Source organism: Rattus norvegicus, chromosome 18 (genome assembly GCF_021556685.1).
Source record: "Rattus norvegicus strain SHRSP/BbbUtx chromosome 18, alternate assembly SHRSP_T2T, whole genome shotgun sequence".
NCBI classification, from domain to species: domain Eukaryota; kingdom Metazoa; phylum Chordata; class Mammalia; order Rodentia; family Muridae; genus Rattus; species Rattus norvegicus.
The window spans coordinates 75,358,164-75,430,252 of NC_141551.1; the positions used below are offsets into that span (position 1 = coordinate 75,358,164).

Sequence of the window (72,089 nt, forward strand, 5' to 3'; positions counted from 1 at the left end):
TAACTTTGCTTTCTAATAGAACATGTTAGACTTTCGTTCTTACATGGCCTCCTAAGATAAAGATATTACAGACCTTGTTTCCAGTCTGTGTGCTATTTTGATAGAGGCAAATTATGAAATTTGGATTCTTGGCATAGCTTCTAATATACTTCCAAATGATAAATTTGAGCTTTAGCGCACTTGAACAGGTGTGTCGTATTTGCCTTGTTTGACATCCTGATATATAGTTTCACACATTTTCCTATGAATGCCATAATTTCATTTTACCTTTATTTGAAAAAAATCGTACTGTAGATATGTACCAAATATTTTATTCATTCATTTGGTAATGAACACCTAAACTGTTACCATTTCTTAGCCACTATGAATAGAGCAAATAGATAATTCTACTCCAAATGGTCGCCCCTGGACACGGGCACAGGAGCGATGCTCAATGGCTCAACCTATGCACACATATTGTCACAATACTGAAGAACAAGCAGTGGGTTTGGGAGAGAGTGTAAGAGGCTCTGAGAAGGTGGGGAAGTGGGAGTTCGGGACAGGAGTGGTACAGAGTCAGGGACCATGACTGAAGTTCTCCAACAAGTTTTTAGAAACGTGAAACTTTTTAAAAAGCAAAAGTATGAACGTGCAGGTGTCTCTGTCCAACACTGACTTGGAGTCCTTCGAGTCGGTATCCAGAGCTAATAGATCGGGTCACATAGAGGCTTTGTTTTACTTTCTTGAGGGAATCCCACACTCAATTCCATAATCCGCACGGGTTTAAATGCCCAGATCAAAGTAAGAGTGCCTCTCTCTGCACATTTTCGCCAGGTTTTGTTGTCATTTGTTCTTTCTGGTTATTTAAGATTTATTTATTTTTATTTTATATGTCTGAGCATTTGGCCTGCATGTATGTGTATGCACTGCCTGTGTGCCTGGTATCAGCCGTGGTCAGAACAGGACGTTGGGTTCTCTGGAAGTGGAGTTATGATGGTTGTAAGTTGCTAAGGGGTCCTGGAATCTGAACCCAGATCTTTTGCAAGAGCAGTAGAGTGTTTCGAGGTAGGAAACCCACCACAACCTCCACCGGCTCATGTGTTTGCACACTTAGTCCGCAGTTGGTGAACACTCAGTTTTCTCCAGTGGAATGACACTGGCACATTAACCACTCCAGGGCAGGCTTCATGGCCAAGAGTAGTTAGTCAACCAACACATAATGGATTCAACAGGGTTTTTTTGTGTATTTTTATTTCATTATAGTTTGTGTGTATGTGTGTGTGAGTGCATGACTCTGTGTGTGTGTGTGTGTGTGTGTGTGTGTGTGTGTGTGTGTGTTTTCTATGGGGGTGTTTTTTAATCTTGTTTACTTGGTTCAGGGGGTTTGTTGTTATGTTAGGGGTTTTTTGTTTTTGTTTTTACTTTTTGAGAAAGAAGTTAAGTTGGACGGCTAGGGAGAAATAAAGGGTCTGGCGGGACTTGGGGGACAAGAAGAATATAATCGAACTATATTTAAACTCTAAACATTGTCGTAAAAGTAAAAAAGATACAAAAAAATAAAAGGAGATGTGGCCCTGTTGGAGGAGATGTGCAAGTAAGAGTGGACTCTGAGGTTTCAAAATCCCATGCCAGGCCCAGCATCCCCTCCTCTGCTCTCCTCCTGTCCTTCCTCCTCACTCACTCCCACGGCTGTGTGTGTGTTTCCCTCCCTCCTGTCTGCCTTAGTTACAGATCAGGATGTAAAGCTCTCAGCTACTACTTCAGCACCAGGCCTGTGCTTCCCGCCATGATCATCCTGTACTAACCCTTGGGCATGGCGTCTCTTCACGGCAAGTTCAAAGGCAAGGAGGAAGTTCTTAGCTGCTTCCCCATCTCTCCGGTCCCCCAACCATTTGTTCTCTTACCAGTAGCCATTCTAACTAGGATTCTCAAAGCAATTCTAATTTGCATTTTCCTAATAACTCAGGACTTTGGACACTTTTTATAATATTTATTAAACATCTGTACATTTTTTCTAATCCTTTGGTTCACTAGCTAAGTAATTAATTGGATGGTTTGTTTAATTTTTGCAGTTCTTTATACATTCTAGATATTAACCTGATGTACAACTAGCAAAAATTCACTGCAGGTCTGAAGGCTCCTTTCACTTGGATTCTGCTTTATGCTATGTAAAACCTTTCCAATTCCATACAATCCCATTTGTAAATACTTGGGTTTTTTCCCTGTGTCGTGAGAGTCCTTTTGAGAAAATCCTTGCTTGTACTTATACCTCAAAGTGGTTTTCATGTATTTTTTTTCTCTAGTAATTCCAAAGCTTCAGGTCTCACTTACATTAAAGTCTTCAACCATTTTGAATTGATTTTTGGGAAGTTACACTTCCTCCGCGTGTGGATATTCAGTTTTCCCCGGTGCAATTTCTTGAAGAGGACGTCTTCCTTTTCAGTGTATGCTTTGGCCTGTACCACACCACATTACTACACCTATGTAGTATGATTTGGGATCAGGTACTAAGGATAATTCCAGCATTATTTCTCTGCTTAAGGTCGCCAGCTGTTTCAATGTTTCCTATGCTTGTGTAGAAATTTTAAGATTTATTCTGTGAAGAAAGCCATTGAGCTATTGATGGAGATTTGTTAAATTTGCAGATTTCCTCACCAATATAATAAAACACACAAACAGGATCACATAAGAAAAACCACATGATCACCTCAATAGGTGCAAAAAATGGTTCAGCATCCCTTTATAGTAAAAGCAACACATCGCAATATAAGACTATATACAACAATCCATATAGTCATTCAGTGTTAATTTTTTTCAATAAATGAACACAGAATATTTTCCATCATCTAATCTGCTCTCCTGTTTCATTCTTTGGTATCCTAAAGTCCCTGGTGTAGACTAGGTTTATTCCTGTGCATTTTTTAAGCTATTATGAATACGATTTGGGGGTATTTTTTACATAATTCTTTTTGGCAACGTCATTATTGGTTTGTAAACTAGATATTCATCTTTGCCATATTTACTTTTAACATGCTACTTTGCCAAAAATATTTACAAGTGATTCAACTTTCCTGATGGAATTCTAAGGACTTTTTTATGTATAGAATTATATCATAGGACCATGAGAGAGAGAGAGTATGATGTCTTTCTTTCTTATTGTGTCCATTTTTCTTTCTTTCTTCTTTTTTCATTTACTTATTTATTTATTTATTTATTTATTCATTTTTTGGTGCCCTGATAAAACTTAAAGCACTAAATTGAATAAAACCAGAGAGATTAGAAACACTTGTGTTCTTGATTTTAGAATAAATGCTTTCTTTTTATATTTATTTAATTATTATTGGATATTTTATGTATTTACATTTCAAATTCTTACCCAGCCACTCTCCCCTCAATGCCCCGGCATTCCCCTACACTGGGGAAACGAGCCTTCGCAGGACCAAGGGCTTCTCCTATTGATACTAAACAATGCCATCCTCTGCTACATATGCAGCTGGAGCCATGGATCCCTCCATGCATTTCTGATTTGCCCATTTAGTGTAATGTTGCCTATAGCTTTATCACAGGCAGCCTTTGGTGTTTCCTCCATTTCTAGTTCCCATGAGGATTTTGTCATGCAGGAATATTGAATTTTACCAGAGGTTTCTTTAGCCTCCATTGAGATCATCATGTGATTTTGCTCCTTCATGTATTTGATTACACATAAATATTTATGTAAATGTATGTGTTCTATGACATTGTTTTATTTGTATATATTCAACCAAGCTAACATTCTTTTGATGGTGACAACTTGGGTATGGTGCATACTCTTGATGCATTCTTGAATTCAATTTTCAAGCATTTTATTGAGAATGTTTGCATCTATGTTCAACAGGGAAATTACTCTAATTTTCTCTAGTTTTGGTATCAGGTTAATGGTGGTGTTACATGATGGTTTTAACAATGTCCCTTTACTTTCTATATTGTGAATCGGTTTTAAAAGTATTAATCTAGTTCTTCCTTGAAACTCAGTAGAATTCAGCAGTAAAAGTGTTGGGTCCTAGGCTTTTCTTTGTAGGAAAACTTTCTTGTTACTGATTCCAACTCACTGATTATTGTATGTAATGGAAAACTTTGGTCAACTTGATTGGATCTTGATCAGCATACTTCTGGGGATCTCTGAGGGAATTTCTTGGAAGGTTTACCTGTGAGAAGAGACCTTCTGTAGGGTAGACAATCACCCTCCAGTGGCAGTCCAGATGTGAAGGGTTGAGGAAGAAATTGGAACTGCTTTTGCCTGCCTTCCTTGTTGGTAAGTGCATCACCTCTGTTGCTGTTTCTGTCACTGTACCTGACATCCTGAACTCAACTTTATCAGTTTTTGACATGAACTAAAACATGACAGCTCTCCAGGAACCTTTACTGATGAGTTAAGATTACTAAGGTGTCCACCCTGGTGGAATGAACAGGTGTTAAATTTACAGATTATTCTGCGACTATATAACATTGTTAAATTACCCAACCCATACCACATAAGCCAATATATTAAATCCCCTTTGTGCTATAAATTTATTCTATCAGCTCTGTTTCTCTAAAGAATCCAAACTAATACATATTTGGGTACCGGGGGTGGTTTTCAAGCAACAGAATTGTGAGGATGAAGTGCTCTAGTGGCAGTGGTGATATCTAGAGCTGACTTTCCAAATAGATAAAAACCTATAGTTGCTCAGGACTCCACAGGCATCACAGACAACACTGAAAATCTTTGATGTGAACTATTTAAAGGACTTATTGTAATAAATGCATTTGATACTTTTTGTGAGGAGTAAGGAATCTAGTAACTCCATGCATAAAACTCTTGAATGTTTATGGAAAGGCAAGGAATGTATTGATGCTAGCTAGTTACTTCTAGCCACATAAAATAACAAAAGAACAGTAAGCTCAAGAAGAAATGGCCCAGCTTCCACATGTGACCTAGAGGAGAATCTTCTTTGCAGCAGCCATAGCACTGAAGTCACCCTAAACTAAACATAAAACTTCATTATACAGCTGGATGACTCAGAAGCCAAGTTTGAGTCCCAGCTGATTCAAAGAGTTGGGTCCTGTACTGTGAAGTCCAGAGGTTTGTGAATCGATCCTAAGGAAGATGAAGCCTTTGAACTCTTGGATTCCAATAGATTCATTTCACCTGATCATTTAGTACTAATTCGCTCAACAGATGCACCCCAACTCCTACCCACTTTGCTATTTTCCACTCTACCCTTGACTTAAAGAATTAGTCCTGCATTGTCTGTAGAACCCACAATTATCTTCCCTGAAGGAGATACCAAACAAAATAATGATGTCTCTCAATGTCCACCCATTCCCACGCATATTTTTAATACTTTTGCTTTTATGAATTATAAAGATCAAAGGTCCTTATATCTATACCTATAAGCAGCCTTAAGGCTAATCAGGACTCTTAAAGTTATGTAAAAAAAAAAAGTATAACTCATGAGGCTGGAGAGATGACTTGGAAGTTAAGAACATATACTGCCCTTATAGAAGGTCTGAGTTCAGTTTCAGTACCTACGTCAGATGGCTCACAACTGACTGTAACTCCAGTTCCAGAAGAGATCCAATGAGTCCAGCTTCTGGCCTACAAGACATTTGGACTCATATGCACATTCTCAAACACACAGACACAAACACATACATATAGTTTTTTTTTTTAAGCACGACCCATAAGAAGATTGCTACACTTATAAATAATAGGTTTTCTAATTCACAAAAACAAGTGTTTAAAGGTTTGGGTGGGAATAGATTTTAATTTGGTAAAGCTAGTAGAAGGAATGTGAGAAAAACAGATCAGGCGGTGGGGTGGAGAGATGGCTCAGCAGTTAAGAGCACTGACTGCCCTTCCAGAGGTCCTGGGTTCAATTCCCAGCAAGGTACACTGACCATGATGAACAGCAGAGACTGAACGAAGGTCATAGTAGTCTAATTTATACAAACCTTCAGCACTGCTTAATTAATCATGGTTTTCCCAGAAGTAAAATAGATTTTAAAAAAGGCATCAATTCTTGCTCAATCTGTGTAGGCCAAACAGTTCCACAAAATAATTAAAATCTACCTTAAGTCATAGCATCATATGATCATAACCCCACAACTAATTTCCAAATTTGAGCCACTTTACAGAACCAAAATCCTTCAAAGCCATATATCCTTGAGGAAGGAATTTGCTACTAACAAAAAGTTTACTGAATAATTTTCCCCTATCCTCCCCTGCAAAGGGAACTGTAACTTCTGAGCATGGTAACAGTACACTGGGAGAAAGGAAATAATCTGAACTTCCTGAGCCATCTAGACACTGAGGTACCAAACTGCATTGTGGTCCTTCAGTTAGGGGCTTAAGGAGACAAGATGACAAGTGGACATTTATTCAAATTCCAATTCATGGTGAGTCCAATGGATTTTACTAACCCATTCTGTGATCATTTCTCCCAGCTCTAAATGCATAATTGCAAGAGATATACTTAGAATCAGTGGATTCCCTGATCTTCAAAATAAGGGCAATTGTGGATCCCTATTCTGTCCACTGCAGGGCACTGCCTCTGGGGAGACAAAAATGAAGGGAGTTCCTTGACTGTGTCTCCAAGCACTGCCACTGGGTGCTGGGCTTTAGGGAAGTGCCAAGACACCACCCTGAGGGTGACAAAATGCAGTCTGAGGTGTGGGAAAGCCAAAGCTGGGATTCTAAGACCGCTGGGCACCAAGTTGTCCCTGGGGTGCCACACAGAGGAGTTGGGAATGAAGGATCGGGAGTCCACAGGCCCACAAGGAGGCTGGGACCAGAGGCTCCCAAACCCCTGGACATCTAGTTGTGAGGAGTTGGGAGCAAAGTCAGGGGCCCACAGGCTGGGGATGGCCCCTAATAGGGAGGGGGAGCTCTCTCTTAGATCAGCAGTGATTGTTCTTAGCTTGGTGGAAATGCAGAGGGGCCTTCTATGGGAGATTAAGTTACAGCTCTGTAGGCGAAGGCCTTTTCGATGTTCCTCAGGGCAGTGGTAGATGAGACAGTCCTCGACTCCAAACCATTGGTTGTTCATTGTGGAAAAATGGATTCATACCAACTTCTATGGTGGACTAGGGATTACATACTTTGCAGGGAGGAACATCCAGAAAGGGGAGCTTATTGGCTAAACCCCCAGAGCCTCTAGGTACCTCATAAGCATAGAGGACTCTGTTCTGGGTCACATTTCCTTGTGTGAGAAGTGCGACATGTGTTCCAGGCCAGGAATTTGGCAAGGAGGCACCTCCCATCTCTGGTGTGAGTTTCCGGGGTCTCGACCTGCTCTATCCACCAAGCTTCCTGGCATGGTTTACGTCCCACAGGTAGTTACACTCTAAAAGGCCAAATGGAAGCCATTAAAATTGCCTTACCAGGGAATAGATTAAGCCAATGTCAATATTGCATCATTAGGGAAATTAAGGACATTAGTGCTACCATCAAAGACTTAAAAAGATACAGGGACTGTGATTCCCACCACATTCCCTTTTAAGTCTATTTGTGGCCTACGCCATAGACAGATGTATTGTGGATAATAACAGTTAGTTTTCACAAACTTAATCAAGTAGTGGCTCCAATTACAGCTGTATACCAGATGTGGCTGCCTTACTTGATCAGATTAGCACATTTCCTGGAATTTAGGATAAAGATGTTGATCTTACAAATGTCGTGTGAGTTGAGTGTTTGTTTTTCCCCTTAATATTTATCCGTAGGGACAACCAGAAGCAACTTGCTTTTAGCTAGCAAGACTAGTGCACCTTTACCATTCTGCCTCAGGGGGTGTATTAATTCCCCTCCCTGTGGTGTCATAACTCAGTGGTTTGGGGATTGCGATCACCGGTCTCTCCAATAAGGTATCAAACTGACTCATTCCACTGATAACATTGTGCTGAGGGAGCCTAATGAGCAGGGAGCTGTAGGCACCGTGAACCTGGAGATAGAGCACATGTGCGTCAGGGAAGGGGAAAGGCTCATAAGCCCAATTCGTGGGCCTTCTACCTTGGGGAAAAGTCAGAGTCCAGGAGGGTGGAGGGTGCACACAGACTCCCTCTGAAGTGAGGAAAGGGTTGTTGCACCTGTCTTCTCTCACCACAGAAAAGGAACCATAACGCTTAGTAGGGCTAGTTGGATTTCTATGTATCACGTTCCTCACTTGGGTGTCTTACTCAAGCCCATTCACCCAGTAATTCAGAAAGCTCTTGGGTTTGGGTGAAGCTTGGAAAGGGAGAGAAAGCTTTTCAAAGGGTCCAGGCTGCTCCGTCACTTAAACCATACAATCTAGCAGAGCCAATGACACTCGAGGTGTCTAAGGCAGATGGGGATGCTGTTTGCAACCTTTCACAGGCCCCCTCATGTGACTCACGGTGGAGACCCTTGAGATATGGGAACAACGTCCTTCCATCACCCACAAACTACTTCCCTTTTAAGAAATAGCTGTTGACTAGTGGTGGAAACTTCTCGATGGTAAGCCATGTTACCATGGAATCTGAACTTGCCATCACAATATGGATGCCATTTGTGTCCCAAGGCCATAATTTAGACATGCGCGGCAATAGCTAATTAACAAATGGAAACGATACCTTAATTGAAAAGGTCCTGAGGATACAAGCACGTTATATAAAAAGTTGTTCAATGCCTAATTCCTTGTCCTGCTACAAAATCTTTCTGTCCCCAATCATGGAAACATGGTCTCATGGAGAGTGTCAAATAAGCAGTTATCTGAGGAAGAGAAGACTAGGTCCTAGTTCACCAATGGTTCTGCATGATATGCAGATATGACTGTGAAATGGGCAGTTGAAACATTACAACCCATGTCTAGGAAAATTTCAAACAGTGAAGAAGTTAAAACTTCAAATACAGTGGCCTTCTCTATCACTTCTAACTAATTTTGATTTAAAGTCTAGAACTATCATTTGGCTGTGGCTTCCAAAGACTCAACAGGTTAACTCCCATCTTTCAGATCAATCTCTGAAAGAGAATGAGAGCCTTGGTTTTAATTTCTGTTGCTAATATAACTCCCTCTCAAGTACAAAACAGGGGTGAAAGGATTTGTTTTCATCTCACAATTCTGGGTTACAGTCCTTCATAGCAGGGAATTTCTATCACTAAGAGCTTGCAATAACTGATCAAATTATCCTCAGTCAGAAAGATCAATGGACACCGGCATCAGCGCTCAGATCACTGTTGTGTTTCCATCCAGTCCAAGCCCTGAGTCATGAAATAGCACCACCCACATTCAAACGAGGTCTTCCCACCTCGATTAATCCCATTTAGAAAACCCCTGACAGGCGAGTCCACGGGACGACATGCTCCGGAAATCCCCCCCCTGAGAGTAGGTGATTTTAGACTCTGTCAAGATGACAAAGCAAAGCACCACAAGAGAGCAAATTTTTAAAAAGAACAAAAGAAAAGAAGGAAGGGAGGAAGAGGTGAAGGGAGGGAGGAAAGAAAGGAGAGGGAGGGAGGGAAGTAGGGAGGTAGGGAGGGAAGAAGGAAGGAAGGAAGGAAGGAAGGAAGGAAGGAAGGAAGGAAGGAAGGAAGGAAGGAAGGAAGGACGGACGGACAAGATGAAGTTTTCCAGCAGCTACTTTCTGGTCTTTTGGGCCTTGGAGACTACCAGTTATGTGAGGTTTGTTGAGGGCAGTTGAACTCACGTTTGTGTGCTTCTTGCAAGTATTAAGCTTGTGTTGGACAAGTGTCTGTCACCTGACTTTTTGTGCACTGCATAAATGTTGTCTTTGTGTGAAGCATCGCCTGTCTTAGTGTTTTGTAAACATCTCCATCACCTTCTGATAGAACTACACGGCCTATAGCAAAGCAAAAAAAAAAAAAAAAGGATATGTGGAACTTCTGGACAGAGTCAGGAGCTCTGGGAAAGGGTCCGAAGTGGGAGGTTCGGCAGCCAGACGTAGAGGAAGATGTGCTGGTACTCAGACGATATCAAGCCACATGGCAGAACGCCCGCTAGTAGGATTGAGCCAATTTAAGTATAAGAGCTAATAGCCAACAAGCCTAAGCTGAGGCCTAAACCTTTCTTAATAAAATGTTTCTATGTCATTGTTTTGGGAGCTGGTGCCTCAGAGACAGTCCTGTTATAGGCAAGTCCTGCAGATCCAAACTTACAGGATCTCCACGACACAGGGCAACAACAGGACATCCCGGATGAGTCCTCGTGAGGATCCAGTGTAAACAGTGTAGCAGAAGCCAGAGGCCTCAAAGCAAACCAATGACACATTGTGATAAACTTTTGCAAGTAAAGACAAGTGGACAAAAGGGTGTTCTGTGGGACACACTGTGATACACTACAGCTTCCAAGACAAAATTTTTATTCTATTTTAATCTTCTTTTGAGGGGGAGGTTGCAAGGGAGGAAGATGGATCTGAAGGGATGGGAAGATGACTGGGATTTGGGCGTATGATGTGAAATTCACAGTGTCAGTAAAAAAGTTTTAAAAAGAGCGAGGGGGGAGGAGAGAGAAGGAGAGGGATGGAGGGGTGAGGGAGAGGAAGAGAGAGACCAGAGCCCCTTGCTGGAATTCTTGCCAATACTACAGGATGTTCCTGAGACTGCTCAGAGGCCTGTACCCTAAAGATAGATAGATAGATAGATAGATAGATAGATAGATAGATAGATAGATAGATAGATAGATGGATGGATGGATGGATGGATGGATGGATGGATGGATGGATGGATGGGTAGATAGATAGATAGATAGATAGATAGATAGATAGATAGATAGATAGATAGATAGATAGATAGATGATAGATATATCTGATAGATGTATCAGATATATAGATATAGATATAGATATAGATCCTGTTCTCAATATATCATCCCTTCTTATACTTACCCTTTTCTTAAACTACCTCGAAAGGAGTAGGCATTTTATCTGACATATCACCCAGAAGTGAACAGCAGGTTTTAAAAAACTCTAAAGCAAGAGTCCCAACCTATACATTCTCACTTCACTAAATTCCAACACCCTGGTAATATTTCTTTTTTATTCTTTCATTTTCATTTAAAAAAATCACTCCTGGGGATTTTAATGTTGAGAAAAGTTCCGTAAATGGATCCGCTTGGCCACTTTGTGGAAGACCATCTTCGTTGCATTTAAGACATTAACTGTCAGAACTGGTGATAACCTATTTATGACCCATCGAGACAGAAAATGGTGGCCCATCATTCCATCTCATTTAGGGCACCATTGCCTATTTCTAGGTTGAGTGGATCACCGTCCGTGTTAAATGACCACGGTACAGTGTTCCCAATCTATCACCTCCAAAACTTTGTTCCATCAATGTCTCTCCTCCGGCTTTCTTTTCCAAAATGCAAACATTCTTACAAAAGTTCATATCCTCATCATTGTGGTATTAGTAAAGATGTTCCAGCATGTTCCTCAAATTCACTGAGCAATTGTTTCCCCCTGGCATTCATGAGAGAGGAAGAAATGGCAACCACTCAGATCCAATGAAAGGGAGCTGGGACATCTGAAGGGTGGGGTCCTCTGGAGACCTTTTCCTTTTTATTAGTTCTTTGTTAATTTCACATCATGCAACCCAAACCCCCTCATCTTCCCCTTCCCTCATATCCACTCTCTACCCTTGAAACCTCCTCCAACAACAGAGAAAAAAAATCTCATTGTGGAGGCTGTAGTATGTCAAAGTGTGTCCCACAGTATAGCCTTTTGTCCACACTTCTTCGCTTGCAAATGTTCATTTCAATAATTTGTTGGTCTGGTACAAGGCCTCTGGCTTCTGATACTGTCAATATTGTAACTTCTCTGGGACACCTCTCAGATATCCTGTTGTTGTCCTGTGTCTTGGAGATCCTCCAGTTTTGGATCTGTAGGACAAGCCCCTTCATGCCCTCCAGCAGTTCATCAATGGGTTAGTTACTGAGGTGGGCCAGTTTTGAGCCCTGGATCAGGGCCTGCGAGGTATCTAAGCTGGTCATCCCACAGGCTCTCCTGCTCTCACACCCTCAGAGCACACTCACCCCTGTAACCAGATCCAGTTTAAACCTGCCTAAGCAAGGTGCAGGGCTTGTTCTCCTGAATGCTGCAGCTGGTGAGGGACATGGCCAGTTCTCCCAGTCTCATGACCCCAGAGGCAGGGTTTCCTGCTGACCATAAATAGTAAGGAAAGAGGGAGGGAAGGAGGATATCTCTCCCTGATCCAGGCCACAGCCCAGCAGACCGGAGGCAGGGTTGCCTCTCTTGTGCTCACACCCTCAGGCTGGCTCAGTAACTCCCTTACCCAGGGTCAGCTCTACTGTGCTGTCCAGGTGAGGTGCACAGCCTGCTCTCCAGAGCGCTGCAGCAGGTGAGGGGCAGGACCAGCTTTCCTGGTTTTATGATCCCAGAAACAGCTCCTGCACTATCATAGATGGCGAGAGACGAGTGTGGAGAAAGGATTCTCTCCTTCACCCATGCTGACTCACCACAAGTTGAGCAGCCAGCTCTCCTACACTCACACCCTCAGGGATGGCTCACCCATACTCCCACCAGCAGAGTCAGCTCTGCTGTGCTGCCCAGGTGAGGTGCACAGCCTGCTCTCCAGAGCGCTGCAGCAGGTGAGGGGCAGGACCAGCTTTCCTGGTTTTATGATCCCAGAAACAGCTCCTGCACTATCATAGATGGCGAGAGACGAGTGTGGAGAAAGGATTCTCTCCTTCACCCATGCTGACTCACCACAAGTTGAGCAGCCAGCTCTCCTACACTCACACCCTCAGGGATGGCTCACCCATACTCCCACCAGCAGAGTCAGCTCTGCTGTGCTGCCCAGGTGAGGTGCAGGGCCTGCTCTCCTGAGTATTGCACCAGGCAAGGGGCAGGGGCAGGGGCAGGGCCAGCTCTCTGATCCTCATGACCCCATAGTCAGAGCCAGCTCTCCTGCCCACTGCTTGTGGCAAGGGCAAGCGGGAGTGGAGGAGGATCTGTCCCTTATTGCCACTACGTAGCAGACAAGAGCTAGGGCCAGCTTTCCCATGCTCATGCCCTCGATGGCTCACCAGCAGCCCCCACATCCAGAGTCACCTCCATTCTGCCCAGGTGAGGTGCAGCTCATTGAAAACTTATTTGGTCAGGGCTTCAAGGTCTTGGAAAGAATTGCAGTTGAATTGAAAGAGATGGCTGTAATGGGCAGTAGCGAAAAGTCGAGTTAGAAAGAAATGCGGGCTGGAGATGAAGGAAATAAGAAAAATCAATGAGAAGCTTGACAGGGTTTTTTTTTTTTAAATGGAGTCTGAGTTACAGATGTAACTTTTTTTTAAAGAAATAAATAAGAGTGATAATCCAAACTGAAGACTAGAAAGAATTAGTGTATAGTAATAAGCAATAAGCAAATACAAAAACAATGAAATTGGCAAGTCATGAGCAGATGATCAAAAGAAAGAACTGTCGGTCAAAAAAAATAATAAGTATGTTTAGAAAACCAAGTGTTGCACACCCACACAAAGAAAACCAGTTCTCTTGAAACTGCATGGGGTTAATTAAGCGTGCTAATATATGTAGTCTGTCTGTGAAAACTTGTCTTTTCTGGTTCTATGATAAAATATGTTGGTAAAAGCAACTTCAGGAGCTTCTTCAACTGTTTGCTCATCCACAGTTAATAAAGAGGTAACGACGAGTATATGTCAGCGCTCAACTCCCTCTCTCCATTTTATGTCGTCAAGATCCCCTGCCTAGGGAATAGTGCCGCCCACAGTCCACATAGGTCTTCTCTCATCAAGTAACAAATTAAGAAAACCCCTACAGGAATGACCAGAGGCTAGCTCCTTAATTGAACAGCAACACTAACCATCACACCTGGGCAGGTTTGACCATCTCGGTTTCCTCATCAAATAGTCACATTGATGGAAACAAATGTCAGGACCAAAGTAACTGGTTTATGGCATAGGTACACTGAGCCATGAGTATTAACCGAGCTTTCCTAGGAAGCATGGCTGTATGGATAACTCAGTTTTGAATTTTAGTCTCAAGGCCTAGGAGAATATAAATTTCTGTTGTATGAAACACAGAATTATGAGGCAGTGTGTTGCCTCCAAGAGAGCTAAAGATCAGGCTAAGGCACAAATAGACTAAACCTGGATTAATGCTACAATCTGAGACATTATGGGACATTCTTGATGAAAGAGGAATCAAGGTGTCAGCCACCCAAAGGAGAGGCGAGGCTATTTTATTCTTTTCACTCCATTTTTTCTGTCATATTCTGAATCTGTAGGTATTGCTATTTTTCTAGACTAAGCTAAAAATAGCTTATTCCAAGGAGTGTCAAAATCACCTCGCAAACCATGGCACTCCATTTTGGTATTTTCTCTTAAGTTTCTTCTACCTGGATTACTTATATTTAAAAAAAAATAGTTTTGTGAATGGAAAACCTGTTTAACTTATTTTATCATCTTGGGGGATTAGTAGAAAACCTCGTTCGTTGTACTCGTTGTCAATGTCCAATTAAATCTAAAGAATAAATCAACCTCTTTACATTTGCACACTCCTCACCTCCTTCCCTGAAGTAGTTCTGTCCACCCGCAGTTGGAATACGTGCCAACAGAGTGTGGGTGATTGATAAATGCTAACTGAAGCTTATCAAGCATAAATTTAGTTCACCGAAACATGCTTGTCTAAAGTAAACATGGAATGTTGGTATTCTGTTTAAGCTCCACCCCCACAGCTCCCTGGCTTCAGCCAGGCATGCTCCGCCCCACAGTTGCCTGGCAACAGCCAGCTGTGCCCGACACTATGAAAGGGGCTGCTTGCCCCTTCTCCTCCTATTCCCTCTTACCCCCTCTTACCCCTATTGCTCTTTGTTCGTCTCTGTTCTTGCCCCTATTCCCCCCTCCACGTGCCCATGGCCGGCCGCCTTTCCTCTCTTCTTCTACTCTTCTCTCATTAAACCTCTCCACGTGGAACCATGGTGTCCTAGTAGTTTCTGTCTGGGCACGGGGCCGAGATTTAAATCCTAACATGAAATTGTATGCATTTAATTTAAATTTCCATTCTTACTTTTTAAGATCCCTGTTTTAATATTTGTAATTAACTTTTTTCACACGGTCTTAAAGTTTAGTTTCACTCATTTATGAGCTGTCTTCCCCCTCCCCCCCCCCCCCCGAGCAGTGGTTCTCAACCTGTGGGTCATGATCCCTTTGAAGGAGATCGAACGCCTTTCTCGTGGGGGTCAAATGTCAGATATCCTGCATATCGGGCATGAAATAATTTTATGGTTGAGGGTCACCGCAACGTGAGAAAACTGTATTAAAGGGCCACAGCATTAGGAAGGTTGAGAACCACTGCCACGGAGGCAAATAAACGTACTGTAGGTTTACTGACTTAAGTAAGACATCTGCAGCTGTTCACTGCACTAAACTGCAGATAAACACAGAAATGGGCTTCTAATGCCTGTCGAGTTCTAGTTTCCATTCTATCCCAAACATGGAGCTACAGTCGGAAATGGGGCTCTGAGCTGGCAATGGCGCCTGCATTATGCTCATTGCTTTTTTTTGTAATTACTCGTCTTTGCCTCTTGGTGTTCTGTTGATAGATGCAATCTCGGCCTTGTTGCTACGATAGCAGTAACAGTGGCTAAAATGCGCTATTGTTGTTTGTGGTAAACAAATTTAAGCATATGCTTAAAGCCTGATAGGGCAATTTCCCAGCCTGCTTAATACTGTTTATCCCTGCATAAAATCGATAGGTCCGGCTAGAAAAGGCAATATCTCAGATTAGAAAATTAGAAAATCTCAGATTGGGGAAAAATGGGAAATACTCCTAGCATTATTGATCCCTCTTTGTGCAGAGATGACGAATGGTGTCTGACCATGTCCATGAGGTAAGCTTTTCATCTCAGGAGGTTCCCTGTGTGATGTCCTCTGAGGAGCAGACTTGAGAGAGGATTCAAAAAGAGAAAACTCTTAGCGTCTGAGGCAAAGCTGGAGTGGCATATGAACACGATGACAAAGTTTTATTTGCTTTTTCTGACCAAATCTTCTCTGCAAGGTCAGATGGAAATTGTATGCAATCAAAAGGGTGCTTTTTAAACTGTCAGCAGTGAAATACTTTTAAAGCCCCACGTAGCAAATGTCTACGGATATTGTGACAGTTGTTGAGAACCTTAGAGGTTCCTGGTGTGTTTCTCTGGTGCTATCCAAAATAATGGTCCATTACTAGATGTCATATTCTCCAGGGTAGTACCAGGAAAAGTTCATCGTCATCGTCATCGTCATCGTCATCGTTTTTGTTATTGTTGTTGCTGTTGTCGTTTTGTTCTGTTGTTTTGCTGTTATTTTCGGACAAGGTCTTTCCATATAGCCCTGAATTCAGCTACAGATATGCGCCACGATGCCAGCTCAGGTGTGAATGTTAACACAGCAATGCTTCAACCTCAGTTTAGCTCCCTAATTAATATTTTCTGTTATTTTAACCTTTGATTCAGGTCTCTGTCTTATAAGCCCAAACTGAGAATACAATGCTTTGGGGTTTAATAGGGCTCATTAATCCATGTCTTCCAGTGAGTGGGCTTTATAAAGAAGCTGAAGAAGGGAGGTAAGGCCAGTGTTAGGATTCTAAATGTCTGGCTGTTAAATTTAGCACAGGATAATGGAGAGACAGGAGGGGAAGTATGTGGAGCTATGGAGGCAAAACAGACATTCAATTATTCCACTGAATAATGTTCTACGTTCAATCTTTTCCTTATAAACCTGACTTGGCAGGATCAAGCAGAGGTGGTATACTGTCTTATTTTATAGGCCTCCAGAATTTCACATTTGCAAAGAGAAGCGTGCAAGTAGGTGGAATACAAAGGATATTTAGGCACTGAAAATTTTCTGTATGACACAATATGTTAACTGATGCTGTACATTGTCAATCCCAGTGAACTGTGTGATGTAAAGTGTTAACTCTAAGGTGAGTTATAAACTTTATTTAATAATAATTTACTACTACGTGTTCAAATTGTCTAATGAATATGATATACTGACAAAAGATGTTAATAAAATCTGTGATAAGGGAAGGCATATGAGCATTCTGCTTTGCTTTTCTATAAAGATAAAATGGTCTAAATAAATTGTGTGAATTCATTTTAAAGGGGAAGTGAAGGATAGGGTCTCTGTTTAAATATCTGGCAACAGAAACTGGAAGGTCTCAATGGTGAATGAGGAGGTTGGGCTTCTGCATGACTCCCTAGTTAGACCTCTGTTTCTCTGGACTTGAATTTTCTCCATCGCTACAAACCTTTCAGTGGGACTAAAACGCAATTACATTCAAGGAGTCTGATGGAGTTACATTTTTCTGTCAAGTCTTTCACCAATCGTACCATTAAAATTCATGCTAGAGAACTCTCAAACATGGAAGTCAGTTGCTATTGCACTTGACCTCTGCCAGCTCTCCAACAATTCTTTTACTGTTTCCAATTCTCCTATCCTTTTACGGGTGTATATTAGATCACTCAAAGGTGCCATTATGACATTTCTATCTATGGATATAATGTACTTTGATCGTATTCAACCTTTTCGTTGCTCCTCTCTTGTGTTTTTGCTGTGACTGCTTCAATTTACCAAGTTCTCATCTCTAGCGCCTTCTAAATGTGTTCAATCTCATTCATTTAGCCTGATTGTATGTATGTGTCCTTTTGCAAAAAGGGTGTTTTTAATTTAGGGCTGTGTGTGTGTGTGTGTGTGTGTGTGTGTGTGTGTGTGTGCATGCGCATGTGCACCTGTAAGAGTTTGTGTACATCATCTGCATTCGGGTACCCTTGGAACCCAGACAGTAGAGGGCATCAATTCAGATGCCCTAGAAGTGGAGTTCTGGGTAGTAATGAGCTGCCTGATATGGGGTCTTGAAACAGAAACCTGGTCCACTGCAAGAGCAGTACAGACTCTTAACTACTGAGTCATCTCTCCAGCCCCTTGACCTTTTATAACTCAGACGTTAGTAGCAAATTGCTAATTTCACAGAAACACTAGCACCACAAACAAGCAGAAACCAATAGTGCCATTTTCCTCCAACTTTGAAAATCTATATTATAAAAAAAAAGGTTTCTGAGATAACCAAACCACAATTTGACACTTCCTTTATTTTCCTTTAAATAAAATTTAACATATCTCCATGACCAAAATCACGGAATGGCTAAGGTTGTGTGAAGCAGTCTTCTAAATAACAAAAGAGGTCTTCACGCAACATCACACAAAGTGGAGACAAGCTCAAAGCATTCCCACTCAAGTCATAAATTACTCAACTGTGTTCATTTTCTCCACCCCCATTCAATAAAGCGCTAGAAGTCTTTCTTAGAGCCATAAGACAAGTGAAGGAAATAAAAAGGGTGCAAATAGGGAAAGAAAAAGTCAAAATATTCCTATTTACAGATGATGTGATTATATACATGAGACCCTAAAGACCATCCTACACACACACACCCCTCTTAGATTTGATACACATTCGCCAAAGTGACAGGACACAAAATTAATTCAGTAAAAGAGTAGCTGACTTATGTAATAATGACAAACATATTAATGGGGAGAAATAATCAATCCCACTCACAACAGCCACACAAAAGAATAAAATAGCTAGGAATAATCCTAACCAAGGAAACAAAAGGCCTATATAATAACAAAAGAATAAAATAGCTAGGAATAACCCTAACCAAGGAAACAAAAGACCTATATAATTAAAAATTAAAGCACTGAAGAAAGAAATTGAGGAAGACATCAAATGACAGAAAGACCTTCTAATTCTCAAGGGTTAGAAGACATAATAGTATGAAAATGGCCATCCTACCAAAAAAAATCTAGCCTGCCCCACATGTGGCCCATACATATACTACCACCCAATTAGATAAGATGGATGAAGCAAAGAAGTACAGGCCGACAGGAGCCGGATGTAGACCTCTCCTGAGAGACACAGTCAGAATACAGCAAATACATAGGCGAATGCCAGCAGCAAACCACTGAACTGAGAACGGGACCCCCGTTGAAGGAATCAGAAAAAGAACTGGAAGAGCTTGAAGGGGCTTGAGACCCCTTATGAACAACAATGCCAAGCAACCAGAGCTTCCAGGAACTAAGCCACTACCTAAAGACTATACATGGACTGACCCTGGACTCTGACCTCATAGGTAGCAATGAATATCCTAGTAAGAGCACCAGTGGAAGGGGAAGCCCTGGGTCCTGCTAAGACTGAACCCCCAGTGAACGTGATTGTTGGGGGGAGGGTGGTAATGGGGGGAGGGTGGGGAGGGGAACACCCATAAGGAAGGGGAGGGGGAGGGGGATGTTTGCCCGGAAACCGGGAAGGGAAATAACAATCGAAATGTAAATAAGAAATACTCAAGTTAATAAAGATGGGAGTAAAAAAAACAATCTACAGACACAATGGAATCTCAATCAAAATTCCGAGAAATCAAAATTTACAAATATGGATACATTACAGAGAGGCAGAGAAGACCAGGAATAGGCAAAGCAACCCTGAACAGACACAATGTGTGATGCTGCCATACTTTACTTAAATTACACTAGAGCCACAGTAACAAGACCAACATGGCACTTGTACAAAACTAGACGCAGATCAATGCAATAGAAGTGAGGGCCTAGAGAGAGGTCTGTGAAACTAGGCCCGTTTATTTACAAAGCTGTCAAAGCATAACATTAAAAAAAAAAAAAAGGAGAGCAAGTTCAACAAATATTACTGGGAAGCCTGGATATTCATCTACAGAAGAGTGAAACCAGATCATGGTCCCTCACTTTGTCCTAAAATCAACTCCAGATGGATCAAAGAACTAAACATAAGATCTGATACTCTAAAACTACTATTTGAAAATAATTACAATATGCTTCAGATTTCAAGAGTAAGATACGCATGGGGCAGAAAGTAAGATAGGCAATCAATAAACCATGTTTCTTGAAGATAAAAATGCTTCTGTCTAGAAAAAAAAATATATTGTCAATCAAGTGAAGAAGCAGCCCAAAACATGTAAAAAAAATAAATAAATAAAAAATCTTTGCTACCCATCCAACAGGGAATTAGTAATAAGAATATACAAAGAACTAAAAAAGTAAACACTGAGTAAAACAAACAACCAAATTTAAAATTGGAATACATAACAAAACAGAAAGTCCTCAAAAGGAGAAATCTAAATAACTAGTGTGATGATTTGAATGAGAATGAGTCCCAGCCGGTTATGCGAATGTTTGGTTCCCAGGTGGTGGACTGTTTAGGAAGGATTAGGAGGTGTGGCTTTATTGAAGTATGCTGGCAACCAGCCCAGTACCAGGTACTGAGGAAAGTAGCATTGGGTAATATTGGTGGTTTTCAGGGAAAATAAATTTAAATTTTTGCAGGCAAAAAGTTGCTTACTTTCTGTAATATTTACCTTCCCTAACTCTTCACTATTCTAAGGCCTGAAACCAGTGGCTTCTGGTGATTGACACCTGCTGTTTAGCAGCAGGGGACAAAGAAGTTGATGACTCTGGCTATTTGTTTTTTTCTGGAAGGTCCCTCACTGATCCAGTCAGAGGCTCAGAGTTCCTTAGCCAGAGAAAAAAGGAAAAGAAAGTCACAAACACAGAAAGAAAATCTTTTACACATAGACACTCATTCTCTCTCTCTCTCTCTCTCTCTCTCTCTCTCTCTCTCTCTCTCTCTCTCTGGTTGGGCCTGGGCCTGACCACCTGTTTCATCAATTCCACAAGTGTTCATGCATACTTACGTACACACCTATACTTACATATATATGTTCATTTGGTGGATGGAGCAAAAGCTCCCATAAGCAAGTTTCAACAAGCCAATGCCAACACACACACACACACACACACACACACACACACACACACACACACACACACACAAACTTATTTGTTCTGGATAAAAAAGAAGCTCCACGGGGAGTGGGGTGAAGAAGTTCCAACCTTTATTGCTCAGAGAAAGAAAACCTTCTACCTTTATATTGATGAAAGTAAGAAAGAACCTTATTGTGGTTCTTAGTTCTTATAATTTCTCAGGATAATAGATGATATGATTTTCTAAGCATCTATATGTTTCATGAGTTTATAGCAAGCTTAAGACACTAATTCAAGTCATAAATGATAAGTAGTTACAGCAGAAATGTTTACATGTGTTTCCATTAGGACTAGTACCTAGCCTCTGGTTTCCATCTGCGCCCATAGCTTACCTTATGCCACAGCCCTCTGTGCCCAGATCCCACTGGGAGAGCGCCGGTCTCCCAGGAGAGCTGACACACCTGAGAGTGCAGGAGGGTCAAGCCATTGTCAAAGACAGCAAGACCAGCTAACACCAGAGACAACCAGCTGGTGAGAGGCAAGTGCAAGAAAATAAGCAACAGAAACCAAGGCCATTTGGCATCTTCAGAACCCAATTCTCCCACCACAGCTACTCTAGGGTACACTAGCACACTGAAAAAGCAAGATTCTGATCTAAACTCACATCTCATGATGATGTTGAAGGACTTTAAGAAGGATATAAATAACTCCCTTAAAGAAATACAGGACAAGACAGGTAAACAGGTAGAAGCCCTTAAAGAGGAAACACAGAAATCTCTTAAATAATTACAGGAAAACACAACCAAACAGGTGAGGGAATTTAACAAAACCATCCAGGATTTAAACATGGGAATAGAAACAATAAAGAAACCACAAAGGGAGACAACCCTGGAGATAGAAAACCTAAGGAAGAGATCAGGAGTCATAGATGTGAGCATCACCAACAGAATAGAAGAGATTGAAGAGAGAATCTCAGGAACAGAAAATACCATAGAAAATATTGGAACAAGAGTCCAAGAAAATGCAAAACGCAAAAAGCTCCTAACCCAAAACATCCAGGAAATCCAGGACAAAATGAGAAGATCAAACCTAAGGATAATAAGTATAGAAGAAAGCGAAGATTCCCAATTTAAAGGGCCAGTAAATGTCTTCAACAAAATTATAGAAGAAAACTTCCCTAACCTAAAGAAAGAGATGCCCAAAAGCATAAAGAAGCCTACAGAACCCCAAATAGATTGGACCAAAAAAGAAATTCCTCCCATCACGTAATAGTCAAAACACCAAATGCACTAAACAAAGAAAGAATATTAAAAGCAATGAGGGAAAGGGGTCAAGTAATATATAATGGCAGACACATTGTCACCCCTATAGATTCCACATGAAGATGAGTTTTTGTTTGATTGATTGATCATTTTTTTAATTTTATTTTGTAGGGAGAGATTGCAAAGGCAGAGGGTGGATACTAAGGAAAAGGAAGATGAGTAAGATTGGGGTGCACGATGAGAAACTCAGAATCAATAAAAAGTTTAAAAAAAAAGAAATGCCAGAGGAGATACGTCCATGAATTCTCAGTAACACAGCTACCTAAACAAGATCTAAACAGTGCTGACACCAATAGACAAGATAACACAGAAGAGGGAAAGCTCAGAGAGGAAATAAGAGTCAAGTAAGGAATGCTGATATTAGAAAAAAGAACTGCCTATTGGTTATAGAATACCAAAGGATCAGCATTCAAATCAAACATACACAAAAAATAGTGTATGGCCTGAGCATGTTAAATTCATATATTTAAGAAATAGAAACAAGGAAAGGAAACAAAGAAACGAACAAGAAAAAGAGGGGCACCTCTCTGAGTTGTTGGTTAGGAAGTCTCCTAACTTCTCTGCAACAATGAGAAAATGTGTTTGACTCATGGTTTGAGAGACTAAAGGCCTAATGATGGGAAAAGAGAAGTAGAAAGTACCAATGTCTACCGTCCTGCAGCTTCTCTTAGGAAACAGAGACCTTAGACCGTCCAATAACTCTCAGCCCCACTTGCATGGATAAGATTCCACAAGATTCACAAAATTTGCTGAACACTAATTAGTCTGAATTTGTGTGATATAGTAATTGATCCAGTCAGCCTTTTTAACTGGTTATGTGATATATTTATTTTTATAATTATCTCTTATAACAAGTTTTTAAATTCAAATTAGACCTAGCACAGAAACAGATTTAAAATGTTTATGATCAGATTGCTGTCATTGATAATGTTTTATTAAAACATAGCCATACCAGCAGTTCACCTATCGTCTGCTACTATCGATGTGCTAAAATAGCAGAGCACTCAGTGCCACAAAAACAGTTTAGCCCTCAAAGCCCAATGTGTTTAATCATAAAATTGGCATTGATCTAGTGCCAATAGTTAATGGTGTCCACAAACCCTGTTAGGACAAAAGATTCTGCCAAACATTTTGTTGGTCTTCAGCAGAAGAAATCATATTCTTATTCAATTCCCTTCTGATGATAGTTATGAATTATAAAGTCAGGTATAAAAATACATGGCAACTTCACAAGGAACCTATAATAAAGTCAAGGGCACAAAATACTTAGGTAAATAAAATTATATGCAAATCAATCGTAGAGCATATAATGGGAGCTGTGCATATTTTTAAAGTCTCGCCATTTATATATGACGCTCTGTCATTCCCACAATTCCCTGCAAACACACCTCATCAGACTTTTATGTGACTTTCAAAAGCATGTGACGTGAACCCTTCAGTTCTTTTTTTTTAAAGATGAGATATTTTCTCATCAAAACTTACGAGTTCTTGATAACATCGCACAAACTTTAAATCGTGTCAACACCTAGGATGTTCTTAGAGTAAAACGAGCTTTTGCTAACTCAGAGCAATGGATAACTGATTCACAGGTTCTGATCAACGGCCTATTTGCTGTTATCTGCACACAGTAATTGACTGAAGGAAATAGGGTTTTGCTGGCCTACAATTTCAGCTTCATTCACCTGGTAATACCTCTCTCCCAAGTGAGTCGATCTTACTTTAACAGGATGCTTTTCAAAGAACAATGCTTTGTGAGAGATTTCTCTTTTTAAAAAAAAATGCAAGTAATGAAATAAAAACAAAGAACATATTGTTGACCATATTCTAATGGTTCCACAGAAGGGAAAATGGAGGGCATGTAAGAAAGTAACTATAGAAATATCCTGCAATTTTGAATTGCAATAAATCTAATTGATTTCATGACAACTTAAAACACTCCATCAAGTGGAGTACATTGGTGTGAACACTGAAAGTATTTATGTCCCAAAGGAATGAAACTTTCCAGTAATAAAATTTTTAGATGGATGTTATGTTAACTTGCTTCCCCTTTTTTATAACAATTTGAACAAATACAGTCCCTTCAATCGAACTCTGAAATAGAATTTAATTCTGAAATCATCCAGCCAACTAAAGGGCAAAGAAGCATCTGCAGAGCATTGGTCATACAAAAATTTGGGACCATAATAAATTTAACTTCTACAAAAATTATAATAATTTTGAAAAACAACGGAAATAAAAATGGACATTGGTGAAACACATATTTTATTTTATCTGATGTTCTTCAGCGTTTCATAATAACCATTAGATACTTTTTTTACAGTCTCAAGTCTAATTCAATAATCAATACATGTGAAATTTTAAATCAATTATTTGCAGATAAAGTGTTTGATAAGGAAATGTGATCTATAACCTCTGCCTGGATTAGTTACTTTTCTCATTGTTGTGATGAAAAATGCCTGACTGACATCACCTAGGGAAAGATTTTTGTGTTGGCTTACAGTTCCAGGGACACAGTCCACTGTGATAGAGAATTCGGAACATCAGGAAGCTGAGAATATTGGTCGCATTGACGCTCAGTTAGGAAGTAGAGAATGAATAGGAAATTTAGGATAGAAAACTTCAAGGCCTGCCCCCCCCAACCCACCCCTGTAACTCATTTTCTTCAGCCAGGTTCCATCTCCCAAATGTTCTACAATCTTCGCAATTAACGCCACCACCTAGGGACAAAGTATTCAACAAATGAGCTTTGAGGGACATTTGAGATTTAAACCACAACACTGCTTAAGTTCAGAACATTGTAGATTTTTAACAAGATTTTATTGACTATTTAATAATTACATACAATGTATCTTGAACATATTCTCCCCCAGCTCCTCCTATAACCACCTTCTACACCCTCTCATACTTTCCCACCAACTTTGAGGTTTTGCTCTTTTTGTTTCCTCATCGAGTCTGCTTTGTTGTCCAGCCATTCTTGGGAGTGGGACCTGCCCTGGTATGTGATCAGCTTACCAGGGGTCGCATCATTAAAGAATCCTGACTCGCCCTCTCCCAACATTAACAAATGCCAAGACAGCAATAGGATCGTGTGCCCACCTTCCCTGCTCCATGCTGGGATTTGGCTGGACGGAAGTTCTATAGGTGTGCATTCTGTCACAATTGCAGTGAGTTCATGCGTACAATTGCCATGTTGTATCTGGAAACTGTTCCTTTGGAGCCGTCCATCACCTCTGATTCTTACAGTTTTCAAAACTCCCCTTCCATGAAGATCCTTGAGTGCTGGGGAGAGGTATGAGATACGCGTAGCTCATTTATGTCTGAGAACTCCACAATCTTTTTTTTTTTTCTTCTCTGCTTCCTGACCAACTGAGAAGTATAATTTTCTGTTGCCGTGATTAAAAAAAATAATAATATAAAACCGCCATGAGCAAGGCAATTAATATATAAAGAGTTTATTTGTACTTACAGATCCAGATGGGGGAAGAGCCTATCATGGCAGAGAAGTGTGGCAACGAGCAGCACGTGTGTCAACTGAAGCCGGAAGCTGAGAGCTCACAACTTGAACTACGAGCGAGCGCAAAGTAAAGAGAGCGAACTGAAGTAGCCGGACTGTTCTAAGCTCCACCCCCGACTCCCATGATGCACTTCCTTAGTCAAGTCTACTCCAACTAAACCTCCCCAGACAGTACCACCAAGGGCCTAGTGTTCAGATGCCTGAGACTGTGTCGGACCTTTCTCATTCAAACCACCAAAAGAGTCTCTGTGATAAGCCTCTTCTCTGATGAAACTTGAGGGATATGCTGATCTCTGGACATAGCAGTAAGTCCTTACGAGTCATTTTAATACCACGGCTATTTGGTAGAATAATAGTATTGAGTTCCCCTTTCGGGTCTGTAACCTGTGTGGCCACAAACTCCTGGTCTCTTTAACAGTGCCAAGTATGCGTCACAATCCCGTGAATCCGGCCTTAGATCTGAGAAGAAAGTGGTTGGTTACAGCCACGACGTCCAAGCCACTAGTGCACAAACGGGCATCATCTATCAGGCCGGTCATTATAGTAGCGTTCAGGGTCACGGCTGGGTGAAATGAAGGATTTTTTTTTCTCCTCTAAAAGCAGGCATAGCAACTTCCAGCCCCATGAAAACAAACCAGTAGGGATGGCATTTTTAAGGGGATACCGGCTTGACTCTGCCATGTTCTATGACTCAAGCATGTGGTATCTTAAGCAACAAGGTTTTACCACCAAGTTCTGGAGTGTCACCAAGAGTATTGGGAACAACCTGTAATGCACGTGGGTCTGTGCGACTCTAGCGGATGTCTCAAAAGGAGGAAGCCCCATTCCTCGTACTGGAGTTTCACTTGCTGGCATGGGGCGATTAATTTTTGAAATAGTTATCATGAGTAACGTCAAGCCAGGGCTTTCGAGTTTCAGATAAGTGTAGTAACGATGGGACCATTCTAAAGTATTCAAAAGACATAACTAAGACAATGGGACTAGTAGTGGGTGTTACATGTGACAGAAAATTGACCTGATTTGGGTGGTCATCAATGACATAGTTGAAAGTTTTCATACACACTCAAAACAAAACAGAAGAAAATTATGTTACAAAGTGGGTACTAATTACTGTTCCGAAGTATAAGAGGTTTGCTAGATTTGAAATGGATTGTTTTGCTTACAATGAGAATTATCACAACTAGGCACAACTTTTCAGTAAGTTATTAAATGTGGGCCTGGATTTATATAGTTTAATAATTGGCGAACATGGGCTTGGGTTTCTCTGTGTGAATTATACTATGGTAACAGCTGTTAATTTTGTTAATAAGCTCTGAATATCCTCGGATTACCTGTGAAAACTATATTCATTAAATGTGACTAAAATAAACTTTTGTGACCCCTCTTCCTTCCCATTTTTTTTAAGTTAAAACTCAAAGCATCTTTTCTGCTTGCAAAAATAGATGATTAGTTTAATTTCTGGAATTTTTGCAGTTCCATCCTTCTGCACAGAAGCCCAAAGAACGATTCACACAGATGATTACTCTGTATGCACACAATGGCTCACTGTGTGTCTTGGCTCAAAAGAAATGTTTGCTGCTTTCATACTATGAAGATGTGATTTTCCTCATAAATTCTCTTTAATATTTTTAAATTTAAAGTGTTACATTAGACTGCTTCTAGATGGTACATTCTGCTTCTTGTATCAGCAAAGGAGGCCATTAACTGTCTAATCTACAGGTATAGAAATGTGGAAAGTAACCCAAGGTTCATCTGGGTGAGGCACAGGTAAAGAGCAGACAGTCAGAGGCAACTGAGTAGAGGTCTGGGCAGAGATGCTTAGGTGATCCCTAAGGCTTTGAAGGACCCAGCATCAAAGATTCTTCATTTTGATGCTGCTCAAAGACATGTATTTGTGGGAAGGTCCAGTTGGAATAGAGAGTAGGTACAGTCTGGTTGATACTGGGCTGCTCTAAACAATAGGTTCTAAGTAAATTCTACTCCATTCACATCACCTAGAATCCTTGATGACTCAATAAACCTCAAGTCATGTATTGATTCCAGAAAGCTGGAATTACCATCTGTCCTTTATCTCACTTTCTTACTAACTCCAGTCATTAAGTACACAGTCTCTGTACTCTTTCTCACTCTATCCTCCCTCCCTTTCTCTTCCTCCCCCCACAAGTCTCTCTCACACATACACAAGAATAATTCCCCACTCTATGACATATGTGGCAGGCAGCTTCTCTTCAAGGTGAACACTTCCACCTCTGTTCTTAAATCAGCCCCTCAACCACTTTCTGGTATCTCATTCTAACCCTGATTTTTGCTTCCCTGTAGCTGTTACTCATATGTTTAGATAGCTTCATGATGGAAAATTATTTCTACAGATCAGAGTGTCCCTCTAGACACCTTCCTCTATAGATGCTTTTTCTGAGAGATAAGCTAACATTTTCCACCACAGACTCCCCTGCTGTTGTTCCCTTTCTATCCCAGCAACCACGAAGTCTTACTTCAATGTCCAATGCAGTGAAGAAACTGCCCATTTCCACTTAATGATGTCATCCAGGGGCTCCATTGATTTATTTAGAACTCTGATGCTCCCAGCTTTCACAGCTATCCCATAGCTAAGTTTCCCTCCTCTTATATTCCACATATTATTTCCCACAAACTGTATTATCTTCAGAGTTCAATGCTGGTATCATTGATTGCAGTCCATGATGAACCATACCCTCTTCCCTGTCCTCTTCGTTATAAATCCTTTGTTTTTAGAAACTACTTTTCTGATATCTACCTATGTTAATTTGTGTACCTAGGAAATGAGAGGGGGAATGGGAGCCTTTAAGGAAAGTTCTGTTGAAGAAGGGACAGTAATAGAACCAACCTCTTCAAAATGACCTAAGAATACAGAACCTTGGTAACCAGGCAACCCACCGGTTAGAGCAAGGCCTGCAGACTCACTTGCCAGAAACAGTAGAGAAGGAAGGATGTTCTCTTGCTGTCTTCGGACTACTCGAGGCTCAGGCCTCAAGAAAGACAACAGGGAAGGCCATGGTGGTGTCTGGAGGCACAGGGTTGGCTCTTGTCTTCAACGCCTGTGGCCATTTTCCCGAAAGGGAAGATCGTTGACCAGGAGCAGTCAAGGACAGGAGCACACAGACAAGGATGAGAATGATTCTGCAGCACAGGACCTGAGGGAGTCCTATAGAGACTCCAACTTTAGTACAGAGGCTGTGGTTAAGCTAAGGAACAACCTGGGACCTTCTCTGCAGGAAGGGGACACCTTTTATGTCCCTGCCTTTGTGATCACATACCAAAGATTTGACACCCCCCTACTGGTACTGGACCAGCTGTTCCTGAGGTATGCCAACTTCAGCCCTTATTGTGAAGAGGATGAACAAATAAATAACACCCTCTGTAGCTTCCTGGAAACATGGATGGACAAGAACACCTCGGAACTGTTCATACTGAAATATATAAAGGCCTACTTTGACGTGTGTATGGCACACTTAGATCTTAGTGTCCATGTCAATAGGTTCATGACTCTCATGCAGGACAATCAAGCCAAGGATTCCCATCCAAGGATGAACAAGGCTCAGATCTGGGGAGACACACATCCTCAGATCCACAGATTGGATGGGTGTAAAACAGCAGGAAAAGAGTCACTCTAGAGCCAGAACCAACTTGTGCATCAGAGTTGGAGGGCACAAAAACCTCCAGAACTTTCTGTGAAGCATGAGTAGCTGCAACCAGATGTGGCAGCAGCAGCACAGACAGCACACATGATAGCAGCTGTTGAACTTGTGTCTCAGTTTGTCTGTAGATACAATGTATCTTTCACTAACTTCCTACTTGCTACAGAGGGCCTACATCTTCAGAGAATGGCCCTGTCACACCTTGTGTGGGCCTGCCCTGTATCTGTGCTACTGCTCCTGCCCCGGGTGCTCAGCCCCTCACTTCAATCGAGCAGCAGTTCCAGGCCCACAGCCAGCCTTCTCCTTCCCCTGAGATATCACCTTTTTATTCTTTCTGATCTTTTTAATTTTGTGTTTAAGTATTGGTTTTAATAAATTGTTGTTGTTTGTTTTCAAAAAAGAAAGAAAGAAAACTACTTTTCTAATTCTTTTCTCATAACCAACATCAACATACATGAAGAAAAAACTCAAAGCAGTTCCACTAAAATCAAGAACAAGATGAGGTTGCCCACTCTCTCCATAGCTATTCAATATAGTACTTGAAATCTTAGCTGGGGAAATAAGACAACTGAAGGAGATCAAGGGGATACAAACTAGAAAGCAAGAAGTAAGGCTATCTTTATTTGCAGAAGATATGACAGTATATTTAAGTGACCCTAAAAATTCTTCCAGAAAACTCTCATGGCTGATAAACACTTTCGGCAAAGAAGCAATAAACAAAATTAACTGACAAAAATCAGTAGCCCTCCAATATACAAATGCCTCGGGACCACAGGTAAGACCAACTTTTCTGCTGCAAGAAAGCTGCCTGGTGAACTCAAGACACAGGCCCACAGGAACAGCTGAAGACCTGTAGAGAGGAAAAACTACACGCCCGAAAGCAGAACACTCTGTCCCCATAACTGACTGAAAGAGAGGAAAACAGGTCTACAGCACTCCTGACACACAGGCTTATAGGACAGTCTAGCCACTGTCAGAAATAGCAGAACAAAGTAACACTAGAGATAATCTGATGGCGAGAGGCAAGCGCAGGAACCCAAGCAACAGAAACCAAGACTACATGCCATCATCGGAGCCCAATTCTCCCACCAAAACAAACATGGAATATCCAAACACACCAGAAAAGCAAGATCTAGTTTCAAAATCATATTTGATCATGATGCTGGAGGACTTCAAGAAAGACATGAACACACTTAGGGAAGCACAGGAAAACAATAATAAACAAGTAAAAGCCTACAGAGAGGAATCGCAAAAATCCCTGAAAGAATTCCAGGAAAACACAATCAAACAGTTGAAGGAATTAAAAATGGAAATAGAAGCAATCAAGAAAGAACACATGGAAACAACCCTGGATATAGAAAACCAAAAGAAGAGACAAGGAGCTGTAGATACAAGCTTCACCAACAGAATACAAGAGATGGAAGAGAGAATCTCAGGAGCAGAAGATTCCATAGAAATCATTGAATCAACTGTCAAAGATAATGTAAAGCGGAAAAAGCTACTGGTCCAAAACATACAGGAAATCCAGGACTCAATGAGAAGATCAAACCTAAGGATAATAGGTATAGAAGAGAGTGAAGACTCCCAGCTCAAAGGACCAGTAAATATCTTCAACAAAATCATAGAAGAAAACTTCCCTAACCTAAAAAAAGAGATACCCATAGACATACAAGAAGCCTACAGAACTCCAAATAGATTGGACCAGAAAAGAAACACCTCCCGTCACATAATTGTCAAAACACCAAACGCACAAAATAAAGAAAGAATATTAAAAGCAGTAAGGGAAAAAGGTCAAGTAACATATAAAGGGAGACCTATCAGAATCACACCAGACTTCTCGCCAGAAACTATGAAGGCCAGAAGATCCTGGACTGATGTCATACAGACCCTAAGAGAACACAAATGCCAGCCCAGATTACTGTATCCAGCAAAACTCTCAATTAACATTGATGGAGAAACCAAGATATTCCATGACAAAACCAAATTTACACAATATCTTTCTACAAATCCAGCACTACAGAGGATAATAAATGGTAAAGCCCAGCATAAGGAGGCAAGCTATACCTTAGAAGAAGCAAGAAACTAATCGTCTTGGCAACAAAACAAAGAGAAAGAAAACACACAAACATAACCTCACATCCAAATATGAATATAACGGGAAGCAATAATCACTATTCCTTAATATCTCTCAATATCAATGGCCTCAACTCCCCAATAAAAAGACATAGATTAACAAACTGGATACGCAATGAGGACCCTGCATTCTGCTGCCTACAGGAAACACACCTCAGAGACAAAGACAGACACTACCTCAGAGTGAAAGGCTGGAAAACAATTTTCCAAGCAAATGGTCAGAAGAAGCAAGCTGGAGTAGCCATTCTAATATCAAATAAAATCAATTTCCAACTAAAAGTCATCAAAAAAGATAAGGAAGGACACTTCATATTCATCAAAGGAAAAATCAACCAAGATGAACTCTCAATCCTAAATATCTATGCCCCAAATACAAGGGCACCTACATACGTAAAAGAAACCTTACTAAAGCTCAAAACACACATTGCACCTCACACAATAATAGTGGGAGATTTCAACACCCCACTCTCATCAATGGACAGATCATGGAAACAGAAATTAAACAGTGATGTCGACAGACTAAGAGAAGTCATGAGCCAAATGGACTTAACGGATATTTATAGAACATTCTATCCTAAAGCAAAAGGATATACCTTCTTCTCAGCTCCTCATGGTACTTTCTCCAAAATTGACCATATAATTGGTCAAAAAACGGGCCTCAACAGGTACAGAAAGGTAGAAATAATCCCATGCGTGCTATCGGACCACCACGGCCTAAAACTGGTCTTCAATAACAATAAGGGAAGAATGCCCACATATACGTGGAAATTGAACAATGCTCTACTCAATGATAACCTGGTCAAGGAAGAAATAAAGAAAGAAATTAAAAACTTTTTAGAATTTAATGAAAATGAAGATACAACATACCCAAACTTATGGGACACAATGAAAGCTGTGCTAAGAGGAAAACTCATAGCGCTGAGTGCCTGCAGAAAGAAACAGGAAAGAGCATATGTCAGCAGCTTGACAGCACACCTAAAAGCTCTAGAACAAAAAGAAGCAAATACACCCAGGAGGAGTAGAAGGCAGGAAATAATCAAACTCAGAGCTGAAATCAACCAAGTAGAAACAAAAAGGACCATAGAAAGAATCAACAGAACCAAAAGTTGGTTCTTTGAGAAAATCAACAAGATAGATAAACCCTTAGCCAGACTAACGAGAGGACACAGAGAGTGCGTCCAAATTAACAAAATTAGAAATGAAAAGGGAGACATAACTACAGATTCAGAGGAAATTCAAAAAATCATCAGATCTTACTATAAAAACCTATATTCAACAAAACTTGAAAATCTTCAGGAAATGGACAATTTCCTAGACAGATACCAGGTATCGAAGTTAAATCAGGAACAGATAAACCAGTTAAACAACCCCATAACTCCTAAGGAAATAGAAGCAGTCATTAAAGGTCTCCCAACCAAAAAGAGCCCAGGTCCAGACGGGTTTAGTGCAGAATTCTATCAAACCTTCATAGAAGACCTCATACCAATATTATCCAAACTATTCCACAAAATTGAAACAGATGGAGCCCTACCGAATTCCTTCTACGAAGCCACAATTACTCTTATACCTAAACCACACAAAGACACAACAAAGAAAGAGAACTTCAGACCAATTTCCCTTATGAATATCGACGCAAAAATACTCAATAAAATTCTGGCAAACCGAATTCAAGAGCACATTAAAACAATCATCCACCATGATCAAGTAGGCTTCATCCCAGGCATGCAGGGATGGTTTAATATACGGAAACCATCAACGTGATCCATTATATAAACAAACTGAAAGAACAGAACCACATGATCATTTCATTAGATGCTGAGAAAGCATTTGACAAAATTCAACACCCCTTCATGATAAAAGTCCTGGAAAGAATAGGAATTCAAGGCCCATACCTAAACATAATAAAAGCCATATACAGCAAACCAGTTGCTAACATTAAACTAAATGGAGAGAAACTTGAAGCAATCCCACTAAAATCAGGGACTAGACAAGGCTGCCCACTCTCTCCCTACTTATTCAATATAGTTCTTGAAGTTCTAGCCAGAGCAATCAGACAACAAAAGGAGATCAAGGGGATACAGATCGGAAAAGAAGAGGTCAAAATATCACTATTTGCAGATGACATGATAGTATATTTAAGTGATCCCAAAAGTTCCACCAGAGAACTACTAAAGCTGATAAACAACTTCAGCAAAGTGGCTGGGTATAAAATTAACTCAAATAAATCAGTTGCCTTCCTCTATACAAAAGAGAAACAAGCCGAGAAAGAAATTAGGGAAACGACACCCTTCATAATAGACCCAAATAATATAAAGTACCTCGGTGTGACTTTAACCAAGCAAGTAAAAGATCTGTACAATAAGAACTTCAAGACACTGAGGAAAGAAATTGAAGAAGACCTCAGAAGATGGAAAGATCTCCCATGCTCATGGATTGGCAGGATTAATATAGTAAAAATGGCCATTTTACCAAAAGCAATATACAGATTCAATGCAATCCCCATCAAAATACCAATCCAATTCTTCAAAGAGTTAGACAGAACAATTTGCAAATTCATCTGGAATAACAAAAAACCCAGGATAGCTAAAGCTATCCTCAACAATAAAAGGACTTCAGGGGGAATCACTATCCCTGAACTCAAGCAGTATTACAGAGCAATAGTGATAAAAACTGCATGGTATTGGTACAGAGACAGACAGATAGACCAATGGAATAGAATTGAAGACCCAGAAATGAACCCACACACCTATGGTCACTTGATTTTTGACAAAGGAGCCAAAACCATCCAATGGAAAAAAGATAGCATTTTCAGCAAATGGTGCTGGTTCAACTGGAGGGCAACATGTAGAAGAATGCAGATCGATCCATGCTTATCACCCTGTACAAAGCTTAAGTCCAAGTGGATCAAGGACCTCCACATCAAACCAGACACACTCAAACTAATAGAAGAAAAACTAGGGAAGCATCTGGAACACATGGGCACTGGAAAAAATTTCCTGAACAAAACACCAATGGCTTATGCTCTAAGATCAAGAATCGACAAATGGGATCTCATAAAACTGCAAAGCTTCTGTAAGGCAAAGGACACGGTGGTTAGGACAAAACGGCAACCAACAGATTGGGAAAAGATCTTTACCAATCCTACAACAGATAGAGGCCTTATATCCAAAATATACAAAGAACTCAAGAAGTTAGACCGCAGGGAAACAAATAACCCTATTAAAAAATGGGGTTCAGAGCTAAACAAAGAATTCACAGCTGAGGAATGCCGAATGGCTGAGAAACACCTAAAGAAATGTTCAACATCTTTAGTCATAAGGGAAATGCAAATCAAAACAACCCTGAGATTTCACCTCACACCAGTGAGAATGGCTAAGATCAAAAACTCAGGTGACAGCAGATGCTGGCGAGGATGTGGAGAAAGAGGAACACTCCTCCATTGTTGGTGGGATTGCAGACTGGTAAAACCATTCTGGAAATCAGTCTGGAGGTTCCTCAGAAAATTGGACATTGAACTGCCTGAGGATCCAGCTATACCTCTCTTGGGCATATACCCAAAAGATGCCTCAACATATAAAAGAGACACGTGCTCCACTATGTTCATTGCAGCCTTATTTATAATAGCCAGAAAATGGAAAGAACCCAGATGCCCTTCAACAGAGGAATGGATACAGAAAATGTGGTACATCTACACAATGGAATATTACTCAGCTATCAAAAACAACGAGTTTATGAAATTCGTAGGCAAATGGTTGGAACTGGAAAATATCATGCTGAGTGAGCTAACCCAATCACAGAAAGACATACATGGTATGCACTCATTGATAAGTGGCTATTAGCCCAAATGCTTGAATTACCCTAGATCCCTAGAACAAACGAAACTCAAGACGGATGATCAAAATGTGAATGCTTCACTCCTTCTTTAAATGAGGAAAAAGAATACCCTTGGCAGGGAAGGGAGAGGCAAAGATTAAAACAGAGACTGAAGGAACACCCATTCAGAGCCTGCCCCACATGTGGCCCATACATATACAGCCACCCAATTAGACAAGATTGATGAAGCAAAGAAGTGCAGACCGACAGGAGCCGGATGTAGATCGCTCCTGAGAGACACAGCCAGAATACAGCAAATATAGAGGCGAATGCCAGCAGCAAACCACTGAACTGAGAATAGGTCCCCTATTGAAGGAATCAGAGAAAGAACTGGAAGAGCTTGAAGGGGCTCGAGACCCCAAAAGTACAACAATGCCAAGCAACCAGAGCTTCCAGGGACTAAGCCACTACCTAAAGACTATACATGGACTGACCCTGGACTCTGACCCCATAGGTAGCAATGAATATCCTAGTAAGATCACCAGTGGAAGGGGAAGCCCTGGGTCCTGCTAAGACTGAACCCCCAGTGAACTAGTCTATGGGGGGAGGGCGGCAATGGGGGGAGGGTTGGGAGGGGAACACCCATAAGGAAGGGGAGGGGGGAGGGGGATGTTTGCCCGGAAACCGGGAAAGGGAATAACACTCGAAATGTATATAAGAAATACTCAAGTTAATAAAAAATAAAATAAAATAAAAGAAAAGAAAAGAAAAAAAAAGAAAAGAACTGTAAGAGGTATCACTATTCCCAATTTCAAGTTATACTACAGAGCTATACAAATACCAACAGCATGGTATTGGCACAAAAAAAAACATGTTAATTAATGGAAGTAAATTGAACACCAGGCATAAATCCACACACCTATGGATACCTGATCTTTTATAAAGAAGCTAGAAATACACCATAGGAAAAAAAAGACAGTGTCTTCAATAAATGGTGCTAGTCACACTTCATGGGTGAATGTGGAAGAATCAAAATAGAACCATACTTACCATCCTGCACAAAACTCCAAGTAGAGTGATGATCTCAACATAAAATGCATACATATAACAGGTCAGAAGAGGAAATGGGGAATAGCTTTGAGCTCATTGTCACAGGAAAAGACTTTCTGAACAGAACACAGTAAAGGTACTAAGAAGAACAATTAATAAATGGAACCTCGGGGAAACTGAGAAGCTTCCACATGGCAAAGCTCACCGTCATTCAAACAAAGCAGAGTGGGAAAAGATTTTTACCAATTCCATATCCGATAGAGGGATAATATCAAATATACAGAAAGAACTTGAAAAATAGATCTCAAAAACTCAGGTGACAGCAGATGCTGGCAAGGATGTGGAGAAAGAGGAACACTCCTCCATTGTTGGTGGGATTGCAGACTGGTACAACCATTCTGGAAATCAGTCTGGAGGTTCCTCAGAAAATTGGACATTGAACTGCCTGAGGATCCAGCTATACCTCTCTTGGGTATATACCCAAAAGATGCCCCAACATATAAAAAAGACACGTGCTCCACTATGTTCATCGCAGCCTTATTTATAATAGCCAGAAGCTGGAAAGAACCCAGATGCCCTTCAACAGAGGAATGGATACAGAAAATGTGGTACATCTACACAATGGAATATTACTCAGCTATCAAAAACAATGACTTTATGAAATTCGTAGGCAAACGGTTGGAACTGGAAAATATCATCCTGAGTGAGCTAACCCAATCACAGAAAAACACACATGGTATGCACTCATTGATAAGTGGCTATTAGCCCAAATGCTTGAATTACCCTAGATGCCTAGAACAAATGAAACTCAAGACGGATGATCAAAATGTGAATGCTTCACTCCTTCTTTAAAAGGGGAACAAGAATACCCTTGGCAGGAAATAGAGAGGCAAAGATTAAAACAGACACAGAAGGAACACCCATTCAGAGCCCGCCCCACATGTGGCCCATACATATACAGCCATCCAATTAGACAAGATGGATGAAGCAAAGAAGTGCAGACCGACAGGAGCCGGATGTAGATTGCTCCTGAGAGACACAGCCAGAATACAGCAAATACAGAGGCAAATGCCAGCAGCAAACCACTGAACTGAGAACGGGACCCCCGATGAAGGAATCAGAGAAAGAACTGGAAGAGCTTGAAGGGGCTCGAGACCCCTTATGAACAACAATGCCAAGCAAGCAGAGCTTCCAGGGACTAAGCCACTACCTAAAGACTATACATGGACTGACCCTGGACTCTGACCCCATAGGTAGCAATGAATATCCTAGTAAGAGCACCAGTGGAAGGGGAAGCCCTGGGTCCTGCTAAGACTGAACCCCCAGTGAACTAAACTATGGGGGGAGGGTGGCAATGCGGGGAGGGTGGGGAGGGGAACACCCATAAGGAAGGGGAGGGGGAGGGGGATGTTTGCCTGGAAACCGGGAAAGGGAATAACACTCGAAATGTATATAAGAAATACTCAAGTTAATAAAAAAAAAGAAAAAGAAAAAGAAAAAGAAAAAGAAAAATAGATCTCAAGAAAGCAAATAACCTAATTAAAAATGGGGTACATATCTAATCAGAGAATTATCAATAAAAGACACTCAAGTGGCTGAGAAACGCTTGAAGAAATGTTCAACGTCCTTAGCTATAAGGAAAACGCAAATCAAAAGTACTTTTCGATTTCATCTTGTAACAGTCAGACTAGATACAATCAATAAAACTAGCTCATGAGGATGAGGATGTGAAGTGAGGGGTAGGGCTACAAATTTGTACAGCTACTGAAATCCTGTGGCAGTTTCTCAGGAAGACAGGAATTGATCTGCCTCAAGATCCAGATCTTCTACTGTTGGGCACAAATCGAAAGGATGCTTCATCCCGTCACAGAGACACTCGCTCAACCATTTTCATTGCTGTTCCATTAATAATAGTCAGAAATTGGAAAAAATCTTGATGTCCCTCAAAGAATGGATAAAGAAAAATGTGGTGCATTTATACAATGGAGTATTACCCAGGAGTTTAAGAAATGGCATCATGAAATTTGTAGGTAGATGGATATAACTAGAAAAGAATCATCCTGAGTGAGGCATCCCAAATCCAGAAAGACAAATATGGTATGTACTGCTTATATATAGACATTAGCTGTCAAGTCGATAACTAAGCTACCACCATGAAACCACGGAGGACAGTTATAGAATAAAGGGCTAGAGAGCACAGATCCCCTTAGAAACAGGAAATAGAAGAGTCACAGTTGAATGGGAGTTCTGGAATGGAATGATCAAGGGAGAAGGTGAAGAAAGAAGGGAATGAGGGGGAAATACAGGGAAAGACAGCTAAAATTAAGAGCCACTTGAGAGATAATGCGGAAACCTAATTCAGTAGAAGCTTCCTAAAATATATACATATATGAAGTGATCTAAATGAACTCACCAAACAATGGGGGAGAGCCCCCATCCAGCCATCTCTTGTCACCAAATAAAGCTTGTAGGACTGGGATTGGGTTACATCTGACTGAGTCGTTGGCCAAGGATGTCAAACAACCTCAAGATGAAAGCCATACCTGATACTCCTTGGGTGGTCAAGAACCAGAGACTAGATAGCCCGAGAACCTAAGAGAAAACCAAATACTCCCGGTCTAAATAAGCAAATTAGTAACAGTGAAAAACTGGCTCCCAGTGATATTCTGCCTTACTCATAGGTCAGTGTCTTGTTCAGCTATCATAAGAGAAGCTTCCTGATGCAGCAAACGGGCAAACCCAGAGACCCACAGCCAGACATTATGTAGAGAGAGACCTTGAAACGTCAGCCCTCAATGGAATGTCTCCATCAAACTCTCCCCGTCATGGCTCAGGAAACCCTACAGAAGAGAAAGGAGAAGGGTTATAAGAGCTATACGGGATGGAGGACAACAAGCAAACAAAGCCATCTAAATCAATATGATTAAAACTCATTATGAACTCAGAGACTGAGAGCATGAACAGATCTGCGTGGGCCTGCACCAGGTCCGGTACGTATCTATCATGACTTTCAGTTTGGTGGTTTTATGGGACTCCTGGGAGTGAAAATGAGTCAGTCTCTGGTTCTTATGACTTCTCTTGGGCTCTTTTTTCTTCTGTGTGTCTTGTCCAACTCCTGTGTGATTTTTTTTTCTTATTATACTTTAATTTGTTGTATTCTAATATTATCCCTTAGAAGCCTGTTCTTTTCTAATGACAAAAGGGAGGTAGACCCAGGTGTAAGGAGAGAAATGGAGAAACTGGAAAAAGTAGAAAGAGGAGAAACTGTAATCAGTTTGATTGAAAAGAATCTATTTTCAATAAAGGAAATTTTTTTCTTTATTCTTCAACTTCATTCATATGTTTAATGAAATATCGGATCAATCCCCATTTTCCCTTCCAACTCCCATCATGTCCTACCCAAAATGCCCCTCCCAAGTTCATGACTTTTTTAATTGTTTGTTTGTTTTATAACCCACTATGGCCAGTGGGGCATATATGTACATGGGTATAGAACCGTCAACTGCAGCAGGAAAAAACTATCAGTGGTCAACTCAAACAAGAATGTTTGTTTCTTCCCCCAGGAGATTTCTACTCTCCTCAGTAAGGCGGGAGAACCAGAAATTATTTATCCCACTAATGCTGGGATTTTTGCTGGCTTGACGTTGTTCAGGTAACCATGGCAGTTGTGTCCCATGACTTTGACAACCATGTCATGTCCAGAAGATAATGTTTCACAGCGTTCCTCTCCGTCCTCTAGTCTTAAGTTCTTTAAACCTCCTCTTCTGCCATATTCTCTGTACTTTATGGAGTATAGATGTTCCATTTAGGACTGAACACTTTGACCGGCTTATGCCTCTCTTCACCAATTACTGTTCACTGAAAAAAGAAACCTCTCTGACTGTTATTGGGATCTAAAAATGGCACTTGGAGAGGATAATCATTTAGAAAATAAGCACAGAGTCTAGCACAGGCGTATGACCAAAATTACTGCACCAGGTGCAATCCAATCAGAAAGCCAAAAGTGGTTCATTATCCTGTAAGAGTCATACCGCTCTTGGCCACTCTTGTACCAGCAGGCAAGTCTTACTTGGCAGGTCAGTATTGCAGTGCATACTGGGTAAAACCAGTGATATGTTTCCTCCCTAAAAACTGTGGTGCTGTAAAAACTAGCCAGCAGGGGAGAAGTTCCCTGGCTGTTATGAGATTAACTTTTCTACATCCTGCAGCCAAAGGATCTGATGTCTTCCACCATAAGGTCTTGTCGTAGTTGCAGAGGGAAAGAAAGGCAATAAGCCCTGTTGTTTTGGAGACGCCTGGGGCCTCTCTAGCCAATGACATCTCACGGAAGGTGTCCCGTACCTTACATTATGGTTTTCATTTCATGATGCACGTCCTTTAGGAGTGGCATTTCTCACTCGTGAAGGGAAATTCCATTCAAATTCTTTTTGGGGTTTTTTTTTTTTTTGCATTAGTATCCCTGTTCTTTTTTTTTTCTTGATATCCCCCTTCCCAGTTACCTCTCCACGACCCTCCCCATACCACCCTCCTCCCCTCTCCCCTTTGCCTCTATGTGGGTGCTCCTCCACCCCCCTACCCACTCCCTGCTCACTGCTCCAGCATCCCCCTACGCTGAGGCATCAAGCCTCCACAGGTCCAAGGGCCTCCATTCCCACTGATGTCAGTCAGATAAGGCTATCCTCTGCTACATGTCTCTGGAGCCAGTGGGTCTCTATAAGGCTCTTTCATATATTCTTAGCTTTACTTAAGCCCTCCAATACATCCTCTCTCACCATCCCCTCTCCCCAACCCCCACTTAATCCATTAACCCTGTCTTCTTTCAATTCACAGATAATCCACCACCCCTCTAACTACTTTTGTTCAGTGGGTTGTGAGGGAGTAGCTTCCATACAGCCTTTCATAACCATTCCTCAGGTCAGTCAGCTCTCCCCTGGTTTCTTTTATGCTTCTATACTCCTTGCCCTGTTTGAGCCTCTCCACCCTCAGTTTTCCACATCCCTTGCTTTGCTTTACCTATAATCGATCCATCCTGTCTTCGTATTCCTTTCCCCACCCTGCCGATGGTTCCTTTCTAGTTCCCTGGCTTTTGTCTGATGTGGATGGAGTGAAAGGGGAACTCTTCATCCACTGCTGGTGGGCACGATCGCTCTGCAAGTCGGTCTGGAGATGCCTCAAAACACTAGAAACAGAACTGTCAAACGATCCAGCTGTGCTGCCCTCGAACATACACCCAAGACAACCTCATACTCTACACAGAAACACTTCCACATTCGTGCTACTTGATGGCCTAGTCACAGTAGCTAGGAAGTGGGATCATACGTCCATCAACAGATTCATGGATTCATAAATAAATTTACATATATGTATAAACACACACATATATATATATGAATATTAGTCTGTAGGTTGAGATCATTATGCAGGTAAAGGCAAGTACAGGATAGAATGAGGCCTGTCATTGGATGAGAAGGAAGGATGTGTGGGAGAAAAGTTTTAAAGAGGAGGGGAGGCAGGAGCGAGGGGGAGGCAGTGGAGAGAACATGGCGGCTGATGTTAAGATTCCTCTCTGCACATTTACAGGTTGTTTTGACTATTCTTAAGGGATGGATGTGTACAGGATTCTGTTTTGTCTAGATGGGCAAATTATATCTTATCTAGGTGGGCGGTCTATATCCTTATCAATTGGTTGTAAGTTTATTGTGCGGATGTATTGTGGATTGAGAATTGAACATGTAAATCTGATTGTTGGGTTACAGTTTGCTGAGTCTTGATTTTACCAGGTGGCTGGAACCAGAGAGTTCTTGGCTAGCAGAGAGCCACGGGGAGAGATACTAATCTGAGATGAATTAGCACTAGTTCCAATGGCCCGTTGGAGCCAGAACTAGCGACCAACAGGGTTTGCACAAAAACCAGTTCTGCCGCTTCTAAATTTTTACCACATTAGTCAACTGTAAAAGAAAGAAAGAAATCATCAATGTACTGTACAGATAATGGATGAAAATGGAAAAGATTATGCTGAGTGAAATAACAGAAGCCCAGAAAGCCAGAGCTACATGATGTCTCTCGTGAATCCAGTTATTTCTTTGTATAGACGGAAGGGCAGGTGTTTGTATGGTGTGGACACACTTGAGGATAGATGTGTATATGCCTGAGACATATGCAGAGAAGGCATTAGATGTCCTCCTCCTTCACTCTCTCCCACACCCTGAGCTCTTGGTTTTGGTTAAACCTGCAGCCAGGAAGCCCCAGAAATTTCCCTGCGTCAAACCCACATAGCATTTGGGTTACAGGCTTACATAATCCCAACTTGCTACATTCTAAACACTGTTTACTTCTATATTTATTTTGCAATATTAGGGATTAAATATGTTATTTTATACATGCTTGGCCTTGAGACACTCTCTTTTCTGAAATTCTCTGAAATCTGAAACTCTGTTCACGTTGTTGCTGCCCTGCCCATTACTTAAAGTTTCTAAAAATGTTGCACATATTCTAATTATCAATTTTATCAGGTATAAAGGTATGTAATTATATCAATGAATATAATTATTATCATTTAGTTACATTGGTTATATTCCTATATAATTATTTATAGCTATATGATTACATATTAATAATATACTATAATTAATATGTAATTATATACATGTTATATGATATGTAGCCATACATCATTATTATTTTAAATATATATCGACATTTCATTCGATGACAATACAGACTCTCTTAACAATATTGTTTAGTAACTAAAACCTTACAAATTGAATATTGTCCAGTTTGCCAGACTTTGATTTTATGGGCCCTCATGTTACTGGTTTTGGACAGTTTTCTTCTTTGTCTTGCTCTGATTCTTTGTTTCAATAAGTTTATTTTATTTATTTACATTCCAGTCTTTGCCCCCCTCAGTCTCCCTGACCCACAGTTCCTCATCCATTCCTCCTCCCACTTGCCTATGAGATGGTGCTTTCCCCACCCCCCGCCATGCTGCCCCCTTCCCTGGGGCCTCAAGTCTCTTGAGAATTAAGTGCATCTTCTCTCACTTCAGCCAGACCACGAAGACCGGCCTATGTATGCTCCTCGTTGATGGCTCAGGCTCTGTGAGCTCTCTAGGGTCTGGGTAAGTTGAGACTGCTGGTCTTCCTATGGGGTCGCTCTCCTTTCAGCTTCTTCAATCCTGCCCCTAATTAACCTTAGGGGTCCCCAACTTCAGACCAATGGTCAGGTGTCAGTATCTTCCTCTGTCTTAGTCAGCTGCTGGTAGGACCTCTCAGAGGACATTCATGCCAGGCCACCATCTGTAAGCACAGCATAGCATTAGCAATAGTGTCAGGCCTTGGTCCCCACCCTGACCCCCACCCTTCCACTCCATGAGATGGATCCCAAGTTGGGCTGGTCATTGGACCTCCTTTCCTTCAGTCTCTGATCCATTTTTGCCTCTGCAGTTCTTTTAGACAGGAACAAATCTGGGTCAGGAAGTTTGACTGTGCGTTAGTAATCCTGTCCCTTCACGTAAAACCCTGTCTATCTACTGGAGGTGGTCTCTTTAAGTTCCCTCTCCCCAACATTGGGTATTTTGGCTAAGATCACCCCCAATGAATCCTGAGAGTCTCTCACCTCTGAGTCTCTGGTACTTTCGAGAGGGTCTCCCCACCTCCCACACCCACCCCACCCCACCCCCAGGATGCTAATTTCCATTCACTCTCTTGGCCCTCTGGGCTTCTTTCCTGCCCCACCCCCTATCTGATCCTGTTCCCCGTTCCCCATGATTCTTAAAACTAAAATGTTTCTAAAATTTCTGCCACTGTACTGTCCCCACCCACCAGCCATCCAAGTAAAGACACAGAAACCTTTTATCAATTATGATAGCTTGGCCTCAGCTAGCTTGTCCCCGACTAACTCATATAACTTAAATTAACCCGCTTATACAGATCTACATCCTACCGCAGGCTCATTAGCTCTCCTCAGTACCCACACCTGTTTCTTCTCCCATGCCTGACTGAAGAGTCACCATCGTCTGATTCTTTCCCAGAGTTCCCACCTCGGCCGGATGTACCGCCCATTCTCTCCTGCCTAGCTATTGGCTGTTCAGCTCTTCACTAATCCAATCAGAAAGTAATGGAGGAGATTTTGCAAAACAGTAAGACAAGTGGTGCTTAATGAAAACAACGATACCAAAGTCTGCCCTGTACTCACATCACTGCCCTCAGAAAAATCAGCATTTGCGTTAATACAAAGACAATACAGAACACAAGAGATTACCCCCCAAAAGTTTCACCCTTAATTAATATTTGCCATAGGATTTTTATGACTATCGATAACCACATTATCCTTATGGTCTTAACTTGCTAAGAGTATTTTTACCACAAGTGAATGTTGAATATTTCAGATATTTTCTATGACTATTAATATGATTGTGTTTTTCTCTTACAGAAGAATCATAGTAGTCAATTTCAAAATACAATTAACCCTCTAAATGAACCTGGATATTGTCTCAGTGTGCCTTCAGTTGCTTGATAAATACCATGACCAAAGGTAACTTGGGGAGGAAAGGGTTTGTGTCAGCTCGCAGTTGTAGTCTCTCATGAAAGGAAATCAAGGCAGAACCTCGCAGTAGGAGCTTGGAGGCAGGTATTGAAGCAGAGGCCATGTAATGCTGCTTACTGGCTTTCTCACCTTGGCCTGCTCTTTCTTATACAATATAGGGCCACTTACTAGAGGATAGCATCAGTCACAATGTGTTGGGCCCGCCTACAGCAGTTATCAAGAAAATGCCCCAGCTGCTGACGTACAAGCCACCTGATGGGTGCATTTTCCCAGTTGGTATTCTTTCTTTCCAGATGCCTCCAACTTACGTCAAGTTAGCACAAAGTAACCAGTCAAGAAGCTATCCTTTTTATATATTAGTGTGTGCAATTAGCATACATTGTTTGAGATAGATTTCAGACCCTTGCTTTTGAACTTCTCCCCTTTCATGTGTTAAGTGCTATAAATTTCACTCAGCAGACTCTTTTCTGTGTTGTAGTCAGGTTTCTACCAGGAGAGAGAGAGGGGAAAAAAAATCAGCCTAGTAATTTGCATATAAATTTACTATTAAATTATTAATTATAACAAAGAATTGCATGCCAAGTTATAAAGAGAATGCTAATGAACATAAAATAGAATACGTGGGGATCAAATACCCTTTCCGGAGCTGAGGAAAAGCACTCCTGGGGAAATCTTTGAGAGAACCATCTCTTCCAGGCCGTATGATTCAAGAGAGTAGCCATAGCTCATTGGGGAGTCACAGACTGAGAAGTTAGATTGGTGGCATTACTCAAAAGTGGCCATCTGAGACGCCAGAGAAAGAAGATGCTCACAGCAAATCCATGAGCTATCTGCAGGGTAGACGCGCTCAGAAAAAACAGCCCCGAACGCTTGGGAATGCTGAGGCAGGAGAAAGCTCATTGGGAAAGCCGCTCGTTCCTGTCCAAAGCTAGTTCCCATCAGCCTAGAAAAATAAAGGAACCAGAATCAGGAAGAAGTCTGTTTGCTGCCGTGTCCTTCCGGGTTCCGCTCCTGACAAAGTCTGATCTGGTGCAGTTCACAAAGTCTTGCCTCCAGCAAGGCAAGGACGGTGGATTTGGAAGTTGATGGCGGCCGATTACTGACTGTGGTGAACTTCACCCTACAGGTTCTGATATGCTAGGTTTCATGATTTAATTTAATTGACATTACGGTTTCATTTCATTGACCAAGGGAGTTTTAGAACTGTCTAAATTTCTAAACGTTAAGGGTACTTATAGATAATGTCTCGCGATTCATGCGTTAAGTCCACTGTATGCAAATGTATTTTCAATGAAATCCAGGGTGTTACGTGATGATTTGTTTTCTAGCCTTTAACATGATCAAGTTGATCAACGCTTCATATCTATTTAAAGATAAGATATAGCCTGTTATTAAGTGCAGTGCCATTTATAGATTTTTATACATTTGTTGCCGAATTTATAGATTGTATCTCTAGTTTTATAATATCCTGATTTTTTTTATTTTGCTACAAGTTAACATTCCTGAGGTTATTTGAAAATTAAGTTAGACTATAAACCACTCTCTCACCATGAAACATTCATGCATATACGTCATTACAGTTTGTTATTATTTGTCCTCGTAACCAACTGCCCTACCCTTTTCAGCCCGTCCCACTTTGGCAATTTCCCTCCCTCATCCAGGTAGTCCCTTCCTTTTGCTTTCTTTTATTTTTCCTGGATTTTGTAAGCCTATAAAGTGATGTGTTTCGTTGTAGCATTTATATTTATACTTATATATTTATGTTCTTTGTTCTTATTTTCTCCCCTTCTCCCAATTCTTCCCACACCCACCAAATGCTCTTCGGGCCCCTCTCTCCCATACCAACATTGCCCCTTGTGATTTTCACACGTGTACTTCATGGCCCTCTCTGACGTTTATTACCCACCCCTGCGTCCTTTAAGATCCATTCCACTCTCATGCTCTTCCCAGTTTCATGGGGTATTCATCTTCCATATCACCGCCATGAAACCGCTCACAGAAGCACCAAAAGGAAAGAAGAACCTTTTGGGATTACGTTCCAAGGACACAATCCACTGTGGCACGGAAGTCCTGGTGGCAAGAGCTTGAGGCAGCTGGTCACATTGCATCCTTAGTCAGGAAGCAGCGAGAAATGATGAGAGGTAGACGGCTTTATTTCTACTTCTTATTCAGCCTAGGACCTCAACCCATGTCCTGGTGCCACCCAGCCACAGTTACAGTGGTTCTTCCCATCTCGATGAACCAAATCTAGAAAGCCCCTCACAAACACGGCTAATGGTTTGTCTCCTAAGTGATTCTAGACTTTGTCAAATTGGCAGTAACTACTGAGTCTCACAAGTCCACATAACATTTTAAACCATAACCCTACACCTTGTGCCCAATGGCTCACAAACACCTCATAACGCAAAGTACAATGAGTCCAATTTCAAGAGTTCCCATAGTGTCTGCTTGTTTATGAGTCCAGAGTCCAGGTCTTGTGAAACTCAAGGCAAACCCTTAACCATGAGCTCTTATAAACAACAACAATAAAAATGTTCCATAATGGAAACAGATAAACATCTCCATTACAGCAGGGAAGAACGTTACAGTAAGGAAAGATCAGAACAAAGCAAGACTAAAACCCAGCAGGGCAGGTATTAAATCCTGCAGATCAGTGTCAGACATGTGGAACTCATGCTTGAGTCTGGGTTCTAAAGGGCTTGTGTAACTCTGCCCCTCCAGCTTACCTGTAGCACACACAACTTTTCCCTTGCACTGGCTCCACTACGCCTGAAGCTTTCCTTGGAGGATATCCCATACACGCAGCATCCTTGGCTCTCCCTTGCTTCTTAGGGTTCGTCTCCCCAGCTTCAGGCAATGGCCTCTCAGAGCCTCCTTGCAAGGACTCCTACCCTGCCTTAACCAGCTGGTGAAGTTATGAACTGCCAAGGTGAGTTAACTCTTACATCTCTGTTACCTGAAAAGGCAGTGCCACAAGGGAAATGCTGTTGAGATCAGCTCAGACTGAGATAAAGCCTGTGATCCTTGAACTACAGTCAGGCAGCCTCTGTGTGCACTTCCCTAGGCATCCGGTTTAAATTTCATATATGCAAATATTTTATATTTACGATACATACCATAGGATAAAGATATTTGTCTCATTGTGACAGTTTTTATATAAAATACATAACGACACAAGTTTCTTCCCTAATTGAGATGGGAAGAGCGGCTGTAATTGTGAATGGCAACATGACATGAGTTGTGGCCCGGGACTGAATAAGAACTGGAAATAAAGCTGAGAACCTCTGATCATTTCTCGCTGCTTCCTGATTAAGGATGTGATGTGATTGGCTGCCTCAAATTCATGAATGCATAAAGGGTGTGTGTATGTGTGTATGTGTCTGTGTGTGCATACATGTGTGTGTGAGTGAGTGTGTGTCTGTGTCTGTGTGTGTGGTGTGTATGTGTGTGTGTGTCTGTGTGTGTGTGTGTGTGTGTGTGTGTGTGTGTGTGTGTGTGTGTGTTCAAGATGTCCAAAAGGGCATCAGATCCCCTGGAACAGTAGTTAAAGACACATAGGAGCTGCTGAACACAGGTACTGGAAAGTTATCCCCATAGTCTTCTGCAAGAGCAGCCAACATTCCTAACAGCTGAGCCATCTCTCCAGCCCCACAATTGCCAGTACACCTTGCCCCTATATCATACATTCTAATAGATATTAGACCTAAGTATGGCCTTGAATTTGTTCTTTGGAATATAGAAAGAAATATATTAATATATAAACATACCAAAATCACAGTAATATCATTTAAAGATTATAGAAGCTTAAGTGGAAAAATAATGAGATTTATTAGTATTGTCAATGTATTAGTATTGCTGGTTTGCTCTGTTGACTCTGAAGGGTTCTGTTCTAACTTGTCTTTAGTCTCCTTTTTCTTATAAAATCTATTCTTTCCATTATTTTTTTTATTTATTTATATGCAGGAGTGTCTACCTGCATGTATGTATATGTTTTATGTGTATGCCTAGTGCATGCAAAGGTCAGATCTCCTGGAAGAACAGTCGTGGTTGGATATGACCCACCATGTGGTATACTACAATTTTTATTGAGATTTTCATTTTCAACATTTCTTTTTTTAATATTAATTTTTTATTCCTTGAATTTTTATTCACATTGTTGATTCATCCAAATTTCCAATTTTCCAGTTCATTTTCACAACTGTTTTCTCTACGCTAGTTGATTTTCCTCACCAAGTCCTGAGTTGAATTCTTCTTCTCTTTTGTATACTCTTTCGTGTCGTTAGTTATTTTTACTGTAAACATCTGAGGCCTTTATCTGCTTTGTTATCTAGCTTACGACTGTGAATAATGTTACTGAGGAGCTATGGTTTCTTGGAAGCATAACTCTGCTTTGATTTTTTTTTTCACATGTGTCTTGTGCCTCTGTGTTTTGGATATCTTCTGAAGTTTTATTTGGAAATCTTATTGATCTTTGTGAAGAACTGAAAGTCAATGGCACTCAAAAAAAACCTCAAACTGTTATAATGACAATGTCAAATGTCAAAATATTTTTTAAAAAATTGAAATTCCTACAAACCGAATCCAAGAACACATCAAAATGATCATCCATCATGATCAAGTAGGCTTCATCCCAGGGATGCAAGAATGGTTCAATATATGGAAATCCATACACGTAATCCACTATCTAAACAAGCTCAAAGAAAAAACACGTGATCATTTCATTAGATGCCAAGAAAACATTTGAAAAAATTCAACACCTCTTCATGTTAAAAGTCCTGGAAAGATCAGGAATTCAAGGCCCACACCTAAACATAGCAAAAGCTATATACAGCAAACCAGTAGCCAGTATCAAACTAAATGGAGAGAAACTTGAAGCAATCCCACTAAAATCAGGGACTAGACAAGGCTGCCCACTCTCTCGATACCTATTCAATATAGTAGTCAAAGTCCTAGCCAGAGCAATTAGACAACAAAAGGAGGTCAAAGGGATACAAATTGGAAAGGAAGAAATCAAAACATCACTATTTGCAGATGACATGATAGTGTACTTAAGTGATCCCAAAAGTTCCACCAGAGAACTACTAAGCCTGATAAACAACTTCAACAAAGTGGCTGAATATAAAATTAACTCAAACAAATCAGTACCTTCCTCTACTCAAAGGATAAAAATGCTGAGAAAGAAATTAAGGAAATGACATCCTTCACAATAGTCACAAATAATATAAAATACCTCAGTGTGACTCTAACCAAGCAAGTGAAAGATCTGTATGACAAGAACTTCAAGTCTCTGAAGAAAGAAATTGAAGATCTCAGAAGATGGAGTACTAGTCAGCTATTAAAAACAATGACAAATGGATGGAACTAGAAAATATCATCCTGAGTTAGGTAAACCAATCACAAAAAAAAAAAAAAAGAGAACAACAACAACAAAAAACACATGGTACGCACTCACTGATAAGTGGATAGTACCCAAAAGCTTGGGTTACCCAAGATACAATCCACAGACCATATGAAGATCAAGAAGAAGGATGACTAAAATGCAGATGCTTCAGTCCTTCTTAGAAAGGTGAACAAAAATATTAATAGGAGAAAATACAGATAACAAAGTTTGGAGAAGAGATTAAAGGAAAGCTCATCCAGAGACTGCCCCACCCGGGGATCCAGCCCATACACATACAGCCACCAAACCCAGACAATATTGCTGATGCCAACTAGGGCATGCTGACAAGAGCCTGATATAGCTGTCTCCTGAGAGGCTCTGCCAGAGCATGACAAATACAGAGGCAAATTCTAGCAGCCAATCACTGAACTGAGACCTGGGTCCCCATTGGAGGAGTTAGAGAAAGGATTGAAGGAATGGAAGGGGGGTTTGCAACCCCAATAAGAACAACAATACCAACCAACCAGAGCTCCCAGGGACTAAACCACTACCCAAAGACTACACATGGACAGACCCATGACTCCAGCTGCATATGTAACCGGGGATGACCTTGTTGGAGAACCCCTTGGTCCTGCTAAAGCTGGACACCCCCCCCCAGTGTAGGGGAATGTCAGGGGGGAAGGCAGAAAAGGGTGGGTGGTTAGGTGGGGGAATACTCTCATAGAAGAAGGGCGAGGAGGGATGGGATGGGGGGTTTATGGATGGAAAACCAGGAAAAGGGTTAACATTTGAATGTAAATTTAAAAATATCCAATTTATTAAAAGGAAAAAACACATTGAAATTACTTAAATCACCAATTTCATTAACAATTCCAAAGAACAGAAAATAGCCAAAATAAGCTTGAAAGTGCTGTGAAATTAAAATTTTTATAAATATAAAACTAATAAATAATTAAAAGAAGACAGAGAAGTAAGAAAAATAGATGAGAAGCTAAATGAAATAATTTAAAATGGAAAAAATACTATGGAACAGAAGACACAAAATAACAAATTAAAAAAACTGAAAAGAAAATATTTTAAATATTTTCCTATAAAAAAAGTTCAAAGACAAAATCAGATAAATATAAGAATTGAATAAAAGATAAGACAGTAAGTTTTTTTAAGTAAAAACAGAAACTAATAGCATAAAGCTAATAAATTAATGTGGGAAAAACAATGAAAACATGAATAAAAAAATAAAAGATCTGAAGATGACAGCAATGTCCTGTGTGTCCTGGGTGTATCGGGGTGTCCTGACCAATAATTTCTAGAGAAATATCATGTACTAAGCACTCAGACCATCATTAAATAGACGATGTCTTCTGGGAACCGTATTGATAATTCTGATCAAATTCTTTTTATACATAGTAATTAGCCTGCAAGGTAGTGGACTTCCACAGGACTTATTTATACATCTTTAGTCTTGGTTAAGCCACTCCCACTTCCTGATCTCCCATCCCCTGCCCCACCCCCAACTTACACCTTTAGCCACAGGTGTTCCCTTTCTAGTCCTTCATGGGACCTGTGTTCAACAAGCCTTTGTAATTGTATTTCTACGTCAATCGTGAGGTCATCAGTTTCCATATACCTTTTAATAACCCATCATTTTGGTTAATCCTTCTTCATTTTCTCATTCCCACTTCCATGGTTGACTCTTGCGATCCTCAGCCTTCCTTCCTCTGCTTTCTCTATATTATAGTCTCCCCTCCGCTAATCGGTCCATCCCCAATGCTCCACTTCCGGTCACCTGTCTCCCATAGATAATCTAAGTTAAAAACCAAAGATTCACATATAAGAGAGAGCATGTAGCTTTTGTGTTTCTGAGCTTGGGTAATTTTTTTTCTAGTTCTATCCCTTTACTTGTAAAGTTTATGGATTTTTTCTTTAGATGATTAATATCCTGTGGTGTATACATACCATAATTTTCATATCCATTGATCTATATTGATTCCGTAGACCCTATTGCTAAAGACACCAACCACTTTGGTTGCAGAACATCAACCTCAATTGACCAGGAAACTCTCTCCCCCACCAGATTGTTTACATGGTACTAGAAAATGCTAGGCAGGCTGCTGAGGGAGAAAAGACATCAGGGGTCTTACCCAGCACTGGACCCTGCATGCTGCAATACAGACCTGGGAGGTAAGTGTGCCCACTGTACAACAGTGGCATGGTGGTTATGGGGGTAACCAAAAACTTTCTGAATGGATCAGAACCATTCTCCACAACGTAATTTAACACCTGGTACTGTAAAACGAGTCAAAAAGCCATGACTGGAGAGGCCATGGGGCCTGGTGGAAGGGATCTAATGCTATTTCTATACACGCCCCCATTGTTAAAATACCTTCTTACTATTTGTGCTTGTACCTATATATCTTTACTGTTCTCAACCATGGCCTTAGAACATTTTGAAAAAAACAGTTAATAACGATACATATTACTGGTCCAAGTGCTGGAAATAAATAGCCATCAGCCATAGAACAATCGTCTATATCAACCTCACTCCGTACAAGGCTTAGAAACCATCAGGAAGTCTGGTCAAGTAGAGTGTAGGATCCAGAAGATGAGGAGGAGAACTGTGAAGTGCTTGCTGCCTTCGGCAGATGCCGTGGCGCGTGCACACGCTAACACACAGCCGCTCGCAGCCTGCACAAGATCTAGTGGGTCACACCGTGGCATGAAAAGGGACAGACTCCCCAGACCCCACCCCTAGCTGAGGAGCTGTTAGCAGTTGATGCTTGCTGAGGAAAGGAGAACCACTTTTCTCCGGGGACATAGCCGCTGATAGGTCGCCATGGTAACCAAAGATGGTCTCACACCCTGTACACAGTCAACTAATTGGACTCACTCTGGCTACAAATATCAACAATTAAAGGAAGGTAGAGGACCTGAAATTGGGAGAGAAGTGGCTTCGTGAGTACTTGGAAGAATTGTATACATTGTGCACATCTATAGCAATTTTTTTTAAAACTAAAAGTATTTTTTAAAACAAAGAGAATGAAAGCACACAAACATAACCTCACATCCAAATAAGAATATAACGGGAAGCAATAATCACTATTCCTTAATATCTCTCAATATCAATGGCCTCAAATCCCCAATGAAAAGACATAGATTAACAAACTGGATACACAACGAGGACCCTGCATTCTGCTGCCTACAGGAAACACACCTCAGAGACAAAGACAGACACTACCTCAGAGTGAAAGGCTGGAAAACAACTTTCCAAGCAAATGGTCAGAAGAAGCAAGCTGGAGTAGCCATTCTAATATCAAATAAAATCAATTTCCAACTAAAAGTCATCAAAAAAGATAAGGAAGGACACTTCATATTCATCAAAGGAAAAATCAACCAAGATGAACTCTCAATCCTAAATATCTATGCCCCAAATACAAGGGCACCTACATACGTAAAAGAAACCTTACTAAAGCTCAAAACACACATTGCACCTCACACAATAATAGTAGGAGATTTCAACACACCACTCTCATCAATGGACAGATCATGGAAACAGAAATTAAACAGAGATGTCGACAGACTAAGAGAAGTCATGAGCCAAATGGACTTAACGGATATTTATAGAACATTCTATCCTAAAGCAAAAGGATATACCTTCTTCTCAGCTCCTCATGGTACTTTCTCCAAAATTGACCATATAATTGGTCAAAAAACGGGCCTCAACAGGTACAGAAAGATAGAAATAATCCCATGCGTGCTATCGGACCACCACGGCCTAAAACTGGTCTTCAATAACAATAAGGGAAGAATGCCCACATATACGTGGAAATTGAACAATGCTCTACTCAATGATAACCTGGTCAAGGAAGAAATAAAGAAAGAAATTAAAAACTTTTTGGAATTTAATGAAAATGAAGGTACAACATACCCAAACTTATGGGACACAATGAAAGCTGTGCTAAGAGGAAAACTCATAGCGCTGAGTGCCTGCAGAAAGAAACAGGAAAGAGCATATGTCAGCAGCTTGACAGCACACCTAAAAGCTCTAGAACAAAAAGAAGCAAATACACCCAGGAGGAGTAGAAGGCAGGAAATAATCAAACTCAGAGCTGAAATCAACCAAGTAGAAACAAAAAGGACCATAGAAAGAACCAACAGAACCAAAAGTTGGTTCTTTGAGAAAATCAACAAGATAGATAAACCCTTAGCCAGACTAACGAGAGGACACAGAGAGTGCGTCCAAATTAACAAAATCAGAAATGAAAAGGGAGACATAACTACAGATTCAGAGGAAATTCAAAAAATCATCAGATCTTACTATAAAAACCTATATTCAACAAAACTTGAAAATCTTCAGGAAATGGACAATTTCCTAGACAGATACCAGGTATCGAAGTTAAATCAGGAACAGATAAACCAGTTAAACAACCCCATAACTCCTAAGGAAATAGAAGCAGTCATTAAAGGTCTCCCAACCAAAAAGAGCCCAGGTCCAGACGGGTTTAGTGCAGAATTCTATCAAACCTTCATAGAAGACCTCATACCAAAATTATCCAAACTATTCCACAAAATTGAAACAGATGGAGCACTACCGAATTCCTTCTACGAAGCCACAATTACTCTTATACCTAAACCACACAAAGACACAACAAAGAAAGAGAACTTCAGACCAATTTCCCTTATGAATATCGATGCAAAAATACTCAATAAAATTCTGTCAAACCGAATTCAAGAGCACATCAAAACAATCATCCACCATGATCAAGTAGGCTTCATCCCAGGCATGCAGGGATGGTTTAATATACGGAAAACCATCAACGTGATCCATTATATAAACAAACTGAAAGAACAGAACCACATGATCATTTCATTAGATGCTGAGAAAGCATTTGACAAAATTCAACACCCCTTCATGATAAAAGTCCTGGAAAGAATAGGAATTCAAGGCCCATACCTAAACATAATAAAAGCCATATACAGCAAACCAGTTGCTAACATTAAACTAAATGGAGAGAAACTTGAAGCAATCCCACTAAAATCAGGGACTAGACAAGGCTGCCCACTCTCTCCCTACTTATTCAATATAGTTCTTGAAGTTCTAGCCAGAGCAATCAGACAACAAAAGGAGATCAAGGGGATACAGATCGGAAAAGAAGAGGTCAAAATATCACTATTTGCAGATGACATGATAGTATATTTAAGTGATCCCAAAAGTTCCACCAGAGAACTACTAAAGCTGATAAACAACTTCAGCAAAGTGGCTGGGTATAAAATTAACTCAAATAAATCAGTTGCCTTCCTCTATACAAAAGAGAAACAAGCCGAGAAAGAAATAAGGGAAACGACACCCTTCATAATAGACCCAAATAATATAAAGTACCTCGGTGTGACTTTAACCAAGCAAGTAAAAGATCTGTACAATAAGAACTTCAAGACACTGAGGAAAGAAATTGAAGAAGACCTCAGAAGATGGAAAGACCTCCCATGCTCATGGATTGGCAGGATTAATTTAGTAAAAATGGCCATTTTACCAAAAGCAATCTACAGATTCAATGCAATCCCAATCAAAATACCAATCCAATTCTTCAAAGAGTTAGACAGAACAATTTGCAAATTCATCTGGAATAACAAAAAGCCCAGGATAGCTAAAGCTATCCTCAACAATAAAAGGACTTCAGGGGGAATCACTATCCCTGAACTCAAGCAGTATTACAGAGCAATAGTGATAAAAACTGCATGGTATTGGTACAGAGACAGACAGATAGACCAATGGAATAGAATTGAAGACCCAGAAATGAACCCACACACCTATGGTCACTTGATTTTTGACAAAGGAGCCAAAACCATCCAATGGAAAAAAGATAGCATTTTCAGCACATGGTTCTCGTTCAACTGGAGGTCAACATGTAGAAGAATGCAGATCGATCCATGCTTATCACCCTGTACAAAGCTTAAGTCCAAGTGGATCAAGGGCCTCCACATCAAACCAGACACACTCAAACTAATAGAAGAAAAACTAGGGAAGCATCTGGAACACATGGGCACTGGAAAAAATTTCCTGAACAAAACACCAATGGCTTATGCTCTAAGATCAAGAATCGACAAATGGGATCTCATAAAACTGCAAAGCTTCTGTAAGGCAAAGGACACTGTGGTTAGGACAAAACAGCAACCAACAGATTGGGAAAAGATCTTTACCAATCCTACAACAGATAGAGGCCTTATATCCAAAATATACAAAGAACTCAAGAAGTTAGACCGCAGGGAAACAAATAACCCTATTAAAAAATGGGGTTCAGAGCTAAACAAAGAATTCACAGCTGAGGAATGCCGAATGGCTGAGAAACACCTAAAGAAATGTTCAACATCTTTAGTCATAAGGGAAATGCAAATCAAAACAACCCTGAGATTTCACCTCACACCAGTGAGAATAGCTAAGATCAAAAACTCAGGTGACAGCAGATGCTGGCAAGGATGTGGAGAAAGAGGAACACTCCTCCATTGTTGGTGGGATTGCAGACTGGTAAAACCATTCTGGAAATCAGTCTGGAGGTTCCTCAGAAAATTGGACATTGAACTGCCTGAGGATCCAGCTATACCTCTCTTGGGCATATACCCAAAAGATGCCTCAACATATAAAAGAGACACGTGCTCCACTATGTTCATCGCAGCCTTATTTATAATAGCCAGAAAATGGAAAGAACCCAGATGCCCTTCAACAGAGGAATGGATACAGAAAATGTGGTACATCTACACAATGGAATATTACTCAACTATCAAAAACAACGAGTTTATGAAATTCGTAGGCAAATGGTTGGAACTGGAAAATATCATCCTGAGTGAGCTAACCCAATCACAGAAAGACATACATGGTATGCACTCATTGATAAGTGGCTATTAGCCCAAATGCTTGAATTACCCTAGATGTCTAGAACAAACGAAACTCAAGAAGGATGATCAAAATGTGAATGCTTCACTCCTTCTTTAAATGAGGAAAAAGAATACCCTTGGCAGGGAAGGGAGAGGCAAAGATTAAAACAGAGACTGAAGGAACACCCATTCAGAGCCTGCCCCACATGTGGCCCATACAAATACAGCCACCCAATTAGACAAGATGGATGAAGCAAAGAAGTGCAGACCGACAGGAGCCGGATGTAGATCGCTCCTGAGAGACACAGCCAGAATACAGCAAATACAGAGGCGAATGCCAGCAGCAAACCACTGAACTGAGAATAGGTCCCCCGTTGAAGGAATCAGAGAAAGAACTGGAAGAGCTTGAAGGGGCTCGAGACCCCAAAAGTACAACAATGTCAAGCAACCAGAGCTTCCAGGGACTAAGCCACTACCTAAATACTATACATGGACTGACCCTGGACTCTGACCCCATAGGTAGCAATGAATATCCTAGTAAGAGCACCAGTGGAAGGGGAAGCCCTGGGTCCTGCTAAGACTGAACCCCCAGTGAACTAGACTATGGGGGGAGGGCGGCAATGGGGGGAGGGTTGGGAGGGGAACACCTATAAGGAAGGGGAGGGGGGAGGGGGATGTTTGCCCGGAAACCGGGAAAGGGAATAACACTTGAAATGTATATAAGAAATACTCAAGTTAATAAAAAAAAGATATAAAAAAAAGTATTTTTTAAAATGAATATAATAAAAACAGAAAATTACAAAATGGGCAAAGAAAATTAAATTAATGTGTGAGGGCAGACAAAAATATAAGCACAGAAAGGTTTCTTTAATACAACAAAGTAAAAATATTGCTAAAATTATAGTAAAAGAGTGGGGGACGAAGTGGGGGGAAGACAGAAGAGGGAGAGAGAGGGAGACAGAGGGCGTGTTAGAACAGTTTCTGAATTCTCAAAACATTGGAGATCACCAGTCATATTCAAACTGACGGGGAGCCATTTAATGTGTGACTTTTAGCTTCCTTCTCCCAGCCTGCTGGGGCTCCCAGCAGGTATGGCGTCTTGAAATGGTTTATGGTCTACTTGTGGGGTTTCACACCAATGCGCTGGGAGGGAGGAACGGTTTCCATACAGCCCAAATCCCATAAGCATCCATCACGTTACTGGAGGGTTGTAGCTATGGATAGCCTCAAGAGTTTTTGGAATCTGCACCACCAGCAAGTGGCAGATAAGTGTCCCCAGGGGTTGGTCCGTCTGCTAACCCCAGGCGTTACCCTACAACCGTTCCCAAATGAAGAGATTGGCTCCTGGCCACTGGGGGCAAAGCTACCCTTTTCTGTGTACTTCACTGCCCGAAGCAAGCAAGCTTCCTAGCGCCTGGACTTTTGGGCTCGTTGGCATTCGGCCCTCTGCCTCTCCACAGCTGCCTCGCGGGAGCGTTTCTCACTGTAAGACTGTGATAGATTCAATTCGGCTTCCCAAACTTGTGTCTGTTCCCTCTTCTAGCATCCTTAAGATAGCTCAGCTATAAACTATAGAGCCTGTCAAGATGGCTCCCAGACGCAACCCTAGGAAGCAACCTAAGTCATATAGAATGACAAGATGAGACTCCTCTCAACCATGGAACCTCATATAGAAGAATCGCTCCTACCTGAAGACCTAGTTGTGAGGGCTGTGGCTTGTCCTGAGAACAGGACTGCCACCTACCCTATCTACTGAATGAGACTTCTGTATCCTTCCCTTTGCTCCGGAGCCATGTTGCCTGCCTTACGCAAAGCATTTTCGGCTGTCCTATTACTACCTCCGCGAGTTTCAGAAGCCCTCACCCTTTCCTACGTTGGAGTACTGTTCGTTCTCACAGTGCCTCTTCTTGTTTCAAATAAAATTCTTTTCAGGCTTATTTATTTAATTCTATATTTCTTGGTGTTTCGCCTGCTTGTGTGTCCTATGTACGGACCTGGCACCCACAGAAGAAGGTGTCAGATCCTCTGGAACTAGAGTAATAGACGGTTGCGAATTACCATGCAGGGGCTGGGAACTGAACCTGGGTCCTCAAAAAGAGCGGCAAGCACACAGAGTAGCCATTAAGGGTGGCTGTTCTCTAAGTCCTCAGCTCTGCAGTGGAGTGACATGGGGTTTGGTGCACAGGATTTTGTGGGGCAAATGATTGATGGGCAGCGAATGACTGGGAGAGGTTCACAGTGACCCTGGTAGAGAATGAAGAGAGTGCTGATCGGGAAGGCAATACCATCTGGTGGCTCTTCCTGAAAACACCGCGGTTGTACACATTGGTGGGTGCTAGCACTCTCCCTTATCCTGCACAGATTCCTAGGAAGCCCTTTTCCCTCCTGAGAGAAGGGGCGTGGCCCAGGAAGGCGGTGGCTGACTAATGGTGGCAGATGAACTTTTCAGCGCTTCATTCCTCAGAGCAACAGTGGTGACGAAATCTTGTCAAGCCTCGGTTCCATCTGAAACTAACAAATGCCACAGCAATGCATATGTACAAACTTTAAGGAGAAAGCCTGCTAGTCATTCTGTTCCTTGACGTAGCTACAAATATTTAATCGTCTACAATCTTGAGCAGCATTTGGGGTAGAAATATGGACGGCTGTGTAACGCACTTCCAACAATTGTATCCAGAAATAAATACACGGGTGACTTAAATCTATGTCTGTGCCTCCCCCACATACACGTACTTACACAAACACAGGCACGCAGACAGGCGTGTGGTAAGATAAGCTCGCTTATTTGCAGCTAAATATTTATATTACCTTAGACAATTCTACCTTCTTGTTTCCTCTCAGAGGGCCCTGAGCTCATAACTGAAGGATCAGGATCCCCATCCTGACACATTTATATTCCAAGACCTACAGAGAATACCAAATAACCCGGTCTCTGTCGTCCTCCACCTGACAGGTAAGCTAGGAAACAGCAGTGACCCAGAATCCAAAGGAAACCGGAGGTCGGTCGCTGTCACTCCTTAGGGTTTTGCATGTTAATTGTATTCTTCCCTAGTTAGGTAATTTGGGAACTCGGTAAAAACTGGGTAAACATTGTGTCCACATTCAGGCCTGGCGCCACAGCTCACAGTCTTTTTACCTCCGTGGTCATTCTAAAGACATTTGTAAAGTTTGACAAAGCGTGGATGACTCTTAATTAGGATAATGTGAGCCTTCAAACAGAGCCTGGCTTCTTAATAATTCCGAACCTGCCTGAGCGTTTTCCAGATTTGCTGCGGAACACTGCCATCAAGTGTAGAGTCACAGAGGCAGTTTGCAGAGACGGCCAAAGTGAACGTGTAGGAGACCAGCGGCGTCCCCACATATATCGGTCCTGTGGCACTTATACCTCTCAGTCTTGGGACGGGTTTTGGTGGGAGGCAAATGCCTTCTGGAATTTTTTTTTTTTAAACAAAATCTTCCATTTCTGCAACCCTTTATATCAAGTTTAAACATGCCATTTTGTGGGCAGAAAGAGTTGTGACTGCGACCTGCCTGCTGATTAGAATTTTGAGCCACGGGTTAAGAGACACGAGTGGACACCCGCTGCCATTCCTGAGTACACCCGTTTCTCTTTCTGCCTGATTTTCATTACAGAGAAGCGTCCTACTTCCCATTTTCAGCTTAACTTTGAATTCGTTTAAAATAAATGAACGGCCAAACAATAAAGCCTTTCTTTATCACCTTTAAGCAAGCAATCTGTATTATAAATGAGCCCACCTTATATTCCAGAGGTGCTGAATGGGTCGCCAGCAGGAAATGGACAATCAAAAACCGTGTGTTGAGTGGCAGCAAAATTAAGCAATAAAACTCAACCTGTCATTTCGAAGGTAACAAAGGACCTTTCTGGAATAACGTCATTCAATGTCCACTGCTCAATCGGAAAAGAGCTTGTGGTTTGGTCAACACCGAAGAGCAATAAAGACAAAAACATCGTGCCTTACTGATTCCTTTAGGTGCCGGCTCCTCATCTGCTACACTCTTAATTTCTAATTGTATGAACAGAGACGCACGAAAAATCGGCTCTCGTGAACTAACTCGACACAAAATTTAAATCTATTTTTCTCATCTTTTTACTTTCTACAGCACTGACCTGTGCAGTCTCAGATCTAATACAAATCCTATCTCCACTTTTATAAACCTGAATGGATAGTTCCATAAAATTTTAAACTATTTAAGACAAGTTTTTTTAACAGCAGTTTAATTGATCAAAAATAATAATATGGGGGTTGGGGATTTAGCTCAGTGGTAGAGCGCTTGCCTAGGAAGTGCAAGGCCCTGGGTTCAGTCCCCAGCTCCGAAAAAAAGAACCAAAATAATAATAATAATAATAATAATAATAATAATAATAATAATAATAATAATATGTCTCCCGTTGATTATACAAGAAAAGCTGCAGCTGTCTCTAGCCACAGTCATGGGCAGCTGTGTACCCTCATCTCAATATGGTCCAGATTTTTCCAAGGTTTTTTTTTGTTAATTTTTGGGGGGTGGGAGATAATCTGGTTGGGCAAGCACATGCAGAAGTGGAGAGAACAGAGGACGAGTGTCTGGAGTCACTTGTCACCTTCCAACTTCACATGGGTTCTCAGAGACCTAACTCAAGTCACCAGGCTTCCACAGAGTGCATTTATCTACTGAGCCACCTTGCCAGCCCCAACGTTTTCAGATTTCAACAATGTTAAGCAAACTATCCCAGACAGAGAGAGCCCGGGTCAGGAAGGGACATGCAAAAGTGCCTGAATTATATAGGCAGTCTTCTGAATCAGATTCAAATACTTTTTTCTCACTGTGTTACAGTCACGGAGGCAGCATTTTCCATAGCCACTGGGAAGCCTGAGACAAGACAGACATAAACAAGTTTCTCTGGGCTTAGCGAAATGTTGTATACATCTTAATTTTATTAAGGAAAAAACTAATGGGAAAATTAGAAGAGAGAGAGGGGGAGTAATCAGGATCTGTTGTCTGATATAGTAACAGTGTAAAGAAACATGTAAATGGGTCAAAGTCAAGCTCAGAGGAGTTAACTGGCATGTGGCAAACTGAAATATTAACTAATATTTCTTCAGGGCAATCTTGTCTACTGATTGCATGTGCTCTAAAAGTTGCGAATTTGCAAAGTTCGTCTGAACCCAGTCTAGTGTTTTAAGCATTTTGGGGGTGGGAGGGGGCAGCCTGATACTCTGATTGAGATTTAGCATGGAGCTAACACTTGACTCTCCTGTCAACTTCTTCACATATGTTTTACTCAAAAGTCCACAGGAGGGGTTGGGGATTTAGCTCAGTGGTAGAGCGCTTGCCTAGCAAACGCAAGGCCCTGGGTTCGGTCCCCAGCTCCGAAAAAAAAGAAAAAGGAAAAAAAAGTCCACAGGAGGCCATGTCAGTGTCTGTTGTCTGGGTTGCCACAGGAGGCTATGTTGATGTGTATAGTCTAGACTGCCTCTGAGGGCCGTGTTGGGGTCTGTGGCCCTGCTACAACAGGGGCCATGTTGATGTTCATGGTCTATATTGCCACCAAAGGCCACATGATCTCTGCTGCTGCCTGAAATTGTGTTGATGTCTATGGTTTGTGCTGCTGCATGAAGCCTTGTTGATATAAGCAGCCTAGGCTGCCACCTGAGGCCACGTTGATACCTGTAGCCATGTCACTACCAAGGGCTAGGCAAAGGTCTCTGCTCTGTGCTGCTTCCTGAAACCATGGAGATATCCACGAGCTGCACCGCCATGTTGGTGTTTGTGGCCTGTGTTGCCGTGGAGGCCATGTTGATGTCAGTGACCTGTGCTGGTGCTGAGGACAGTGAGGGTGTCTGTGGTCTATGCTGAGGGCAAGAGCCATATTGATGTCTGTGGTCTGAGCTGCCATCAGAGATTATGTCGAGGTCCGAGGTCTGTCGAGATCTGTGCTCCCACAGAAGGCCTCACCGGTGTCTAACATCTAAGCTACCCCTGAAGGCCAGGTGGATGTCTGTGGACTGTGCTACTGTCAGAAACCATGTAGACATCCATTGCTCATGTTCCTGCTGACTCAAAGGCCCAGTGAGCTACTTCTGCAGCGTCATCTATGACTGCATTCTCAGTTGAGGGAGATACGCAACGCTTCCGTGACAACCCACACTCTCATCCCACTCAACCTTATCCCCACACCCCAAAAACTAACAGCCTAGACAGGACGCTGTCAAAAAGAACTCTTTTTTTTTTTTTTAGATTTATTTATTTGTTTTATATATAAGAATGTGCTGTCTTCATGAACACCGGAAGAGGGGATCAGATTCCATTACAGACGGTTGCCACCTACCATGTGGTTGCTGGGAATTGAACTCAGGACCTCTAGAAGAGCAGCTAGTGCTGTTAACCAATGAGCCACCTCTCCAGCACCACAAGGAAAACTCTTAAAAATTATGATAAGGATGCTGAAGTGTATCTCTCCAAATTGATAGCTTCTGGCAGGTGGGATTGGGGGGGAGGAGGATTCAGTCTTCTTTAAGGGGCTGGCTTTGGGGAGATTGACCATGTTCCAGTGAATATGTGGGCAACACAAATTGAACTTTTTTCTTCTATTTTCTTTCTTCTTTTTCCTTTGGACAGGGAATCACAAAGGTGGGGACTGGACCAGGGGAGACTGGAAAGGGACTGTGATCTGTGTACATTATATGAAATTCCAAATAATCAATAAAAATATTATGCTGGGAGGGAAAAAAAAGACCCACGCAATTACATGAACAATTATTTAAGTGACCATTGTGCGCTGAGTGATTTATTAAAGACAAATGTAACAATTTTTGAAGATTGACTGTTGACTAATAACTTAGGCACAGTCCTTTCTCACTCAAGTCTCTTATTTTCTTCAACTGATGTGAAAGAAATAGACACATGCTCTAGAAATCCAAATGTTGAGTGCTCTCTGAAAAACGGCTCAAAAGCTCACCTGGTAATCTACTTTTATTAACTTTATATCATCTTGTTTCACTGGATATTTCCTATTTCACCATGCTTAAATTAAACATGCATATGTATATTTTAATATGGACTATTAAATATTCCTTGATCCATATATATATATATATAAGTCTGCCTGGTTTTCAAGTTTCTTGGGCACTGATGCCAAATAGGCTCTCCCCAAATCTATTTGTGTCTTTGGACATTGCAAATAAACCTAGCTTTTCCTCACATGGGCATCTTCAGCCTAAGTATCCCCTTAACTTACTTGAGCCCTAATTCATTCATTCATTCATTTATTCACTTTATATCTCAATCACAGTCCCACCCTTACAAATTCCTCCCCCATTACCTCCTTCCCATCTACTCATAGAAACAGCCCTTGGGCACCATCCACTCTTGGACATCAAGTTGCAACAGGACTAAGAGATTCGATCAGACAGTCCACCTAGGCGAAGGGGATCCAACGGCAGGCAACAGAATCAGATACAGCACCAACTCCAATTGTTAAGAAACCCACTTGAAGACCAAGCTACAAATGTGTAGGAGGCCTAGGTGCATCCCCTACATGCTCTTTGGTTGGTGGTTCAGGCTCTGTGAGCCCCCATGGGTCCACAGAGGCCTTCTTGTGGTGTCCTGGACCCATCTGACTTGCTCGATTCTATCCACCACTCTTCCCCATGAATACCTGTGCACTGCCTTTGGGTGTCTGCACCTGTTTCCATCCTCTGTGGGATGAAGCTTCTCAGGAAACAGCTGTGCTAGGCTCCTGTCTGCAAGCATAGCAGAGTACCATTAATAGCACCAGGGGTTGGCTCTCTTCCATGGGATAGCTCCCAAGTTGGGCCAGCCATTCCCTCAGTCTATGCTCTATCTATAATCCTGCACATCTCATAGACAAGACAAATTTTGGGTCAAATATTTTGTGGGTGGGTTGATGTCTCTCTCCCTCCATTGGAAGTCTCACCTGGCTACATGGGGTGGCCACTCTAAATCCCCAACTGCTATAACTCTTATCTATGGCCACCCCCATAGACTCCCTGAAACCTCCCTCATCCCAGGTTTCTGGCTTGCCCCAGAGATGCACCCCATCGACTTCTGCAATCTCTCCAAGCCCTTTTCTACAGCCCCCACCACCTCCCCTCGCCTGACCCCCATCTCAGTTTTCCACCTCACCCCCTCCCCACACAGTTCCCTCCCTCTCTCCCTCCACCTCTAATGTCTACTTCATTTACCCTTCTAAGTGAGAGCCACACATCCTCCCTTGGTCCCTCCTTATTACTTAATTTCTTTGAGTATGTGTAGCATGGTTATCCTGAACTTTATGGCTAACATCTACTTATAAGTAAATACATATCATGCCTGTGTTTCTGGGCCTGGGTTACCTCACTCAGGACGATATTGTCTAGTTCCATCCATTTGCTTGAAATTTTCATAATGTCTTTGTTGTTAATAGCTGAATAGAATATACTACATTTTCTTTAAACATTCTTTAGTTGAGGGACATCTAGGTCGTTTCCAGTTTCCTGCTCTGTGAATATAGGTAACAAAGTCTCCTTGTGGAACAGTGGGGCATTTTTTAGGTATATGCCCAGGAGTGGTATAGTTGGGTTTGGGGGTAGAACTATTCCCAATTTTCTGAGAAACTACCAAATTGATTTCCAAAGTGGCTGTACAATTTTTCACTCCACCAGCAATGGAGGGGTCTTCTTGTTTCACATCCTCACCAACATTTGCTGTCACTTGAATTTTTGGTCTTAGCCATTCTAATGGAATCTCAGTCTTTTTTATTTGAATTTCCCTGATGACTAAGGATGTTGAACATTTCTTTAAGTCCTTCTCAGCCATTCACGATTCCTCTGTTTAGCTTTGTATTCCATTTTTAAGTGGGTTTTTCGGTTTACTGGTGTCTAATTTGAGTTTGTTATATATTTTGGATATTATCCCTCTGTCAGATGTAGGGTTTGGGAAGATCTTTTCCCATACTATAGGCTGCCACTTTGTCCTCTTGATGGTGACCTTAGCCTTGCAGAAGCTTTTCCATGAGGTCCCACTTAGTAACTGTTGATCTTAATGCTGAGCCATTGGTGTTCTGGTCAGGAAGTTGCCTCATACATTAAGGAGTTCAAGGCTATTCCCCACCTTCTGTTCTATTAAATTTAGTATGTCTAGTTTTATGTTGATGTCTTTGATCCACTTGGACTTGAGTTTTGTGCAAGATAACAGATATGGGTCTATTTGCATTCTTCTACATGCAGACATCCAGTTAAACCAACACCATTTATTGAAAATGCTTTCTTTTTTCCATTGTACAGTTTTGGCTTCTTTGTCAAAAATCAAGCATTCATAGGTGTGTGGATTTACTTCGTGTCTTTGATTTGATTCCATTGATCAACCTGTCAGTTTTCATGCCACAACCATGTGGTTTCTATTACTAGTGCTATGTAGTAGAGCTTGAAATCAGCGATGGTGATTCCTCCAGAAGTTTTTTTATTGTTCAGGATTGTTTAAGTTATCCTGGCTTTTTGAATTGTATTGGAATTTTGATGGGAATTACATTGAATCAGGAGATTGCTTTTGGTAAGATGGCCATTTTCACTATCTTAATCCTACAGATCCATGCACATAAGAGATCTTTCCATCTTCTGATATCTCCCTAATTTCTTTCTTCAGGAACTTGTTCTTCACAGACATGTTTATCAGTCACTTACTTAGAGTTACATCAATATATTTGATGTTATTTGTGGCTATTGTAAAGGGTGTTGTTTCCCTAATTTCTTTCTCTGCCTGTTTATCATTTGAATAAAGAAGGGCTACTGGTTATTTTGAGTTGATTTTTTATTCAGCCACTTTGCTGAAGGTGTTTATCAGCTGTAGGAGTTCTCGGGTAGAATTTGGGGGGTACCTTATGTATACTATCATATCTTCTATGAATAGTAATACTTTGACTCCTTCCTTTCCAATGTGTATCCCCTTGATCTTCTTTAGTTTTCTTACTGCTCTAGCTAGAACTTCAAGTACTATGTTGAATAACTATGGAGAGAGCCTTGTCTTATCCCTGATTTTAATGGAATTTCTCTAAGTTTCTCTTCATTTAATTTCATGTTGGGTGTTGGCTTGCTTTATATTGCCTTTATTATGTTTCAGTATGTACCTCGTATCCCTGATTTCTCCAAGATATTTAACATGAAAGGGTGTTGGATTTTGTCAAAGACTTTTTCAGCATCTAATGAGATGTTCAGCTGGAGGTTTTTGTTGTTTGTTTATATGGTGGATTATGCTGATGGTGGATTTTTATATATTAAACCATCCCTGCATCTGTGGGATGAAGACAACTTCATCACGGAGGGTGGTGTGTTTGATGTGTTCTTAGATTCAGTTTGCAATGGTCTGGCCTTAGTTGCATGTGTCATTACACATCACAAAGAGCCTATTACCACACTAGAACAAGCCATGTCATCCTTTACTTATCACATGGGGAAAGGTAGTATAGCCTCACATGGATCTGTCTCCATTGCGTGTCTCAATGCCCATTGCAGGGCAAGCACCAACTGCTCCCAAATCATCTTTGATTCTAGTGTCTTTCTTTTCAATGCCAATTGTGTGACTTTTCCTAGGATGGTTTGAACAAATGTCTATTCTAGATGGGTTAACAACAACAAACCAAAGAAACATTTCCATCTACTTCAAGCTTAGTGAACTAGGTTAGAAGGGTTAATTTAGTTGACTTGCTTACAAAAGGATGGGCGAGAGGTTAATTACAGTAACCCAGGTAACTCAAAGACAGGGGCACGAAAAGCTTACTGCGCATGGGTGACAATTCACAGCAGTCAAATCCCTGGAGCTCTCTACACAAGTTTAGGTAGCATTTTAGTTGGTGTTACTAATGCTGTGATGGAACACAGTTTATTCAGCTTATGCTCACACATCACAGTTCATGATCACAGAAAGTCAGGACAGAAATTCAAGCAGGGCAGGAACCTGCAAACAGGAGCTGATATAGAAGCCATGGAGGGGTGCTGCTAACTGGCTTGCTCCCCATGGCTTACTCACCCTGTTTTCTTATAGAATCCGGAACCACCAGCCTAAGGAGGGCACCACCCACAATGGGCTGTGTCTTCCCCCATCAATCACTAATTAAGAGAATGCCTTATAGACTTGCCTACAGCCTGATCTAATGGAAAGAAGCACTTTCTCGATTAAAGTCCCCTTCTCTCAGATGACTTTACATTGTATCAAAACTATCCAGCACTGTAGTATGGTCAATCCAACTGTTGTTCCTGATTTTGTAAATCTGGAGAGGGACCTTATGAATCTTTTACTTTTCAGGTCCGAATCTTGTAAGTTTCAATTGCTTTCTAGGCCTACTGTGTTTAATTCACTTCCTGAGATGTAGGAACCTCCCTCCTGCCTCTAGATGGGAGTTTTTCTATTTGAAGTAAATAGTTCTGCAACAGTCCATTTCTTTAAATAAAGCCTTAAATTCTTCCCCAATTATATCAATCTGCCTTAATAGTATATTACTTATCTCATATTACTTACACCCTACTTTTCCTTGCAAATCAATGTGCTTCCAACAACATAATCTGAGATAAAACTCAAATCACAAACAAGTTGTAAATGGAATTGATTAGAATTCAATTTTCATTGGCTATATTGATCATCTGATTGTCCAAATCAGACAGGACTCATGGTTCACTGAATCATTTTGAAATCAGTCTTTAAAATGACTTCTTACCTTGAGTGTTGATACCCATGAAGCTGAATAAACATGACAGCTTGAAGGATCTGACAATGATATGAGCTCAGATTCTTTAATCATGCATGTTGTCTATGTTAATAAAGCATATGGAAAAAATAGAGACCCGCGGATCCCGGCCCGCAGCAGCTCTCTGCTCCCAAACCCCGTGGGAGAGAGACCTCACTGCCTGATCAGGTGGGCACTCCTGAGGCTGCAGAGCGGAGGAGACCACCAACACTGCCCACCCCTGCCCACATCCCTGGCCCAAGAGGAAACTGTATAAGGCCTCTGGGTTCCCGTAGGGGAGGGCCCGGGAGCGGCAGGACCCCTGCGCCAGAGACACCGCCGGAACCTGAAGGAAACAGACCAGATAAACAGTTCTCTGCACCCAAATCCCGTGGGAGGGAGAGCTGAACCTTCAGAGAGGCGGACACGCCTGGGAAACCAGAAGAGACTGCACTCTGTTCACATCCAGACGCCAGAGGAAAACACCAAACGTCATCTGGAACCCTGGTGCATGGAGGCTCCCGGAAAGAGCGGCTCAGATCTTCCCGGTTGCTGCCGCCATGGAGAGGACTTAGGCAGTACCCCACGAGCAAACTTGAGCCTTGGAACCACAGGTAGGACCAACTTTTCCCCTGCAAGAAACCTGCCTGGTGAACTCAAGACACAGGCCCACAGGAACAGCTGAAGACCTGTAGAGAGGAAAAACTACACGCCCGAAAGCAGAACACTCTGTCCCCATAACTGGCTGAAAGAAAACAGGAAAACAGGTCTACAGCACTTTTGACACACAGGCTTATAGGACAGTCTAGCCACTGTCAGAAATAGCAGAACAAAGTAACACTAGAGATAATCTGATGGCGAGAGGCAAGCGCAGGAACCCAAGCAACAGAAACCAAGACTACATGGCATCATCGGAGCCCAATTCTCCCACCAAAGCAAACACGGAATATCCAAACACACCAGAAAAGCAAGATCTAGTTTCAAAATCATATTTGATCATGATGCTGGAGGACTTCAAAAAAGACATAAAGAGCTCCCTTAGAGAACAAGTAGAAGCCTACAGAGAGGAATCGCAAAAATCCCTGAAAGAATTCCAGGAAAACACAATAAAACAGTTGAAGGAATTAAAAATGGAAATAGAAGCAATCAAGAAAGAACACATGGAAACAACCCTGGACATAGAAAATCAGAAGAAAAGACAAGGAACTGTAGATACAAGCTTCACCAACAGAATACAAGAGATGGAAGAGAGAATCTCGGGAGCAGAAGATTCCATAGAAATCATTGACTCAACTGTCAAAGATAATGTAAAACAGAAAAAGCTACTGGTCCAAAACATACAGGAAATCCAGGACTCAATGAGAAGATCAAACCTAAGGATAATAGGTATAGAAGAGAGTGAAGACTCCCAGCTCAAAGGACCAGTAAATATCTTCAACAAAATCATAGAAGAAAACTTCCCTAACCTAAAAAAAGAGATACCCATAGGCATACAAGAAGCCTACAGAACTCCAAATAGATTGGACCAGAAAAGAAACACCTCCTGTCACATAATAGTCAAAACACCAAACGCACAAAATAAAGAAAGAATATTAAAAGCAGTAAGGGAAAAAGGTCAAGTAACATATAAAGGGAGACCTATCAGAATCACACCAGACTTCTCGCCAGAAACTATGAAGGCCAGAAGATCCTGGACAGATGTCATACAAACCCTAAGAGAACACAAATGCCAGCCCAGGTTACTGTATCCTGCAAAACTCTCAATTAACATAGATGGAGAAACCAAGATATTCCATGACAAAACCAAATTTACACAATATCTTTCTACAAATCCAGCACTACAAAGGATAATAAAGGGTAAAGCCCAACATAAGGAGGCAAGCTATACCCTAGAAGAAGCAAGAAACTAATCATCTTGGCAACAAAACAAAGAGAAGAAAAGCACACAAACATAACCTCACATCCAAATATGAATATAACAGGAAGCAATAATCACTATTCCTTAATATCTCTCAACATCAATGGCCTCAACTCCCCAATAAAAAGACATAGATTAACAAACTGGATACGCAATGAGGACCCTGCATTCTGCTGCCTACAGGAAACACACCTCAGAGACAAAGACAGACACTACCTCAGAGTGAAAGGGTGGAAAACAACTTACCAAGCAAATGGTCTGAAGAAGCAAGCTGGAGTAGCCATTCTAATATCAAATAAAATCAATTTTCAATTAAAAGTCATCAAAAAAGATAAGGAAGGACACTTCATATTCATCAAAGGAAAAATCCACCAAGATGAACTCTCAATCCTCATCTTCGGTTGGTTTATATACAAGTGTGCAATTTCTAGGCTTGAAAGTAAAATGATGCTATCTGGTGCTGGATAGAGGAGCCTTATTTTTTATTATGGCAGCTTGCTATTTTTGTAACATGGTGATTTGGTTGAACACAATAAAGTACAGTAGTAACTGATCTCCCCTTCTTCCTGGATGTGTGAGGAGATGATTAAATGTTGATGTCAGCATCCTTGAGCATATTCAGATGAGCTTCTGCTTCTGTTGAAAAGGATGCTGTGTTTGATTGTGGTCCGAAGCTTTGAAGCACTACTTGGCATCTCCTTCCTTGGAGGTCTCACTGCTTAAACATAACAGATTTGATAGCTCGTTGGTAAGGTGAGTTCCAGCTTGTCTCCACTAGGTCATCTTCATGTGAATCTGGTGGTTATACGGTTTTGTTCTAGGGATATTTCATTTTTTTAATAACGGTTTTAGCTGACATTCATGGAGAGAATGAATCCTTAGAACTGTGCCACTAGTGAAAGGAAATCCTGTCTAGAGTATGTTTCTTTACAAAGCTGTGTCACACCATCCTTTGGGCCCTCTGCTGGAAAAGTAGAATTAAGTCTCAAATAATGCCTTTTAAATTGTATCCTCTAGTATTATAGATGTAGGACAGTACTGTATCATACCTCTGTGGATGTAAAATAGCTTGTACCTGCTTTATGATACGTAGTAGTGACCGTGCTTTATCAGAGCTGTTTTTAATGATGTTGCTCAGAATGTTTTCTTTCCAGATGATGATTGAGAAGCTAATTTAAAAAAAAAAAATGGTGCCAGGTACCACAAGAGTAACAGAACTGTGCTGTTTTCTCGGGTTTTGTTTTTTTACTTTTTTTTTTTTAATGGAGTGTGCTGGATGTCTCTACAGTTTTGTTCAGATGACTGCAGAACCTGGAAAAGCTGTTGCTGCTGTTGATGCATAACACAGTGCTATTATTGGTCTTTTTATATAAATATATATATA

The 72,089-nt window shown here is 41.2% G+C and overlaps 1 protein-coding gene and 1 long non-coding RNA gene across 2 annotated transcripts; both read left to right on the forward strand.

Moving 5' to 3' along the window:
* The first annotated feature begins 25,291 nt into the window (after window positions 1-25,291).
* Window positions 25,292-49,351, forward strand: LOC102554148 (uncharacterized). The gene is made up of 5 exons (XR_015642679.1): window positions 25,292-25,382; window positions 25,562-25,912; window positions 46,744-46,962; window positions 47,654-47,750; window positions 49,268-49,351. It is a non-coding gene; the product is annotated as an uncharacterized LOC102554148 (long non-coding RNA).
* On the forward strand, window positions 28,559-29,669 carry Ralgdsl10 (ral guanine nucleotide dissociation stimulator like 10). The gene has a single exon (XM_087593630.1). The coding sequence runs from the start codon at window positions 28,574-28,576 to the stop codon at window positions 29,255-29,257; it is 684 nt and encodes a 227-aa protein (XP_087449756.1). The 5' UTR covers window positions 28,559-28,573; the 3' UTR covers window positions 29,258-29,669.
* Window positions 49,352-72,089: the final 22,738 nt, after the last annotated feature.

Bases quoted from the DNA above. Each gene is read 5' to 3' on its own strand.
- Ralgdsl10 (XM_087593630.1), top strand. From the start codon at position 28,574: ATGTTCTCTTGCTGTCTTCGGACTACTCGAGGCTCAGGCCTCAAGAAA.